The following is a 72,089-nucleotide window of genomic DNA, read 5'->3' as shown; positions in this document are numbered from 1 at the left end:
AGCATCCAGGATCTGGGGGAAAGCTGTATTCTTCATCGGTACTATATAGCACCTTGACTGACTCATCTCCTCCCCTAAACCCCTCTGTGAGGGGATCTCCAGTGGCCGACAAATGGGCTTTGGGTCTCCACTCTGCACTTCCCCCTTTATTCACTATGATATATATATATATATGGTGCCTTATACCTGGTCCCTTTGGCAACTCGTGATCGCATAGGCTGCTGTGCTTCTTCCACGTGGGCTTTGTTGCTTCTGAGCTAGATGGCCGCTTGTTCACCTTCAAGCCTTTAAGACACCAGACACGATCTCTTTTGATAGCCGGGCACCATTAGCTTTCTTCACCACATTTGCTTATGCACTTGTTTGTCTTCAGTGATGGTATCATGGAGATGTGCAGCCAATGATATGATTTTTTGTTCTTTGATACCTGATAACTGATCCCTCATAAAATTATTTTCATTGCTACTTCATGACTATCATTTTCCTACTCTTATGCATCAGGAGAAACATGTTAAAGGGGCGTTCAACCCCTAAAGGGGTTGTGACCCACAGGTTGAGAACTGCTGGTCCAGATGAAGGCAGAATAAACCCGGGGTGGATTGGGTGAAGTTGTTGTGCGAGGTGTTCTTAGGAAACACTTGGCACCTCTGGGAACGCCTTGCACACACAGACACACATGCACACAGGTGATCACATGAAAATATTAGCAAACAAGAACCTAAAATGTACGCACAGAGAATTCAAAAGCCAAGTGAAGTGAGAGACCATGTATAATATTTAACTTACAAAAAGGGCTCACCCAAAAAAACCAGAGCTTAGCATCATGATCTGCGTGTTTGTTGCATTTATAAAAAGTAATACTTGGTGACACTTTTTTCCCAGTTAATCTCATTTATCAAACGATGCTTTTTCAACAGTACATAAACTCTTGTCAAACTTCATTGTGCATTGTTCAACCATAACCACCCCTTAAATATTATAAATTCTCAAAAAATTATTATAAATTCTCTCTCTCTCTCTCTCTCTCTCTCTCTCTCTCTCTCTTTCTCCTTTCAGTGTAGACTGCTTACATTTTTTCATGTTTGTAATTTATGAATACTAAGAGGGTACTACACCTTCACCACAGGGCATAATTACCAATGAAAGCAAATTAATTATTTATAAAGATTGTTTAGCTTAATTTTGTATCCTTAATTATGTGTGTCTTATTTGGAGTTAAATAGAATGAATGGGATTAACAATGAATGGTAATTTTTTATCACCATTATTTGCAAAAATCTGCCCCGGCACACAGAGAAGACAGTAAGGCCAACATCAGCTTGAGAAATGATGTCCACTTGCTGGAGAGTACATTGTCAGAGGACCATGCTGGGGGTACATGGTGTGGAGTGAGCCTGGTCTGACCCCCACCTCCCTCCACAGTGGGGTGGACCAATAAGGGAACAGAACAGGTCAGCAATGGGAGCAAAGCCGAGCCATAAAGCCCCTGAGGAGCCACAAAAGTAGACTTCAGGCTAGGAGGGGAAGTTCCCCAAACCCCCCAGGACCGGCGGTGAGAGTCATAAAGGTCAGCGGACAGACCTGGGAATGTGTATGTTTTTAGGTTTGGGTTTTTCTTTTTTTTTGCAATTTTTTAACCCGTTTAAATTAAATCTATTCTTTTTGTTTTGTTTCGGCTTTTGTTGTTTTGCCTACCCATATAGGCAATGGTTCTGGAGGGCCTTGGGGAAAGGGGGGTGGGAAGAGGGAGTGGTTATCAAACAATTCCATAGGTAGAGGAACAATTAGGGAATTAAATCAATAATGAGGAGGACTTAGAGATTCTGGGGGTGTTGGAGCAATAGCAATTTAGGTGAGAGGCATTACTAAGAGGCAGAAAAGGCGTGAGTGTGATGGTAGGACAGTGGGAATGTAAAATGAAATAGAGAAAAGATCTAGGAAGCAAAGGTATGGATAGAGGTATAAACATAAGGGTGTACATATATAAATATATTAATTCATAAAATAGAGGTATGGACTTATGTACATATAATTGTATGGCCATACATTGAGGAAGTGGATGGACTTTGGGCTTCTGCTCCAGCCCCCCCTCAACACCAGAACACTTTGTTCTAACAACATGGCATTTTACTGTTTTGTTATTTAAGTTCAAGTTAATTGGGTACAAACATAACAATGGTTGAGAGACAACAATTAATAACACATTCTATGAATCCAGTAATCTGATACCAGTGTCAGATAATACTTCAAGAAAACTGTAGACCAATATTGATAATGGAGCTACATGAAAAAGTGTTTTTTTTTAATATTAGGAACTGAATCAGACAACATTTAATATGTTGTCTGACTCAGTTTCCAAATAACTTGAACTTAAATAACAATACAATAAAATGGTATTTATTCATAACTTCCAGAATCTGCACCTTTAAAAGTCTTACAATTAGGCTAGAAGTGTCTCATGGAATTTTATTTTTTTTTATTAAATATTTTATTGGGGACCCTTACACCTCTTATCACAATTCATATAGTCCTCCATTGTTTCATGCAGATTTGTACAGGAATTAACAAGACTAACAATAGCATTGACCACACATGCTAATGATCCGCAGAAATGAGGATGGTGACATGTTGTCTCATATACTTTGAATATGTTATCAGGAGAGATCCATCCTGGGAAAATGATATCATGCCTGGTAAAGTAAAAGGGCAATTGAAAAGAGGAAGGCCCTTGTGAGGGACTGGATTATTGGCTTCAGCAATGGGCTCAAACATAAAATCCACCCTGAGATGGAGCAGGACTTGAGAGTGTTTCATCCGATTGTACCTAGGTTCTCTGTGAGCTGGAACCTACTTGAGTGCAACCAACAACAACAACACACTATCCACTTTGTCCAAGACTCTCCTGTTTACAATCTTCCCCATCAGCTAAATCCTGTCCTTGATCTTATTTACATGACTGGTTAGCCTAGCAGGGGGTGAGTTCAGTTCTGGACATGAAAGTGACCAAAGGCCATTTCCTTGAGGGTCTCTTTTGTGAGTCTGAGTTTGTGTCCCCATTTTCTCCCACTCTTTCCAGGACTTTCTAATGGGATTCCTTTTGGAGCACTTGGTAGTGGTGACTGTGCACATCTCGTTCTGCTGATCAATCACTAATATTTGGTGGGCCAACCCAATCGGAAGTGGATTGTATAACCAAGGGAACCATTTGGAATCTAGTTGCATACTATTGTGGGTGGCTCTACAATGAATGAACAAACCCTGTTTGTGAAGAGGGTATAAGTTGGGCTGCTAACTTTAAGACTAGCAGATTGGAACCACCTATAACACCACAGGAGAACAAATGAGCGTTCTACTCCAGCAAAGATTTTCATTCTTGGAAACTCGCCAGGGTATTTCTCCCCTGTACTATAGTATCTATGTGAGTCTGCATTAACTCAATTACAATGAGGTTTTTATGGTGGAGGTTAGGGAAAGGGAAATTAATGATTTATCCACAGAAACGGGAAACCTCACCTGAAAGAAAGTGTAGTAGCTACATAGTTTCATTTCAACTTGGGAAATAAGTCTAGGGATAGATGTTAGCCTGTCAATCAGATCACAACCTGATGATGCCTCCTGGTGGGCATGATGTTCTCATGTAGATTCTGGGAATTTCTACTCTTCTTCCCTGGAGCTGGGCTACCCTCTCTTTCTGCTTCACCTTCCTGTTCTTGAGTCATTTGGAGAGCTGGTAGAGCCACACGGACACCCATGCCAACCCTAAATGCTTCTACCACCATTGGATACACAAGACTTTCCACCCACTGGCCTGTGGTCTTCCTGCATTCGTCATCATTTCATGTGCTGTGTGAGTCTGAAGAGGAAATTATGGACTACTATGAAATATATGGGCTAATATTGGACTTTTAGAGTTGATCTGGACTGGGATGAAATGTTTTCTTGTTATCTAGTAGCCATTGATGTAAATCTCTTTCTTACACATATTTGAATGACCCTGAACTTGTTTCTCTAGTCTACCCAGTATAACACAGCAAGTATTTCCAGAGAAGTCACCCTTTATTTGCAAAACCTAGGCTAAGTTTCCCCAGATCTAAGGATAAGGTGGCTGCAGCAGAACTGGGAACATAAATCAGTTTAATTCAGAAAATATTGGCTGATAAGTGACAATAGTGGATTCCTGTTAAAGTCAGGTGACAGTTTTCTGTACAATCTGGGGAACTATCTGACCATATTGGGAAATGTAACCGAGTGCTACAAATCTCCTTTCTCTATTTTCAGCCAGGAACTTTGGAATCTGACGTGAACTTTCATAAAGGAATTCCCAAGTATAACAGGCAGGAAAGAAGCACAATCTTTATGGATGCAAGTTAATGGGGCAATAGTTCACTTTGATCTTTCCCAAAAACACTTATGCTGAGAGTCTCGGCAGCAAAGAGTTACCTGCAGGAAGCAAATTTAAATTTCAGATCACTCAACTTGGAAAAGTCTTCCCACTGTCCATAAAGACCTCTTGGACCAATAGAAACTTGAGTGAGTGATACATTAATTTAGCAGAGTGCATGAATCATTATAAGTATCATAGAAGAACATAACTCTTATTTTTAACTTTCCCCAAGTTTCCCAGTGAAATCAAACAAGAAGATTGTACAAATTCCAGCTCTAAGGACAGGCAAGTTTAACAACCATTCTCCCATCCACGTTCCTCCATTCCCTTTTCACTGCTCCTGCTGAAGGTCTATTTTTAAATTTTGTTAAACTGACATATAACTTACCTAGACGTGCATGTCAGTATGTACTTCTCTTTTCCCAAAAATCAGTCATACACGACAGTGCTTTAGGTCAAAGAATGCACCATCACTGTAAAGTTTAAGCAAGGACCCTAAGTTCTTGCTTCAAACCCATTAACACCTTGGCAGGATTGGATGGTTGGGTGTTTGGAGTTAGTTAAGAGGATGCACATCCGGGGAATCTGATCACCGGCTTCCACCCCCAACGTACATTGTTCTATTTCACCCATGTCACCCATACACGCTCTCTGCTATGGGGAAAAGTACTGGAGCCTCCGCCATTGTTATCTGAGTCTCAGCAGCAGCTGTGGGTCCTTTGGCGCGGACCACCTCTCCCTGGCTCCTCCCCGAGCCCCGCACCAGGCCCACCAGGCCCCGCCCACCCTCACCAGGCACCTGTGTTGGTGCCTCAGCAGAAATGGGCGGGACAAGAGCTGCCTTGAGAGGAGCGAAGGCAGAGACCCTACTCCTCCCTGACCCCGCTAGCTCCTCCCCCTCCGGGTCACGCCCAGAAAGGGCCAGAAGTGGCAGTGTCTTAGCCAGAAATGCCATGCTCCCAGCAAAGATGCTGCTGTCCCATGCTCTGCTCGAGGTGCCAGAGAAGCGCCCACAGCCTGAGCACCCTGTTGCCAGCGCTCCCAGGTGGGAGGCTCTGGGCTCCGGGACATATGTGTGGGCGGAGGACATTTTAGTCCAGCTGACTAGGGTGCAAGCACCCTTTCTCTCCCCCAGGAACCCTGCCAGCGCTTCTCTTGGTGAGAGGTGGGCAGGTATCCCTGAGGCAGATCCTATTTCCCCGCTTTCGGATTGGTTGGGTTTCATGGTGGGAGTCCCTGTTGGAGAAAGGGGATCCTGGCTGGGGTTTGGGCCTTCCGGGTTCCCTGATTCTCTCTTTACGGGTCTCCTAACCCTTCTCCCTTGTTTCCTTCCACACAGCGGAGCCTCCTCTGGAGACTCCTTGCACCTCCTCAGCTCAAAGGTGAGTCCCGGGGTCTTGTTCTGCTGACCTCCCTCTGGACCCGACCAGAGTCTTTTCTAGGCGCAAGATCTCTTGCTGGTCCGTGACAGAAACGTGTTCCCTGGCTCTAAAAATATTGATGGTGGCCCTTTCTTCTTACTCCTTGGTTTTATTTCTGTCTATATATTACTAAGGTTTTTAAAATCATTCCAATTTCATTTCCTTTCTATTCTTTATTGTTTCTGTTGGGTTCAGTTTGTGAAGCACAGAAGGAGTGAATGCCTAGAGATGAAATAATATGCCAGGGTTTGCAGGGATGTCTGGGTGGGGTCGCGGTGGGTGGCTGGTGGAGATGGGGAGGGTGAGGGGACTTGGGGAGTAAGAATGAAGGATCGATGGGACTGTAGACTAGAACTGAAGGTGACTAACAAGTCTTTTTAAAGGCGATTTAATCATAGTGGGAAAATAGACAATGTGAAATCGATTGTGGTAATGACTGGAATGCTTAAGATGGCTGAATTATGGAATTGTGGGATTATGTGGGATATGTGGATTAAGTACCCCAAAAAGTATTAAAAAGAAAAGAAAGAGGATCTCCATCATAAAAGCAATCTAACTAAACTATGCACAGAAAAATCAAAAACCAAACTGAAACAAAGGAACCAAAAACAAGGTAGTGCTAAGGTGTTCAACCACTATTTGGGGGATGCAACTGGAAGTGACCCTGAAATGGGCCCTTGGCTTTTGAACGTTGTGAGGCTGAAGGACAATTTATTTGGGGCTGGTGTATTGGACGTTGGCCCTGGGATCCTCGGCCAAGGCGCCTCTGCCAGCTGTCCAGGGACCAGCAGGCACATGGTCGCCAGGATGTCCCAGGCTGTGATGGTGGAGCAGTTTGGAATGTGCCAATTGAGATGCCTGGTAGGCAATGTGCCCAAAGGTGTCTTTGATCAACGAGTGCACAGCACTCATGGCCCTGAACGAGATGCTGGAGTCCGAGTGGATCTAGTGGAGCACCTTGTGCACATAACACACAGTACGTCTCCTTGCCGCTGCACTGGCATTTCTTGCTGTGCTCCCTCTGAGCCTTAGCTGCAGCCTCCTTGGGGTCCCTCCCTGGAGAAGACAGGGATTTAGCAGGGTCAGGTGGGTTGTTTGACTGGGACGGTACACCTGGTAAAGGTAATGTAGGTGTCCTAAGGCGAGCTGAGGGAGGACAGAAACCTCTCCTGTAACAGAAATTGTTAACGCTCACTGGATCTTGATTTTCAGTAGGAATACAGACCATGAAAGCAGGACCTCTAGATCACTATGACCTTTTGGGTTTTCAGTAGGAAGTGTTGGAAAAGTTACCACAGGGATAACTGGCTTGTGGTGGCCAAGTGTTCATAGTGATGTCACTTTTTAATCATTCACTGTCGGGATGATTTGATCTAATCTTCCTTGTAAGATGGGGGAGGAGGGGTGAGGGGCAGGGGTAGAGGAGAGAGGAGGGAGGACAGCAGAGGAAAGAGGAGAGAGGTAGAGATTGGAGCTGCCTCCACACTCCCTGATGGCCCCTAGCCTTGAACCTCAGGCTGCCACCTGCCGGACAAGGTGGGTAGGCCAGCCACTGAGTGGGGACTTACTTATTTTTCTCAACACTACCTAGGTGGTCAACTAGGAGGTCCTATTAGGAAAACGGGTAGGAGATGCTCACATTGTGCACTTGCGTGTCAGCATGCCGGTTGGATCCCTGGCCCGCTGTCAGCGCTCGCCCACCCTGGGGTCCCCAGGCTCTCCCTCCTGTTCTCAAAAACTTGATTAGTTGAGTTGGATTCCATTTTATTTTCATAGATCTTATCATTGTTTCAAAATGTTTCACATACACAAAAATCTATTTTCAATTTCATTATTTTATTTACGTGATTTTAGTGTGTACATAAGTGCATGTGTGTGTACCATACTCACATTTTTGTAGTATCCTTTAGGATAACCAGTAAGGAGGTTGACCAGTAGTTTTGTTCAGGCAAAATGTGTGCTACCTGACAAGTGCATATATAAATCTCCTAGTACTGCTTCTTCCCATTTTAGCCCTGCTGGCAGGCTGGCCAGCTCTCTCTGCTCTCTGGAAAACAGCATCACCTCCTCCTCCTCTTGTGTTTTAGAAGGGTATAGGTGTGTTTGAAAGATGGTCAGCATCGTAATATGTGAGGGTTAATGGTTTGGGAGTTGGAGATTAGCAGTTAATCATTAGGGATTTAAGTACCAAGTATTTTTGTGTGTTGAAATGTTGCCTACAACATTTTTACATTTACTAGCTATAATATCTATGACCTATTTGGCAACTTTTTAAAAATTTAAATCTTTATATAGGGGCTCATACAACTCTTATCACAATCCATAAATACATCAGTTGAGTAAAGCACCCTTATACATTCGTTGCCTTCATCATTCTCAAAATTCTCCTTCCACTTGGGTTCCTGGAATCAGCTCATTTTCCTTTTTATCCCTCCCCTTCCCACCGCATTCTCCCCTCCCCCATGAACCCTTAATAGTTTATAAATTATTATTATTATTTTATCTTATCTTTTTTTAATTAGGGGCTCATACAACTCTTATCACAATCCATACATATACATACATCAATTGTATAAAGCACATCTTTACATTATTTGCCCTAATCATTTTCTTTTTTTTTCCTCCTCTTTTGTTTTTTTACATTTTATTAGGGGCTCATATAACTCTTATCACAATCCATACATATACATACATCAATTGTATAAAGCACATCTGCACATTCCCTGCCCCAATCATTCTCAAAGCATTTGCTCTCCACTTAAGCCCTCTGCACTTAACCCTAGGCTGTGTGCTTCTTCTCTGTGGGCTTTGTTGCTTCCGAGCTAGATGGCCGCTTGTTTGCTTTCAATTGGCAAATTTTATATGACATCTTCAATTTATGATGAATAAGGAATTTTCATTTCTTCTTTTTGGAAGCCATTTTTCTTCTTTTTGTTAATTCTTTTTTTCTGATCAATCTAGCTAGTATAATTTTTTTTGCTAGTATAATTTTTAATATGAGTGGTGAAAATGGACATATATGTTTATCCTGGTTCTGTGATGGGGTGAACTTTTTTCTCTTTCTCTTACATGTGACATTTGCAATGTTTTTTTTTAAGAATGTATATTAGCATATTGGGTTTGACCTATTTCATGTTAGATTTGTAGTTGTTTTGTTTTTAATATAAAAAGTTTTTTACTTTGTTTATTATTCATTCTGTGTCTATTTAGATAATTGACTTTTTTCCCCATCACTATGCATAGTTGAGTGTTTATTTTCTTGTGTTAAATCAATTCTGGCATGAATTAGAATTAATCTTGATACATACTTATTTTAATATATTATCTGAATCAGTTTCCTATTTTAAAAATAACATTTTCATTCAGATCCATTATCAACACTGGTCTACAGTTTTCTTAAAGTATCATCATCTGACATTGTTCTCAGGTTATTTCTTGTCTCATAGAAAGTGTTACTAAGTGCTCTCTTAAAACTATTGTTATGTTGGAACCCAGTAAGTTGAACTTAAGCAACAAAACAGTAAAAAAGTGCTTATTAATCTTATGCGAATACTCTAGCTCCAGAATTTTTAGTTTTCATCTATCTTACAGTTAGGCTGGAAGTTTCTCATGAAATTTTATTTTGATTCAATTGATTATGGACCTTCTAAGCATCCTGCAATCCAGTGAGTAATTATTGTCAGTCCCTTGCTCTGCTGGATCCTCTGAACTTCCAGCTGAACCCTCAATGTACAGGACTACATGATTTACAGTTTCCTAGAAAGACAAATAGCTGCTCACCAGTTAGTGAGTGTGCTGCCCTTAGGCTAGAGCCCATGTTCCTGAAAGTACTCTGCCATCTGGCATGCTGTGAGGCCCTTAGAGAACTGCCTTCAGCTCACCAAAACAATGGACTAATGAGGGGTAGAAATGCCTCAGTGATTTTGTTGTCACCTTGTTTGTTCCAGTTTTTTTTAACTGCAGAAGCCTCTTCCCTTTTTTAATGAGAGAAATGATATCTTTTGTAAACATAATACACTAATGTCTTTGTGTTTGTGCTGGGTGTATATTTGTGGTTTCTGAGACTGTTGTCATGTCAGCTGTCATTGAGTCAGTGCCATCTCATCGGGACCCATTGCACAACAGAACAAAACACTACACTCTCCTGTGCCATCCTCATAATTGAGGATGAACCCATGTTTTTAAAAATTAATTTATTTATTTTAACTCATATTATTAGGGGCTTGTACAGCTTGTACTATAATCCATGCATACATTCATTGTGTTAAGCACATTTGTACATATGTTGCTATCATCATTTTCAAAACATTTTCTTTCTCCTTGAGCACTGTATCAGCTCATTTTATTCTTCCCACATGAAGCCTTGATAATTTATAATTTTTTATTGCTTATTCATGTCTTATACTATCTGATGTCTCCCTTCACCCACTTTTCTGTTGTCCATCCCCCTGAGAAGGGGTTATATGTAGATCATTGTGTTCATTTTCCCCTTCACCCCTCACCTACCCCTTACTCTCTTGGTATTGCTACTCTGATTATTGGTCCTGATGGGTTTATCTGCCCTTGATTCCCTGTGTTTCTAGCTCTTTTTGGTACCCGTGTGCATTCTCTGGTCTAGCCAGTTTCATACAGTAGATTTTGGGTCATGATAGTGGGGTGGGGGGAGCACTAAAGAACTAGAGAAAAGTTGTATGTTTCATAGGTGTTATACTGAACCCTAACTGGCTCATGTCATCATTGTGACCCATCCTGATATGTTGGTTTATTGTGCTAACCTGGCCAATAGGAACATGGTATTAATGTTGCAGTTTGATTGCAGGGCAAAGAGATAAATGGCTAGGCAAACCCTGCCTCTCTCTCTTGCTCTCTTCTGATCAGATCAGGGTGCGCCTGCTTGTTCTCTGCCACAACTTGTGAGCTACACTAACTGTTGGACTGCCAACCTGTGGATCCTGCCGCTAGAGCTTGAGGTTCCTTTGAGAACTGCTTCATCATGTTGTTGGTGTATGCATCACTTGAGCTTGGGACTGTTGGATCCTATCGTCTTGCTCTTTGTTGATGATCTGCCCTTCTGTTTGCTGCCTGTGTCCAGACTGACTGCATTGCTGTACATAAAGACTCACCTGTCTGCTTCCTTGAACTTGGCCCCAGTGGCTCTCATAAATTGAAGGACTTCCAGTATATTAAATGTTTCACAGAAGTGAGTTGAACTGAGCACTCTGTACAGCTGTGTGAACAAATTAGCTGCTATATTCTTTTGTGCTTTATATGTCTATCCATTATATAAAATATATAATAATATATAATGGTTACATATAATCATTATATATTGTATATGTAATAGATGCATGTATGCAAATATCTATATATATTCACAAGTGTCCTGGTTTTGTTTCTGTATAACACACCCTTCTGTAAGGGGGTGTCCAATTGCCTACAGATGGGCTTTGGGTCTCACTCCACACTAACCCTCTTTCAAATTGATAGGATTTTTTGTTCTGTGTCTCTGATGCCAGATACCTGATCCTATTGACACCTCATGACCACATGGGTTTGTGTGCTTCTTCCATGTGTACTTTGTAGCTTCTCAGCTAGATGGCCTTTAGGACCCCAGACACTATATCTTTTGATAGCCAGGCAGCATCAACTTTCTGCACCATATTTGCTTCTGCACCATTTTTTCTTAATCGATTGTGTCAGGAAGCTGAGCATCACGGAATGCCAGGTTATTAGAACAAAGTCTTCTTTCATTGAGAGAGTACTGGAGTAGAGGTCCAATGTTTATCTGCTACTTTAATACTTAAAATTTAAATATATGTACATAGATCTATTACCCTTTCATCATATATGTGTACATATGTAAATGACTTTATTTAGAACTCTATAAATGCCCTTCGTCTCTTAGTTCTTTCCTCTATTTCCTTTTACTTTCTTCTTGTCCCACTATCATGTTTGGCCTTCATCAGTTTTCAGTAATTCCTCTCATTACATTGCCCTTGATCACGCCCTACCAGGCATCCTACACTCTCCTCAACATCGATTTTAGATCACTTGTTGTGCCCTTGACCCCAGGCTAACACCCACTTCCTTTCCCCCACTTCCCTGTTTCCTTTATCCCCCCCAGAACCATCAGCCCCATTGTTGTCCCCTCTGGTGTGTTTATCCTGCCTATCTTATCTAGATAGACATGCAGAGACAATAATAAGCACAGAAACAAGACAGAGCAAAAGAACAACAAAAAAAAGGAAACAACTACTGGAAAAAAAGAGAAAAGACTAGAAATCACTCCAGGTTTGTTAGTTAATTATTAGGAGTATTTTACTGTTGGTTGAGTCTGATGTGGTAACATGACTTGGCCACTCAGTCTATTTTTTTGTATTTCCCGGGCACTTCATTGCTTTGCTCCTCTTGCTGCTCTGTTGGATGCCCTTATAGTTTTGCCCCAGTTGGTAGAGTCAGATCGAGCACATTTCCCACAGTGTGCCACAGTGTTGTCCCTCATAGCGCTATGGGTCATTGAGGGATGCCGTGTCTTGTGGTTGGGATGGCCCTATGGTCCTCTCTGTGCATTGGCCAATTTGAGCAGGAATATCATTCTTGGGGTTTGGTGGGCCATGATGTGAGGGTGAACCATTTGTCGCAGTCACTTTGTTAATCCATTTGGTAGAGGGATTCATGTTTTTCACTGCCCTTCATCTTTACCAAACAAAATATCCTTTTCAAGGAATGATCTTTTCTGACATATGTCCAAAGTATATAATATGAACTCTCACCATCCTTACCTCTAAGTAGCACTCTGACATTACTTCTTCCAAAACAGACTTGTTTGTCCTTTGCATGTCCATGGTATGTGGGATATTCTTGTCCAGAACTACAATTCTAATACATTCTTTTTTTTCAGCCTTCCTTTGTTCATCTTTCAAATGCACATGAATCAATTGACAGTAGCATGCTTTGGTCAGGTGAAACCAGTCCTCGAGGTAATATCTTTTCCTTTCAGTACTCTAAAGAGGCATTGTTCAGCAGATTTATCTGATGCAATGATTGATCTCTTGACTGTTATACTTTCAGTATTCAGGGTTTTTGTTTATTTGGTCTTTTTTCTGTAAGCCAACCATGTTTTTTATGGAAGGCGTTAAAATTTACTCAAGTTTCAGATTAAGAATTTTGATCAAGGAGGGGCTGTCGGAGCAAGCTCAAGAGTCAAACAGTCCTGAAAGAGGGGGAATGATTATTAGGGTAAAAAGGAGAGACTAAAAGAATTGGGAGGGCAACAGTGAATACTGAAGCCTCAAGTTTATTTACATACTCCTTTTATCCATGCAGAAACAACCCAGGTTTATTATCTCATTGTTAAGCAAGCACATTTGATACACATAGCAATTCTGTCTTCTGCTAAGCCTGACATCCCTGAGAAAATTAACATATCTTCCCAGACTTTGCATACTTTCTTGTTCTTTTTTTTGTTCTTAGCAGTAAGTTAAAAACGAAAAGTCACAGAAGAAATCAGCAAACACTGACACAGGTCATGAGACTTCTCAGCCATTTCAAAGCTGAGTCTTAATGGCCTTCAACATCTCCCCCTTTTTATTTACTGAAGACGCCTTTACTCAAAACGTCAGCAGATCACTGTGTCTGTTTGAGGTTGTCAAGTCCTGAAATTGCCCTTACCTGTCATCGGTCACAGTCTGCAGGAGACTATGACCTGTCTTAGGTTGGGAGAGACTCAGACTTGATCTTACCCGTCTGACTAACCAGCCTCTGCCTTATAGTCCCATTTGGTGAGGGGGTGAAGTACGCAGGTGTACTTCATGTAACTTTGTTCCTAAGGCCAATAATTCAACCATTACCTTGTGCAGTATCATAGGGTGTATGCATAAGATAAACAATATACACAGTCCCGCTGTGACTAGAGAAAAAAGCATGTGAGGTAGGCCTCTGAGATTTCCTAATGAAGGGAAAGAATCTTGAAAATGCTGGAGCCAATCCTCAGCAACCTTGTCAACATCAAAATAAAGAGACTTAGCATATTTTATGGCTAATATTTCTTGATGGAGTTGTAATAAATCTAAAGACTCCTTAGCATTGTGCCAAGTACATTGAAGATGATTCTACACTTTAATCCAGCTGTACTGACTGTTACTATACTATTTAGGTGTAACACAGATCCATGTATGTACAGCATGGCACTGTAGAGTAGACCTGGCCTTAAGCCCCTGCACCTCGTCTCCTAAATATATGACCGTGTCATAAAGAGCATTTACTTTTTGTTCAAACTTCCTGTCTATAGCTTCTTGTGTACCCAACACAGTCACATTTTTGGATAATTCATTTCCACAGTGGGCAGTTTCTATGATTTGTGAAAGTACAATCGCAGCAGTAGTAGCAGTAGCAACTAAACTTAATATAGCTAAAATACTTGTTGTAGGCGAGCCTACAAAACACTTAAATCTGGTTAATGCTTTTTCAATCTCTTGTAATACCTGTAACCCTCTTTCTGAACACCAAGGCCCAGTAATATTCACTGGCAGCATAGCAAAAGAAGTTTAATACAAAATGGTGATGACAATACCTTCAGGGGACCAGGTAATACAATTAGACAAATTGCAGTTATTACAAGACCTGTTAAACTTAGAATCATCATGATCTATAGTAATATTCCCTGGCAAAAGTACATAAGGCGATGGTACACAGGCAGTAACATTTCCCTGTGGTCTGGAGGAAGGGCCCATAAGCTTCATGTCCCCCAAAGCAGCCCCTATTTTCCACCACTGAGTTTGTGGAAAACCTGAGTCTGACCAACAAAGTCCTGCAGACAGCCCCTTTTCCCATTTGGCAGTATTTTTTGAGTATTTTCCTGGTTGTCAGACCAATCAATGATAAATCTCTCTTTTGTGATGTTATACCGATGGGCTTGTCTGTGAGACACAATCTCCACAATACACTTTTATTATTCTTTTGAATCTCTAGTCTACATGAGGAAAAAGACTGCGGAGTGGGTGAAATAACATTTCCTTCACTTTGTACAGGGAGGGCGTGAGTCATTAACCCACATCTTGATTTCCGGACCTTCCCAGACAGCAGGATGTAAGAGTGGTGGATCAGAAACTTAAGCCTAGTACTTCTCTCTGTGCCATGCCCCTAGAAGCACTCTGAGGCAAATTACCTTCTACATGTTTTGCAAACTGCACCAACCATTCAGGCAGCCCCCATGCTCCATCAGCATCCTGGGTAAAAACCCAAACATGCCCTCCTCCCCATAATAATAGCGGGTTGGGGCCATGCCTTCAGGCAAAACAAGCCAATGATATCTCTCCATAGGCTTTTTGAAGTTGGTGGAAGGGACACTAAAGGCAAATTTTTTACAATCATTTGGATCCAAGGGCATGGTATAAAAACAATCTTTTAAATCTAAAGTGATCTTATGTGTATTGGCTGGAATAGCAGAGGGGGAAGGGAGCCCAACCTGCAGGGCTCCCATAAATTCCATAATATCATTAACCCTCCTTTACTGTTTTTTCCTTACAAAGCAGCTGCTATCGCAAGTCCCCGAGTAAAGAAAGGTCCAATGTCCAAGCATATTCTGATACAATTGGACAGGTTGCCCTTTTTTTCTAAAAGGTCTCAGCGCTCCCTGGCAGGCAGTATTTGCATTTCCAAAAGCCAATTGTTTCCATTATGCAGGGGGAAGTACCGCAATGGAAAGTGTATCTAATAAAGAATGAGTAAAAAGGGCAGGTGGACCATATTGGGCACAAGCAACCTTGAGTTCTTTTAGCTGTTTGAAAGGAATAGGAGTAAGCCCTCTCCAATAGTTTGTGTTGTTTTTCCTCAGTTAACATTATTTAGAGAACTTGAACCCCATTCTTTGGGCAAAGAACATGGAAGATAAGTCATCCCTTTCCTTGATCCATCTCATTTACCTTAAAACTTCTGCATTCACCTTGGCTCTTGGCATCACCCATGTACCTACAACTAGGCATTCTTTGAGTGTAGCATGCATTTCTTTTACAAAGGCTTTATCATTGCCATCATAAACACCAGAGCTGCAGAGAGGAGAAAATAAACATCCCTCTGGGCCTGTTTCTTAGTTAAGGATGTCTCTGCATTGACCAGTTCACCTCTAGGATTTCCTGTTCATGTCCTTCTATTTCTTATTGTCCACTTCAAAAAGAAGTTTCACTGATTAGCATACTCTGCTGTGCATATTACTATGGGCCTATAATGGATTCCCCCAAGTTTAGTAATTTCTTAACACTCAATAAATTATTTTATTCAAGGAGATGTGAGCTCATAAAGTTTGATGAAGAGCTCACATGGGTTGGAGTGAACACAGGCAAGAAGGAAACTCACATAATGACATTTGTATTTTAACAGTCATATTAACATACACATGCCTACTATGAACAAATCAGCACATATACTAGAACTAACAAATCTTCATACAGTACCCTCAGGTTAATAAATACACATGCATTTACTAAAAAAAAATAACCCAAAGAGACACTAAAATATACTAGCATTATAATAATAAAATCAATGCACAACAGACTACAAGTTCTGTCACATAGTATAACATCTTAAGGCAAAGAGTAGTTCGTGTGTACTAGCACACACAAAAACACAGACAAAGTGCATACAAGAATATACACACACTGAGCTACAAGAATGTGGAGGTGTGTGGCAGAGACATTTTCTCTGCAGGTAGAGGAAATAGGTACCTAATTTAACTAATCCTTCTTAGGCTCCTCTACATTTCTCCCCCGAGGGTCCCTGTTATCTGTGGGCTTGAGTGACCCCTGAGCCCCGCCCTATACCTGTATGGGTGTATGTGTCTGGGTTCCCATAGCCTTTCCCCCTGTGTGTGTCTGACTCAGAAATACGTGATTATAACTGCAGCAGTCACAGTGCAAATTGACAGATAATCAGTCCCTGGGCATGTCGCTAGAGAAGGATATTCTGATCACAATAATATGTGGAGGCATAGCCACCCACAGAACTTGAAGGGAACCTGTTGGTGCCCTGTACAGAATAGGACGTGCATAGCCCATGCGCAAGGGGATATAGGGCACGGAGCGAGGTGAGGTGTGTGGAGGCATGTTGAGACTAAGCATAAAATGTGTCTTGTCTCCCTTTTCCCAATCTTGTGTCAATATGCACAACTGCTAAATTCAACATCCTTTGGAGAAAAAAAACTGACTCTCAAATTAGTCTGTGGTGGACAAGGACAGACAGGAGCTGTGAATTAATAAAATGAATGAACTCAGAGAAGAAAGTCTGTGATTGGATGAATGGAGAGAGGTGACTTGATCGAGGATTGGGCTACTGGTGATAAGTTCATGTAGTATGTTGTCTGGAAATATATATATATATATATATATATATATATATATATATATATATATATATATATATATATATATACACACACACACATACACATACAAAGATAATAAAGTGAGATCCTTTGCACAGCAGGGACTGTTGTCCCGAGGAAGGAGGGAATACAGGAGGGGTATTCAAAGCACGGGATAAACTTTTTGATGAAGCCGATGATTTGAACAGAATCATTCTAGATGTAGTAATTACCAATTATATGGGAAATTTGGGGCGATTCAAGGGGAAAACGAAACAGAAGCTAAGTTCAAAACCATCCTATCATCGCAGGGAGATTGGGTGAGAGTTTTAGAAAGACGTGAGGAGATGCACCGATTCCCTGAGGGATACTGAGAAGGAGAAGAATCCCCAGACACAACAGGAAGCCAGTAGTGAAGCTTCATTTGGACCTACACCTGGGTCTGAGTCCTGTGCTCTGCAGATCCTGAGGGGTCCCTGCAGCCTAACCTCTTCCACTAGGGTACATTCTTGTCTGCGTTAACTCTGACTTACCCTCACTGTGTGTGTGTTGGCCTGGGTAGACTAGAGAAACAAATCCATAGACACATGCATATTGTGTATAAGAGATATTTTTATATAAAGGGCAATTGTGCATTAAGAAAGCATCTTACTCCAGTCAGGTCCAAGCCCATAAGTCCAGTATTAGCCCATATGTCCGATACCAATGTATAAAGTCCTCTTCAGACCCTTGTAATACATAAAATGATCCTGAATGCAAGATGATTTCAGGCCAGTGGGCAGAAAGTCTTTGGATCCTTTGACATTGTAAGCTTTTCAGCGGACACGGGTCTCTACATGGCTTCTCCAGCACCCCGGGCTGCATGGGGTAGGTCCATGTGGCTTCTAATCAGGGATGTCTCACAGGGAGTCTCCCTTGTCAGTAGGGTGTCTCCCAGGGATTAGAGAGAGTGTCTTCCACCTCCAAGATGGAATATGGGATTTCCCAGAATTCTCAGGAGAAGGCCATGCCCACACAGAGGCTTCATTGGCTATGACCCAATTGACAGACCACAACCCTTCCCTGTTTATCCTCTCAAGTCCCAAATTTACACCAGATTATGTAACTACCATACTGTGCATCTTTTTCAAAGAAATACAAAGCTGTGTCCTTGAAGTTCTGGTCGACCTTTTGAAGTTATAGGATGTCCTTACCATTGTCTTTGGAGATGGTGAATTGGCCCTTTGGAGAGTCCTACCAACACTATTAATGCATGAAACCCACTGCCGCCCCTTCTCCGTGGCTAGGCAGACCAGTGTATATTATAAAACAGGCAATGAATGCAGAGACTGCAGGACAGAGTCTCAGAGAAGCCTCAGGCTGCCTCAAGTCTCCCTCAGAAGCCGTAGCTCCACCTCACACAGGACACCTGCAAACACACAGACATCCTGATCATGAAAATCATAACAATTTACTGCCTCTCACTCATGCCCCCTCATACACAATTTCTCTCCATCAAAGCACCTTTTGAAATTCCAAAAAGGAAAATTGAGCTCAATAGAGATTCCATTGTGACTTGATTTGTTCAGTCTTGAATGGGGGTACCTTGGAATTCCAGAGGTGGAGCACCTGTCTAAGAGCTTCAGAGTTGGGACTTGGATGGTTTTCCTCAGCAGGGGAGGGGTCTATTTGTATACCTTCTGCCTACATAGTCATAAGTTATGTTGAATGACTTCTGAGAGAGTCACTCCAAGAGTAGATAAGGATGTTCTAGATATCTTGGAAAGCCCTGCGTGTGGGGTTCATTATGCAGTGTGCTGCTAAACACAAGGTCAGTCATTCTAAATCGCCAATGGCTCTGCAGGGGAAAGAATGCTCTCCACACCCATGAAGGTTTACAGACACAGAAGCCTACAAGGGCAGTCCTATTTTATACGGTTGTTATGAGAAAGGATTGACTTAATGGAAATGTCAACCTACAGTTACAGACACTGCCTTGAAATGTGCACCCCTCCAAATGTGGTGTTTATTATATACTTTTCTTGATGCAGTTAAATATTCCCCGTAGAAATATGTATTTAATCTGAAACAAGCTTCCCTTGTCTCATTCTGTTTTAGATTATCTTTTGGAAAAGAAAATTCACATGCTAAAAGGAAAACCCTCCCAAGTCCCTTCTGGACCTGCCCTTAATTGTCCCCTAGAGCTGGATATGACAGTGGCTCCTGATTCTCGCTCATTCTCTGCAGGTTTGTCCTGTCTTGAATCAAACTTGCTGTCTCCTCACAAGGCTTTTGCACACCAAGAATTTTAAGGTACTGAGTTAAACCTAGAAGTTCTGTAGACGCTGAAGGTCTCTACATCTCCCAGAGAAACCAAGGCTGTTTGTGAATTTTGATAACACATTGGGACGTTTCCAGGGCATCTTCCAAAAACTCGAGGAAGTCTCCCATGCTCAGGGAGTTGATTGTGCTCTCCAAATCTAGGTATTACGCTTTATAATACCAATGCTTTCTCTTTTATTGGGGGCTCTTATGGCTCTTATCACAATCCATGCATTCATCCATTGTCAAGTATATTTGTACATATGCTGCCATCATCATTTTCAAAGTGTTTGCTTTGTACTTGAGCTCTTGATATCAGCTCCTCATTTTCCCCTCCCTCTCCCACTCTCCCTCTTTCATGAACCTTGATAAATTATAAATGATTATTTTAATATTTTGCATTGTCCGCTGTCTCACTTCACCCACTTTCTGTTTGTCCCACTGGGAGGGAGTTATATGTCAATCCTTGTGATTGATTTCCCCTTTCTACTCCCACTTTTCCATTACCTTCTTGGTATCCCTATTCTCATTATTGGCCCTGAGGGGTCCTGGATTCCCTGTGTTGTGAGATCTTATCTGTAGCAGTGTACATGTTTTGGTCTACTCAGATTAGTATGCTAGAATGGAGGTCATGATAGTGGGGGGAGAAGCATTAAAGAACTAGAGGAAAGGTGTTTGTTTCATCGGTGCTGTAGTGCACCCTGACTGGCTCTTCTCTTTCTTTTGACCTTTCTGTAAGTGGATGTCCAATTGTCTATAGATGGGCTTTGGGTCTCCACTGCACACTCTTCTTCATTCACAAAGATATGATTTTTTTTTCTTGTTCTGGGTCTTTGATGCCTGATACATGATCACATGTACACCTCATGATCACACAGGCTGGTCTGCTTCTTCCATGTGGGCTTTTTTGCTTCTCAGCTAGATGTCTGTTTATCTTCAAGCCTTTAAGACCCCAGACAATATATCTTTTGATAGCCATGCACCATCAGCTTTCTTCACATTTGCTTCTACACCGAATTTGTCTCCCACCATCGTGTTGGGAAAGTGAGCATCACAGAATGCTGGGCTTTAGAACAAAGTATTCTTGCATTTGGGGAGTATTGAGTTGAGGCCCACTTTGCATCTTCAACCTTACTACCTAACATATAAATATAAGTGCACACATCTATTTCCCTACCATTATATAAAAATATATTTACATAGGTACATGCCTATATTTAGACCTCTATAAATACCCTTTGCCTCCTAGTTTGTTTCTCTATTTCTTTTTACTTTCCTCTTGCCCCACTACCATGTTTGGCCTTCATTTGGGTTTCAGTAATTCCTCACTCTTATTTTGCCTTTGATTAATCCCCACTAGGCATCCTATGCCTTTTCTTCATCGATTTTAGTTCATTTGTTCTTAACTTGTCCTTGGGTTGTTTGACCCCCCCCTCCCTTTTTTTCTCCCATCTCTCCTTCTCCCATGTCCCCCTCCCCACCTCAGGAACCACTGGTCCTATTTTTTCCTTCTCTTGATTGTTTATCCCGTCTTATATCTAGATGGATAAGCAGAGACATTAATAAGCACAAAAACAAGGCAAATCCAAAGAAAACAACAAAGGAAGACAAAACCAACCAAACAAACAGCAATAACAACAAAAAGTTAGCCAATGACAAAACAAGAAAAGGCTATGAATCATTCCAGGTCTATTTTTAGACTTTCAGGAATGTTTTCCAGTCGAATCTGAAGGGGTGGTATGCCACACTCTGTTCCCAAAGTCTAATTTTTGTATTCCCCAGGGTTTTTATTGCTTTGCTTCCCTTGCTGTTGCATGCCCTTATTTTTTCCCCAATGTGATGGGGTCAGATCAGACACAAGTCCCACACTGAGTCTCCAGTGTTGTCCCCATAGTGATACGGTTCAGTTAGGGACATCATGTCTTGTGTTGGGACCGGCCCTATAATCCTCTCTGTGCATTGTCTGCTGGGAGCAGCAATATTGTCCTGGGGGATTAGTAGGTCAGAATGTGTTCTTCTCACTCTCCTACCCTCTTTGTTTCTCCTGTGTGCTCTAATCAGACATGCTCCTTTCCCCAAGCTTCAGATTCAGTGCTGTCCTCTGAAGTGCCTTCTGTGGGTGGGGGTCGGGGGGAAGGGAAAGGGGAGAGTCCACATAGTTGGGATTGGGGCCAGCCCCATTATATGATTTGTAATGACTTTGAGATACTTTGATGCTTTATTAAGAATCTCAAAATGTCGGCCCCAGTCACTGAGCCGCCGCCGAGGACTCAGCAGCCTCCCCCTCGAGCCCCCTCGTTTCCCGATGCTCCATCCCCCCTGCCCGCCTTCTCCAGCCGCCGCCTTCCGCAGGCCGTTTCCACCGAGGAAAAGGAATCGTATCGTATGTCCGCTATCCAGAACCTCCACTCTTTCGACCCCTTTGCTGATGCAAGTAAGGGTGATGACCTGCTGCCTGCGGGGACAGAGTATTATATCCATATAAGAATTCAACAGCGCAACGGCAGGAAGACCCTGACCACTGTCCAAGGGATCGCTGATGACTACGACATAAAGAAGCTAGTGAAGGCCTTTAAGAAGAAATTTGCCTGCAATGGTACTGTGATTGAGCATCCAGAATATGGAGAAGTGATTCAGCTCCAGGGTGACCAGCGCAAGAACATATGCCAGTTCCTTGTAGAGATTGGACTGGCTAAGGACGACCAGCTGAAGGTTCATGGGTTTTAAGTGCTTGTGGCTCACGGAAGCTTAAGTGAGGATTTCATTGCAATGAGTAGAAAAATTCCCTCTGTCCCTTGTCACAAGTTTAAAACCTCACAGCTTGTATGATGTAACCATTTGGGGTCCACTTTTAACTTGGACTAGTGTAACTCCTTCATGCAATAAACTGAAAAGAGCCAAAAAAAAAAAAGAATCTCAAAATGTCAGTTTCTCCATGTTTCAAAAATACAACTGTCAATTATTTCAGAAATGGTAAAATCAGGTTTGGTTTGGTTTTCTCTTCACAGGAGATACTTGGGCTGGGATTCACACACATACAGTTTCAGCCTACAGTAATTTGGAAAAAAGAATTAGGATGGACAGAAACTGATTGTGTTGACTGAAGCACATCGAGGTCAGAATTTAACGACATAGTGAGACTACCGGTCCTTCTGAGATTGATTTCAACTTGTCACCGGTGTGATTTCTTTCTCCCCTGTCTTCTCAGGAAGAACATGGGCTTTTAATTTTTAGGATCTGCCCTCTAGGAAAATAAGAGGCATGCGACCTAGTTGCTGAAGTGTCCTTAAAGTGGTTCTCTACATGGGTGAATTGGGAAACTCCAAACGCAAGAGCAAACAAACACTTGGCATTCCTTGCACCTGCTCCAGTGGAAAAGACTGTCTCCCATGTACCCTGAGCTCCCTCTGCTGCCCAATTAGTGTTGTGATGCTTGAGATGTTTGACCATTAAGCCTTCATTGTGTCTCCTGGTATGTTTCCTACATTTTACATGTCAGTGTCCTCAGGTTTCATATTAAAACACATGCAGCTGGTTGAGCTATAGTGGTTGCAATGCATCAATATGTGAAAACTTAGTTGTTGCTAAGACTCATCACAAGGCTTCTGTGCCATCTAATACAGGTTGTGTTTCCCAGAGCCTTTTAGATCTAGAAACTTGATATCTTCAGACCTGGAAGCTAGACATAGCACTTTGAGACATAGCACATAGCTTTCCCAACTCATGACTGGTCTGTAGCAGGACTACCTGCACGATCACACCTAGAAATAAGGGGGAAATATAATTTAAAACCATTCTAAGATGAAAAGCACTGCTTTTGACATGAAGGTGCTTACAGGGTAGGACATTCATGTCACCAAGAAGAATCCAGAAGGGTGTCACCTCCACAGACATCTATGATTAATATGGTAAGGATGAAGGCCTAAGAAGCCTGACTTTCATGTGTGACTTGGAGCTCTGTTACCACATTTTACTGTAGGTGATTCACATGTGCTGTGCTTATGGAAGCAGAAAGAGGATGGCTCTGAGTAGGAGCAGTAATGGCCTCTAGAGGGGATTTTCCAGACCCCTGTTATGCAAGGTCAATCTCTACCCTTCATCATTTGCACTGACTGTGGACAAACAAGTCCTTCCTGAAAACCATGTGTAGATTTGTAGAAATGCAGGCAGTTGGCCTGAGGTGTGAGCCATAATGAAGGGAATTCCTGGGGATACTATTGTCCTAGGAATGTTCCACTTTCTCTCTGGGCAGCCCAGTTCTACCCTTAGGACAGAGCCCATGAGATGTGCAGGCTGTTGAGTTAAAGTGGATGGTAAAATGTTGAACATTTTTGAGTGTCCACTTTTCTTAAAAACAAAGCAAAACACTTTATTGGCACTTTTCCACTTATCATATAATTCAATACTTCAACCATATCAAGAAGAGTTGTATAATCTGTACCACAGTCAATTATAGAACAATTTCTCCCCCTCCGTAATCAGTATTCATGTAACATATTTCACATACTTGCAAAAATGTATACAACAAAACTTTCACCAGTTCAACAACTTCTACATGTGTAATTCAGTGCCATTGAGTATTCTTTTCATGTTTTACCACCATTACTATCCCCCTTCATATTGTTCTACCGTCATTAACGTTAATTCACTGCCCCCTAAGCAAAAACTCTTCCCCTTCACACATGCTAACCATAGATCAAGCTTTGCTCGCTTTCCTTCTTTTCTTTCGTTAGTAATGTTCCTGATATAACATTCATATTTCCATACTTAAAACGCTTCTAAAAAAGAATTGTAAGCCCATCATCAAAATAAGCTTAATGCTCCCTCCTGTCTCACAGATCCACTGATTGCTCCCCAATTCCCCTCCCCCTTCCTTATAAACCATTGCCTCAGTTATTGTCTCTATGGATCCACTTCTTCTTTACTTCCAAACAGGGAGACAGTAACAAAAACAATTAAAAACAAAGATAAAATGAAACATAAAGAAAAGTAATAACATAAAGATAAAAATAAGTAAGGTAGGAAACAAATAGAAAAGGTTCCTACTTCTCTTTTCCTGCCTTCCTCTTCATCTGCCTCCATGGTTGTTGTGGTAGTTGCATAATCTGTTGTCAATTTGAGAGTTAATAGTGAAGGGGTGGAGTTTAGTCTGTCAATCCGGGTGCATTTTGATGACATCATTTGAGGCGCTGAGGAGATAAATAGCTCGCCGGAGGCAGGACACAGGTTCACGCCCTGTGAGACATTCCTGAGAACAAGACACATGGAGCTACACTAGAGCCCTGGAGCTGAAAGAGCCACGTGGAGACCCCTGACAGGATTGAGATGTTTCCACCTCCACTGGATCCAAAAGACTTTCCACCCTCTGGCATGTGGTCTTCCTGCAGTTGGCATGATTGCATATGTTGCGTGAGTATGAAGAGAAATTTATAGTCTAGCATCGGATATGTGGGTTAATAACAGACTTAGGGAGTTGAACTGGACTGGGCTGGTATGCTTTCTTAATGCACAATTGCTCTTTGATATAAAGTTCTATCTTATATACATTTATGTCTATGAATTTGTTTTTCTAGTCCTCCCAGACCAATACAGTTGTAGGGTTTCACATGTTCACTTTCCAGGCACTCGGTAGAGGTACCCATGATTTATGACAAGGTGTAGCTAGATCTATCCTCTAGTTGATCATATTCTGTGTACAGGATCTTTACATGGCTCTGCTCAATACTTACCTTCATTGGAAAATCAATGAAGATAAGGGTATTACAGCAAAGTGTGGTGAAAAAAGCAGATGGTGCCAGGCTATCAATTATCTGGGGTCTTAAAGAATTGTCTTCAAACAAGCAGCCATCTAAGTGAGGTTTCAAGTAATTCCAAAATGAAGAAGCACACCAGCATGTGTGATCCAAAAATAGTGACAATTAAATTCAAATATGATGAAGGAAAAAGATTCAGAGCTCAAATTATGAACATCCAATTTGTTGAAGTGTAGGTGAACAGTGAGAACTCAAAAAAAATCTAGCTGAAGGATATCTAGGCATAGCAAACCTCTGGCAGATCCCTTTGAAAAGCTTTACTATCAGAGATGATTGTTACCTTCATCATGGTGGATTGGACCATGGCATAACGTGATAATTGGTCAGTTGACCCACCTCTTGATCCAACCAGAATTTGTCCTAAGGTAAAATATTTCTCACTTGTTCCATGACGAATTTTTTTTGCTGAACTTTAAAATATTGATGGTAGTCTTTCCTTTCTTTAAAACTCTTTATTTTAATTTTTATCTTAATATTATTATTTTCTTCTTGCTGTTTTATTTATTTATTTGTTGTTGTTTTTGGGTTTCCAAATTTGTAAAGCACAGACAGTGCAGATCCATAGAGACAATAACTGATACAATGGTCTGTTGGGCCCTTGGGGAGCAGAGGAGTAGGAAGGGTGAGGACATTTTGGGAGCAAACAATGACTGTGGGAGGGGGAGGCATTATAATAATTCATTATGATATATATGCATATATATATTTAAAAACACTTAAAATATTTAGCTATGAGAGTGTATGATATGTGAATATTATATACATCTATTTTTTAAAAAGAAAGATTAACCAGTGGTTGCCATGGGTGAAGGAGATAGGTTTGTTGATTAGGGGATGTTCATTTTATATTAGTGGTGGCGGGATAATTTTGAAAAGGATATCAATAATGGTTGTAAACATGAAGAGTATAATCAAAGACACTCAATTGTACATATATTAGTGGTTGAATTGGAGAATGTTTTGCTGTGTACATTTTGCCAAAATAAAAATGATATGAACAGCAAAGAAGAAAATTTTAATCGATATTGATAATGATTGTATGCCCCCCACTTTTTAAAAAAGAAACATCTTTATTAATACAGTATTTGATTGTCTTCTCTCTGTCAAACCATGATCCCATTTCATGTGTTACCTAGACATGTGTTACCACCCTACCAAATTGAACATCAGAGATAATGACCAAGACTTCCTGTTTTATAGCTTTGACTATATAATGAGAAATGTAAAGTATAATGAGAATTGTGTATGTGCGTGCATATATATACATATATGTTGAAAAAAATATATGAAAATCCGTGAAATCAACATTTAAATGATCCCAGACAATAAAATTTCAAAACTAGTTGATATTACACAGTAGAAAGATTGTATATATATTTGAAAGTGAGTGACTAACCTCATGAACCCGTGTGGAGTGATGGATTGCTTTTATATGGCCTTTCTGTTCACTGCTTTGTCCTTACCAATAAAAGAATGGGTAAGGCTATGCAAATAGGGTGGGGGGACACCACACACACACACACACACACACACCACACACACACACACACCCACCCCCACCCACCCCCCCACCCCTTTTTTACGGAAAGTAACACATGCTTGCATTTTGTACGGATAGGATCTAAGCATGGCGGCCTCCAGCAAAGTCTGTGAAGGGCGGGGCCGGAAGTGCGTGTATTTGGGCCTTTTGCGACCGCCGTAGTCACGCGCTGCGTTCCCGTCGCGCCGGTAGCTGTGGCGGGAGTTTGAGGAGCGTCCTGCGCACCGGCGGGGCGGTGGAGCCTTTGGGAAGTAAGTGTAAGTTGTCGGGACGACGGTGAGAGAGGAGAACAAGTGCGTTTCTGTCTCTGAAACAGGGCGAGCGACGCGCGGACGTGTGGCGTCAGGACCCGGGCTCCTGAGGGCGAGGCGGAGCAGAGAAGCTCGGTGGGCAGCAGGCGGGAGCTATGTTTTCTGGGGTCCGACGGGGAGAGCGCCCACGCACAATCGCTAGGCTGTTCTGCCCGTCAGGGCCAGAGGGCTTTGCGCCTCTCCCTGAACGACAGAATTCACTGGGTGGACAACCGTTTATAATTGTATTAGAGCTTCTTAAATTCTGAGCGCTCCAATTTGCAAAAAGTGGTGGCCTCCTTGGTTACAGATTGGGCTGCTGACTGCAAGGTCAGCAGTTCAGAAATACAAGCCACACCTGGACAGAAAAGCAGGGTTTCTACTCTTGTCTTGGGAACCCACCCGGGGCAGGTCCAACTGCTCCTAAAGGGTCGCTATAATCGGAATCCACTCGATGGCAGTCAGTGGGGTTTTAGGTTTGGGTTGCTGATGACAGTGATAACTCAGTGTCCATTTGCTGTGTTCCCACTTTGATTAAGCTGCAATTAATTTCTCTCTGATCATTAACCAAGTGTATAGATCATGTCCCCCTCCGGGGGAATGCATTAGAAAGTAGATTGCCTGCACTCCTCTGCAGCCAGCCCTCTCTGGCCTGCCTCGGTGTATGCCTGATGGAGGTCACCTTACTGAGCACAGAACAAGGGACATTGTCGAGTCTTGCCTTGACTGGCTTTGTATGAAGGTCCTGGACCAGTCTTGTAAGTTCTTCTATTGAATAAGGTATATGTCCTAGTCATGGTCCCTTTCCTGCTTCTGAAGTCCCACCTGTACCTGTGATGTATTGATCTGCCACCAGTCATGATCTGTGACATGCTTTTTGTTCTATGCCCTGTTATCCAGGGTCCAGGCTGTGAATCCTCAGGTGTTATTTTGACCTCGTGCTAGTGGTCTCCCTTATCCATCCGGTGTGTGTGTGTGTGTGTGTGTTTGTGTGTGTTTTGTTTTCTCTTACAGTTCAGTAAATCTCCTTAAATTATATTTGGCATAGGGGTAACTTTTGTACCCTAACACATAATTTGGATCCTAAATGACTCAAGATACAGTTCAATTTTGGGACAGCATCTTGACAGCCATACCTGCAGCTAAAGTGCGGCCCTGCAGCCCCTTGGCTTCTGTCCTGAATGGGCAAGTGTTACAAAGGTCTTTTAGTTCTGCAGAGAAGTGCCCACTCTGTCCCTTAGCCTCACAGACCTCTGTGTAGGTTGGCAGATCTGGTTCCCCAGATAAATACTCAGATGTATACTACTTCATGTATTAACCTCCTGCCCAGAGGCACTCAGCTCTCTTGTTCCGTGCCTTGGGAATTGCACTGCTCTGTCTCAGTCTCTTGGTTCTGCTGCCAACATGTCTGTGTTGCTGCTTCTCCCCATCACTTCCTCTTTTGTGTCACAGCTCTCTGTCTTCTACATTGAAGAGTTTCAATGCAAGAATCTGAGATCCAAAAGCCGCTACTCCTGGCTCTCTGGCTCTCTCTCATTTTTTTTTTTTTTGATGGTAGTGAGATCCCAATTTCTGTCTGAGAAATGCCTCAGTTAAACCTAACAGACGTCCAATGTGACTCATTGCCAGGTTGGGTTTTCAGGCAGTTTATTTGCATAGCCCCAAGTCTCAAGGGTAGCAATCTATTGTTTGGCAATTTTCACAATTCTCTTAAACCAAAAAAACCAAACTCATTGCCATCAAGTTAACAGTGACTCATAGCCAGCCTGTATGACAGGGTACAACTGCCCCATGTTGGTTTCCAAGACTGTCACTCTTCAGTGGACTAGAAAGCCATGTCACTCGTGAAAGAAGAAATCCCCAACTTACTTTCTAGGAGAAATTGGTGGTTTCCAACTGCTGACCTTGCTGTTAGAAGCCCAACAGTACCCACTATGCCACCAGATCTCCTTTTCCTCATTCACATTGTCAGATGACACACCCACCTAAACATTTGGAAGGAGTTAAGGGGCCATCGCAAGGAAGACGTAGAGGCAACTCATTGCATTGGGTTACTGCAAATAATGCTACAATAAAATGTTACTTGTCTTGGAGTTCAAAAGTGCACTCATTATGGGGGGACGTATACTTCTACATATATATACACATATATATGAATTTCAAAGTGTAATAGGTGATATATGTGTTTAATATGGAGCTGTGTTTTTTGACAAGTGTAAAGTGTTGGACTGCTAACCCATTAGCTGCCTGTAGTGGCTCTATAGTCTCGGAAACACTATAGAACTGTTCTTCTGTGTCCTATCGTTGCTTATATGTGTAACTCTACTTGATGGTGAGTTTTAAAGTGTTTCTAAAGTGATTGTACAATTTACAGCTCTAGAAAAACAGCTTTCAGTTTTAAATAGTTCTTTATATAGCCCATTTCAATCATCATAAAGGTTCATTGATTTGTCATTCTCCTTGAGAGTCACACAGTAAGGAATTGATATTTCATGTGCTTTGAGGTAGCGGTCCAGGTTTATTGTTTCTTATTTTTGACATGTGTATTTGATTACGCAATCTCTTTATTATAAAGTCATCTTTTATACATAGGTCTGAAAATTATGAGTTTTAGCTTTTATTGCTCATGGTATTAAGATGTTTTCTGTCACTCAATTAGGAGACCGTTAACAGTATTGGGGACTGTGTTAAGAAGACGGACAGGAACACTTACAGCATTTGGACCTAAACTACTCACATTGTATCCTCCCATCAGCCTGCAGATTTTCACCAACCAGCAGCTTAGAGGAAGAAGGAAGAAGTGCCTGGTTTGGGTATTATTATTTCTGGGATGTCCTCCTGAGAGGCTGAAATTCGTGAGCATCATTAGAGCTGATACAGAAAAGACAAACATAGAACATCCCAGTTCCTGGCAGTATTACAAGGACCAAAGAAAATGACCAAGACTCAGGTAATTCTGATGCATTTTTTCCTTTTCTGTATTACCTACTAGAAGTGTAGAAGCCTGTATAATACTGATTCAGTTCACTGGAAAGTGGAAATTTGAAGTAGTAGAAGTTAGAGATGAACTTTGACTCTGACTTCAACATTGGGATGGAGAAGATTAGGAATATGTTGATCACAGGAATAACACTAAACTACTGACATTGAACATAATACATCACTAAGGATTCTTTGGATGATATTAGCTTTCAACTGATAGTTCATTATTTTATGGCCAACCCATGAGAATCATTCAAATTTAACACTATGCTAAGTTTTTAAGGAGAAATAAGATCACTTCTTTAGGAGAGTCCATTATTCCATGGGTTTTTTTTGTCTGAGTGAGTTTCCGTAATGTTTCTTTCTGAAGGTGGTGTTGAATAATATCCCAAACTGCAGCATTCTCATTAATGCCTCTGAAATGGGCCTTGTAGGAATACTAATTTTAAAATGGTTGATGGCTTCTTACTTCCTCTAATTAGAGATGTAGGAGAGCGAACCAACCATCAGCATCAACCCTGATTCATGTGAGGCAGAACTTAAACGTAAATCTACCCTCCAATGGTTTTCCAGTTCTGACAGCAGTTATCTTTACATAGTTCTCTCCTTCGCAGATCATTATTTTTTTCAGTGGCCACATAGAAATTACATGCCAGAATCACAGGCACAAGTTTTATTAAGTAGCAAAATGTAACTTGCTAACAGAATCAATAAGATAGACATTGGGATTCATGTTAAGGAAACATGTAGGCAGATTTGCTCTTCTTCAGAGCAGGCCTGTTCTCTGTGTCCCTCTCAGACATTGTGCCTTCTGAATATAGGCTCATTTCTTGGTTCCATCTTTATCAGTTCATCTAGATCAGCTCGTTATTGAGATTGTCCTCTTGATCTTGTCGGCTTGTTCCTCGATCTTGGCTGGAAAGCTCTTTGTGGCTCTGTCACTGTGTCCCATGTGCCCTGGTCATTATCTTCATTGGTATAGATCTTGATCCATGAATATTACAGTTCATTTTGCAGGACCAGCAGTAGACCTTCCCTGTGAGGTAGAGCTTCAGGATGCTCCATGATTTGCCCTGCTGTATCTCACAAAACTAAATAGCCATCAAGTAAATAAATCCCTCTTCAAGATGTGGAAGCTGGTGAGTCCCAAATCCATAGGTCAGGTATCACTCTGGAGCAGTGGTTCTCAACCTTCCTAATGCCGCAACCTTTTAATACAGTTTCTCACATTGTGACCCCAAATCATAAAATTATTTTTGTTATTACTTCATAAGTATAATTTTGCTACAGTTATGAATCATACTGTAAGCAGGATGTGTTTTCATTGTTACAAATTGACCGTAATTAAAGCATAGTGATTAATCACAAAACAATATGTAATTATATGTTGTGAAATATTTCTTTCTAATGACAAAAAATGAAATTTTGTTTTGAAGCATGTGTAGCATGGGTAATAGTCTTCACACCCGGTACTCATATGTGGGCGTATCTGCATGTGAGTGGACTTGCCTGAATAACGATAGAGGAGTGGTATCTTGGTTCCTAAGACCATTGGAAATATGTGTGTTCCAATGGTCTTTGGCGACCCCTGTGAAAGTGTCATTCGACCCCCAAAGGGGTTAAGTGCCATAGATTGAGAACCGCTGTTCTGGAAACTTCTCATTGATGTGTTTGCGAAGGCTGATGAACCAGATCACCAGGACAACAGTACACTGCCGCACAAGGTGAAGTTGTTGAATCTGGTCCGATAATAGGTTGCAGGGGCTGAGGAACCCAAATGGGAAGGTCACACAGCAAGCTGTTGACTCATGGAGTGGAGGAAGCTCTCAAGTAAGTTCACACAGGCGGCTCGCAGTTGTCATTCAAAGAAATGGCTCATGAATTTCTGGAAGCTGCAAATCCCTAATCCATGGGTTCCTTCTGAACTGTGTGGCTGCAGGGGCAAACAAACCCAAATCAACAGCTCAGATGACAGGCTAATGCCTCACTGTCTCCTCTCAAACCCTGCCTGCAGGCAGTTCTCTCTCTCCCTCTTAATAAGATGGCTTCTTGGGCCAACCTAGCACCTTCCCTGCCTAGGCAAGATTAGGAAGGCTCCAGAGATCCACCCAACAGAACTAGGAGGGGCCCCTTGGGGAGCATGTGGTGAAAGATGGCAAGTTCAAGAGGACCTTGTAATTAAAGTTAAGGTAATTCGGTCCAAAGGTGGCTGAGGAGAATTGGTCCTAAGGTTGTCAAGAGGAGCTTGTCCTAAGGTGGCCTTTAAGAGCTTAGAAAGTTGTTCTGCACTCAGGAAGGGAGATTATGTCTATGAACATTCTGATCTTGGTTCTGAGTTATGGCTTCTTTTTCCTGATCCCGAGTTGTACCTTGTTCATTAATAGACCACTTTTATCTATTGAGTGTTGTGTGACCACAGCAACAGATTATCAAACCCGTAAGTGAGACAGAGTGGTGTGGAAGGACTGACTTTTTTTAGTGTTGACAAAAAATGTTGGAGAGGTGAGGTATGTTTGACCTCCGCCATCTGCCCTATTCCTGATACTTATTGCCACTGAAGGTACCGAGCCTCTTATAATGGTGATGCCGGTAGAAACCCTAATTCCATTTAATAACAAGCAGGTGTTTATCTACTTTGTGTGATTATAAAGCTGAACTATTGCTAGAACATTCAGATAATGTCACTGGAGCTCAAAATTCTAATTTTATGAGTGGGTGCATTATTTTCGGACACTGGGGTCCCCAACACTCCAAAAGTGATCCTCAGGAGTGACATTGCAATTGTGGGAAATATTAAAAGACAGAGAGCAGACAGCCGGACACAGGGGCTCTCTTCCCATGTCAGGCCTGAGAGAGTGAATATATTTTCCAATGGGTATATATAATGGAGCTTACAGACCTTTCCATAAGGCATTCGTGTCATGCAGTTAGCATGTACATAGTTAATGGGTCATATCTTAAGCGGGTAAGATTATAAACAAGCAAGATGCTGAGTTACCATCTTGACCTAGTGTTAGTTGACTTCAAACCGGCCCTGTGCCCTCTCCAGGGATTTCCTGCATTTATGTTGGGCTGGCTCTAGAGCCTGATTGTTCAGACCTACAGATAACTTTCAGGCATAATTAAGTAGCCAGGCACAGAAATGATTCATTTACTATGGGAGCTTCTTTAAATCTGCTCCTTAATGTACAGCTAGCTATTGTTGGGGGCACATTATTTGACCTGGAGAATGTATATTTGAAAACATTTATTTCTCAGAACACTGGAGATCTTTCTAAAAATAGGCCTAGTTTTCTGGGCCGATGGTCGTGAATGTAGAAATAAGGTAAGTATATTGTCTACCATGTCCTCAGTTAATGACACATTATGGAATGAGCTACCACAATAGTTTTTATTACTGTTTTGCTTTCTTTACTGTAAGATATATTTTTAAAATCTTCAAATGTAAAATACTCCATTAAATAAACTCCCCTTACTACAGGAACCACTGACATTCAACGATGTGGCTGTGAAGTTCACCCGGGAGGAATGGCAGCTCCTGAACCCTGCTCAGAAAACCCTATATAAGGATGTGATGTTGGAGAACTATCACAACCTGGTTTCCATTGGTGAGAAGAAGTCTCAAGTCATTGACCTCGTCACTGGCTTTTCCTGTCTTATGTGTTAAAAACTTTGCGGTGTTTGTGGTATTCTCAAAGAGGTAGATTCTCATTGCATTGTCTCATCCTAGGTTAGTGGGTTAGGTCTTCTACCCTTGAGAGAACACTATTTACTTTGTTCCTTTGAACGTTATTTTCCTAGAAATACAAAAGTGCATGCTTTGCAAACTTTACGTTAATGTTGGTGTGTAGGATTCTGTAATTTCTCATAACAGGTTATCTACTTGTCACCCCAGAAGCTTTCTCTCAATTGGAACAAGAGAACTGTGTTTGGTATTAGAAGCAAACTATAGTGGAATTTTCTCAGATGCGTTGTCAAAATACCTTAAGGGGAATTGGTGGGGTAGTTGATTGAACAGGGAGAAGGCCTCCTATCTATGATAGGGGTCCGAAAGTGCTACTTTGAATGTGAGAGTTCACTTGTCCAAGATGTTGAGAGAAGTACACCTGTAGCTCTAATGAGATTAGATTTCCATTTTCTTGTTTTATACTATTGTATGTTTGCTTCCATAATTTTCTTTAACATTCTGAAATTTTCCCTTCTTTTATGTTTCCACTTTACTATGAAAATCTTTCTTGCATACCTCTCCAAACAGAGAACTCTGAATTTGTAACTGTCCTCTGAATACAGCACATTCCTCCCATACTGAGTCAGAATGGATTGCCATTTGCAGTATGCAGCACCATCTTGAATCTTGAGCTCCCACCATAAACGGGTCTCCTTTCTGCTTCCTTAGCTTCCCCCCTTGGAGTTTCTTTAAAGGTTTTGGTGTCCATTTTCTCATTTGTTGCCCTGTTCCTTTAAACTTTTCTTCATGTAGATGATATCAGTTCTTTTTTTGTTTTCTTAGAGAGATGGTCAAATTGCCTTCTCTGCTGGAATTCTTTAACAGACATGTTTCTCCATATTTTATTCCTCTTGTTAAAACACATTTATGACTTCTGTTATTTTTAGGTATTTAAAATCGTCTTCCTAGCAAGAAAATTGTTATCAGCTTAGAACATACTTTAGCACCGTACCTTCAATATTTTTGTACCTGTAAGATTTTTATTTTAAGTTGTCTATACCTCTAGTAATTTTCTAAGTGGAAAGGGCATTTTTAACATCGTGTATTCTTGCTTTTTTCATTACGCACATGTCTGCTGTAGATCCCTTAGTATACAGTTTGCCTTCCTTAGGCCCACTACTTCTTAACAGGTCCAATACACGACAGATGACCGTTGCTGCTTGTAAAGAACATTTTTGCAAGATATTCCAATAGATTTTATTAGTTATTCAAACAATGCATAGTATATTCAATATTGCTCTCTTTTCTGTCTTTTGAGTAGCCTTTTGGTTTCCATATGGAAGTTGGCTTTCATGTCATCGCACATCCCATCTGGTTTCTGTCATTAGTCTTCAGTCAGTCTTTTATTCCCCAAGTTTATTCTTTACATAGTCTCTAAACTTTGTGCTCTAGCTACTTTGGATAGCTTCTACTTGGATTTGAGCAATTTATGATCTGTTCCATAGTTAACCCATGGGCGTGTTTTGACTAATAAAGCATCTCCACCATTTTTTTCTTTAGATGTGGTTGATTTGATTTTCATTTGTTCCATTCCGAAAGATCCATATGTGTAGTTTCCATTTCTGGTGTTTAATAAGGAATTTGCTATGAATTCATCATTAGTCTCAAAATTTTATCAGTAAACTTGCGCGTCATCTCTATTACTAAGATCACATTTTCCAACTACTGATACTTTCCCCAAATTTTACATTCATCAGTGTACATGATTGTATGGTTGATCAATGTCAGGCTGAAAAATTCATGTAAATTGTGCAGTATATTTTTAAAAATATTTTATTGGGAGCTCTTATAGATATCATAACTTCCAGTAGTTCAATTACATGGAGCAGTACTGTACAATTGCTACCACAGTACATTTTCTTCTTAAATTCCTTGATGTCAGCTCTCCTTTAACCCCTCTCCCCTCAATTTCTTTATTGTGGAAAACAGAACCTGGATGAAAGTGTGATCAGCCTTATCTCTACACTCCTGACCATAGGGCTTGGGAGACCAGTACTAGTGTTGGAAGAAAACTTCCACAAGCTCCAAAGCTTGAACTGCTAATGCACAATCTTCAGATAGAGTTTTCCCCAGAACTGTCCTCCAGTAAGATGTTAGTGTACAGCTGCTACAGGCGCCTGACTTCTTGCTACTCAGCTGAAAGATGCCTAGCTTTAAAAGCAATCAGGTTCCCTTTGTTGCTGTCACTTAAGGAATCAACTATCCCTTTGTCTCTTTAATGCCCCCTGGATTGGTCCTAAGGGACAGTTGTGTAATTGAAGGGCAGATATAAATAGGTTTTGTATTCTTTCACCAGTTTATGTAAACTCAGGGCATGCAGCTCCCATCCCCACTCACCGCCCCCCCACCCCACCCCCGCCTACACACACACAGGCAGACACCTACCTACCTAACAAGGTAGGCGGGATCTTTACCCTGGGGATCCCTGAAATAATTGGATGAGCAACTTAAGACCAGTGCTGAGGGTAGCTGGAGTAGAGTAACTGTCTCCTGAGCAGGGAGAACAATACCAACAACATGTCTGCTTTCGTAGTTAAAGCTGCTGGCAGATAGTAATTAGTCATATGCTTGTATGAAGTATCATTAAGGTAGCACTATAATGAGAGGGTATTGTGGGGATGATTTTTAATTGAGAGAATGTGACTGGGACTCTTCTCCAACTTACAAATCTGAATGCTTCTGCGTTTGCTTTAATTGGTGCACAAAACTAAATAACACTTGTACTAAATGGTCTTGCTTGCAGGCATATGAATATTAGCCTACCACTGACAAAATTATACATCAGGGAAGATATTGCGGTGTTCTTTTGGATAATGAATGTGATGCCAATCTTCTTGAATTTGTCAATCTCAGCCTTATAAACCACTTGATTATCTAGTTAAGAAGAGCTAGTACCAGTCTATTAAAGTTGAATAATACATACACTATCAATTTTTTACCATTCCGTTTTGTCTTGACAACTTGCAAATTTTTCATTATAATATTGCATGTATGCCATTTTCCAATTATTAGAGGATATTTGCAGCTATTTTTTCTCATTTTCAGTTATGCCATGTCAAGCACTGAAGGTCCCCAAAGCTCTTCCTCCATCCACATCATTACTGTTGACTGTACTTTGAGGATTCAGTATTTCCTCAGTGTTATTTCATTGCCATCAAACCTGAGGGGTCCATGTTTGATCACCAGGTCTTCCTCGCCGTCCCTATTTCTGGAGATTCCACTAAGACCTGTGCACCATGGATGGCCCTGCTTGTCTTTGAAACACTGGGTGGCAGTGCTTCTGGCATCACAGCAACCTGCACGCCACCACAGGACAGCACTGTAAGATGAGTGCTGTGAGCTAGAATACAGGCTCCATAAACATAAAGAATGTGTTTCTGTTCCATAATCCTTTTCATATATACCTGTAAAAATGGTTTTCTCCCAAGTAGAATATTCAGCATGTTTCACATTCCCAATTTTGTCTAGTACTTAATTGTTTTTCAGTTAGATTGATGCAATGAAAAATCTAACCTCTACCAACTGGAATTAGCAAGTCTTATCAGTCCTGTGGTCTATTGGTCTCATGTCTTCCTTCTGTTATGTTTGTTGTATGTATTCATGTACCTCTTTAAGCAAATATCAAATCTGTGTCCATTTATCACTTTCATATCCAACCTGATTTCTATAATAACTATTTTTATCATTTGGATTGTTTACATGTTTGTATTTCGTTCAATGGGCAATAAACATTAAGCATAGTGTTTTATTTATATTCATATAAGAGGGTTGTCACTAAAGATCTACTTTGTATCAATGCGTATTTTAAGGGCTGTATTGTAAACCAATATGTTGAAAATAGTCAATGTTCTGTTCTGTTCTTTTATAGGAATCCAGGAAGATGATGATCATTTGCTTGAGCACTTACAATGTGAAAGATGCATGGACAGAATAGAACAATGCTATAAATTTAATACCTATTCTCAGCATAAAAATAATTTTCCTCCAAAGGAAGCTTACGAGATGTTTGAATTACATGAAAAAATTGTAAAATCAGATTTAATCATTCTAGAATTAAATCAGAACAGAAGCAACAAAATACAGAAGTCAGTTGTGCTCAGTGAAGATGAGAAAACTTTTCTCCACATTGAACAAGAGCAATTTTGTACTGAAAGAAAATTCCCTGAGTGTGAACCACCCAGGCTCATGAAGTCACAATGCATTCAGCATCAGGAGTCTGATGAACTTGAGAAACCACACGCAGGCGATAAATGTGGGACAACCTCCATCGAGGACTCTGAATGCAGTCAGCGTGGGCAAAAACTCAAGAAAGTGTTCACACTCAATGAGCATTATCAAAAAAGTCACAAAGGACAAAAGCTATATAAATGTTTGCAATGTGGGAAAACTTTCCACAGTGTGTCATACCTCAAGGGACATCAGGAATCTCATGTGGCAGGCATGTCCTATGTATGCAGTGAATATGGGAAAGGCTTCACCAAGAAGAGTGATCTCACTGCTCATCAGCAAACTTATACTGGAGAGAAACCCCATGTATGTTGTGAATGTGGCAAAGGCTTTAACCAGAAGAGTTCTCTCACTTTTCATCGGCGAACTCATACTGGAGAGAAACCCCACATATGTGGTGAATGTGGAAAAGCTTTTATCAGGAAGTGTATGCTTACTGTTCATCAGCAAACTCATACTGGAGAGAAATCCTATGTATGTGGTCAATGTGGAAAAGCCTTTCTCAGGAAGGATGGTCTCACGGGTCATCAGCGAATTCATACTGGACAGAAACCCCATGTATGTGATGAATGTGGCAAAGGCTTTATCCAGAAGGCTTCTCTCACTGTTCATCAGCGAAATCATACTGGAGTGAAACCCCATGTATGTGGTGAATGTGGAAAAGCCTTTATCAGGAAGACTTTTCTCACTGTTCATCAGCGAACTCATACTGGAGAGAAACCCCATGTATGTGGTGAATGTGGAAAAGCTTTTATCAGAAAGGGTAAACTTACTGAGCATCAGCGAGCTCATACTGGAGAGAAATCCTTTGTATGTGGTCAATGTGGAAAAACCTTTCTCAGGAAGGATGGTCTCACTCTTCATCAGCGAACTCATACTGGAGAGAAACCCCATGTATGTGGTGAATGTGGAAAAGGCTTTATCCAGAAGACTTCTCTCACTGTTTATCAGAGAACTCATACTGGAGAGAAACCCCATGTATGTGGTGAATGTGGAAAAGCCTTTACCTTGAAGTGTACTCTCACTATTCATCAGCGAACTCATACTGGAGAGAAACCCCATGTATGTGGTGAATGTGGAAAAGCTTTTATCAGAAAGAGTAAACTTACTGAGCATCAGCGAGCTCATACTGGAGAGAAACCCCATGTATGTGGTGAATGTGGAAAAGGCTTTAACCGGAAGAGTTCTCTCACTTTTCATCGGCGAACTCATACTGGAGAGAAACCCCACATATGTGGTGAATGTGGAAAAGCTTTTATCAGGAAGTGTATGCTTACTGTTCATCAGCAAACTCATACTGGAGAGAAATCCCATGTATGTGGTCAATGTGGAAAAGCCTTTCTCAGGAAGGATGGTCTCACGGGTCATCAGCGAATTCATACTGGACAGAAACCCCATGTATGTGGTGAATGTGGCAAAGGCTTTATCCAGAAGGCTTCTCTCACTGTTCATCAGCGAAATCATACTGGAGTGAAACCCCATGTATGTGGTGAATGTGGAAAAGCCTTTATCAGGAAGACTTTTCTCACTGTTCATCAGCGAACTCCTACTGGAGAGAAACCCCATGTATGTGGTGAATGTGGAAAAGCTTTTATCAGAAAGGGTAAACTTACTGAGCATCAGCGAGCTCATACTGGAGAGAAATCCTTTGTATGTGGTCAATGTGGAAAAACCTTTCTCAGGAAGGATGGTCTCACTCTTCATCAGCGAACTCATACTGGAGAGAAACCCCATGTATGTGGTGAATGTGGAAAAGGCTTTATCCAGAAGACTGCTCTCACTGTTCATCAGCGAACTCATACTGGAGAGAAACCCCATGTATGTGGTGAATGTGGAAAAGCCTTTACCTTGAAGTGTACTCTCACTATTCATCAGCGAACTCATACTGGAGAGAAACCCCATGTATGTGGTGAATGTGGAAAAGCTTTTATCAGAAAGAGTAAACTTACTGAGCATCAGCGAGCTCATACTGGAGAGAAACCCCATGTATGTGGTGAATGTGGAAAAGGCTTTAACCGGAAGAGTTCTCTCACTTTTCATCGGCGAACTCATACTGGAGAGAAACCCCACATATGTGGTGAATGTGGAAAAGCTTTTATCAGGAAGTGTATGCTTACTGTTCATCAGCAAACTCATACTGGAGAGAAATCCCATGTATGTGGTCAATGTGGAAAAGCCTTTCTCAGGAAGGATGGTCTCACGGGTCATCAGCGAATTCATACTGGACAGAAACCCCATGTATGTGGTGAATGTGGCAAAGGCTTTATCCAGAAGGCTTCTCTCACTGTTCATCAGCGAAATCATACTGGAGTGAAACCCCATGTATGTGGTGAATGTGGAAAAGCCTTTATCAGGAAGACTTTTCTCACTGTTCATCAGCGAACTCCTACTGGAGAGAAACCCCATGTATGTGGTGAATGTGGAAAAGCTTTTATCAGAAAGGGTAAACTTACTGAGCATCAGCGAGCTCATACTGGAGAGAAATCCTTTGTATGTGGTCAATGTGGAAAAACCTTTCTCAGGAAGGATGGTCTCACTCTTCATCAGCGAACTCATACTGGAGAGAAACCCCATGTATGTGGTGAATGTGGAAAAGGCTTTATCCAGAAGACTGCTCTCACTGTTCATCAGCGAACTCATACTGGAGAGAAACCCCATGTATGTGGTGAATGTGGAAAAGCCTTTACCTTGAAGTGTACTCTCACTATTCATCAGCGAACTCATACTGGAGAGAAACCCCATGTATGTGGTGAATGTGGAAAAGCTTTTATCAGAAAGAGTAAACTTACTGAGCATCAGCGAGCTCATACTGGAGAGAAACCCCATGTATGTGGTGAATGTGGAAGAGGCTTTATCCAGAAGCCTTCTCTCACTGTTCATCAGCGAACTCATACTGGACAGAAACCACATAAATGTAGTGAATGTGGCAAAAGCTTCATTCGTAAAGGAAATCTCAAAACTCATCTACAAATTCACAGGAGAAAAACCCTATGTATGTGGTGAGTGTGGCAAAGGGTTTATCCAGAAGACTTCTATCACTGTTCATCGGTGAACTCATACTGGTGAGAAATCCCATGTATGTAGTCAATATGGAAAAGCCTTTCTCAGAAGAATGCACACACTGTTTATCGGCGAACTCATACTGGAGAGAAACCCCATATAAGTAGTGAATGTGGCAAAAACTTCATTCATGAAGGAAATTTGAAAACTCATCTATAAATTCACAGGAGAAAAACCCTATGTAGGTGGTGATTGTGGTAAAGCTTTCAGCCAGATGCAATGCCTTACAGCACATCAGAGATTTCACAAGGAAAGAAGCCCTTTGCTTGAATTAAATGGAACATCAAATGGAACATCTTATATGTGGACGTCAGATCTCATTAAACATGAGAAATTTTCTACAAGAAAACCTTTCATTGGTGTTACTGTAATAAAGTTTTAAAAACAAAGGAAGAGGTGCTGGAGTTTGTCCTGAGCCAAGTGTGTGAACGGACAGTTGTGGCTTACCACATGGGTACCCATGTTATGTGTTGCTGTCCCTCTACTGACATGGCCCACCATTTTGGGGGCAGATGACTTTCCAGACTTCCACAGAATGTATGCTCTTCCAGCTTTCAGTGCCTGAAAGAGAGCTGAACCTGGTGTTTTTGGATAACAGATGTACCAACCAGTAGAGTGCCCACCTAGTTGCCAGTTGTGCCTGCCGCACTTGCATGTTTTTTGTTACCTTCCCCTCCTGCCGGAGACAGCACAGAGTTACCATAAAATAAAAATAAAGAAAAGAGAGGATGTGTGGGAACAATTCATCCTGAGGATGAATGGACCACAGTGAGCTTCAACCTCCACAACCCTGAGATAAGAACTAGATGGTGCCTAGCTTCCACTGCTAATTACTCTAAAGGGATCACAAAAGAGGGTCCTGATTTGAGTGGGAGAAGAAAGTGGAACAAACCAAAATCATAAAATAGATCAGGCTTACTGATCTGATGTAGACTTGGAATCCCCAGATTATGTCCTCTGGTGACTCTTCACTCTTGGATCTGTACTCACTCCTCTGACTCAGATTTCAGCCCAACAATTTACAGGCTCAGAGGGGAAGAATTACATCTGAGAGGTATACACTCCTTAGAACAATCAACTATACTAAATCAAAAGGACAGCATTTGCTTATGGATAAGAACTTTTGAAAACAAGAAGGAATAGGAAAGAAGGATGAATAATATAAAAACACAAGGAGGGCTGAAGTGGGAAGAAGGTTGGTATGTCTCAGGAATTGCAATCAATGTATGAATGTGGCAACCACATACATGTGGTTTCTCTTCAATTTACTCTGTAAAGTTTTGAATCATAAAAAAGTTTTTTAAAAAATTGAAGAGCTCATGTCTCATCAATGCTTTCTTGTAGGGTAGTTACCAGGTAGCTGTAATGAGTGTGTAACAAACTTTTACCTGTGTTTCTAAGTTTTCTTGACGTAAATCTACAAAATGTAAAAGCCTTAAATTCAGTCGAGATGGGAAACTCTCCACTGGTAGTCATATGACATCACATACCAGTGATGTCACGCAGAAGGAAATTTCTGGCAATATACTGACTTCGCAAATACCTCCTTAGTTTCTCTCTGTCAGTAAACTACATTAGGATTTTAACCTCTAAGTCCACTGCACTTGGAAAAAGTAGCAGAAAGGGCACAAGCTCAAGGAAGTATAATCTACAGACATAGCTATTTATATAGATTTTGATATTGAGATATATACCACAGTAAAATACTGGTAAAAAAAAATCTGGCTCAAAGACAATAAAGATATTCCACAGGGTTTAGGCTGCTTTCTTTACTGAGGAAAGGGGAAGTATTTAAATCAGGCTATTCGGAAGGCTTGCTCTACCTGAACTTTGCACATACATTACGGTTACTGTAGTCAGAACAGAGTGGTACTGGCTTAATGACAGATATTCAGACCAATGTAAAAAAGCCGAAGACCAGAAATAAAAACATCAGCATACAGGCAACTTATCTTTGATAAGGGCCCCAAAAATATTAAATGGGAAGCAGATCGCATCTTCAATAAATGGTGCCAGAAAAAATGGATATCTACCTGCAGAAAAATGAAGCAAGACCCTTACCTCACTTTGTACTTTTTCTTTTGAATTCATGTTTTTTGAGAATTTGTTAATAATTATTTGTTTCCTAACACTAGTATTGGCATAGACAATATTTTTTTAGGGTGTTCTAAGAGGAAATTATCGCACAATGTGCACTAGTGAGTATTCATTAGAATGAAAAAATTCAAGATATATCTGAGGGTGTGGACAAAATTTGAGACTCAACATGATCATTTTTTTACTGCATTAAATATTTTTAACTTTGACAACAAATGGCAGTAGGTAGTATCTGGATTGTAAACTGAGGTCTGAGCAATACATAGTGCTCTGAAATCTGCCTGGTGAAAGATAGACAAAACCCATTCCAATGAAAAGAAGGCATGGTCAGATGCATGAAGATTCCCTAGACTCTATGCACAGTGGTCCCTGGAGAAGTGCTGACAAGGTAGGGAAACCACAATTTCTGATAGTAAAGCCTCACTGCCTTCATTCCCTTGTCTCTGCTGAAACCGAGTTTGTCTGTGCTCACAATGACCTCCCATCACTGTGTATCTTGCACAGTAATACATGGCTGTGCTCTCAGGATTCACAGAGCTCAGTTTTTAAATAAACATGGCTCTGGGCAGTGTCCCTGGTGATGCTGACTCAGTACTGGAGAGCTGGATTATACTTCGTGCCCCCCATTCTCCCATATTATCCCAATCCACTCCAGACCCTTTCCTGGAGTCTGGTGGACTCAGGTCACATGATAGCTGGTTAAAGAGAATCTAGAGACAGCACAAGTGAGAGACAGGGTCTGTGAGGGCATCACTAGTCCAGGGCCTGACTCTTGTAGCTGCACCTGGGCCTGTACAGCTGGGGATAGAGAGAAACACAGTGAGTCATGTGCTTGGATGCTGCACTCCCAGACTTCATGTCTGACTCCCTGAACCACTCACCTCCCTGAGTTGCCAGAAAGAGGAAAACCCACACATGCTTCTTGTTCATGTGGATAAGATCCGTGACACCCAGAAAATGCTCTCCTGGTGAGAAGGAATATGAATTTAAGTCCATGCGTGCTGTGGTTTCATTTGGGTTCTAGTCAGGCATTTGCGTGTGGGAGGTGAATGGTATGTAAAGGTAGAAAGGGCTGAATGGGGTCCCTGCCTCTGGCACTCACACTAGAAAAGCGATGCTGGTGGAGTCCTTGGGAGAACACAGCCCTCTCTGAGGTCTTCACTCTACCAGTCATGCGGACAGCTGTGCAGATTTTAAGTTGAATGTAGCTTTACATCCATTACCATCAGAAGTACACAGATGATCTGGTGAAATTAAAGACAGTCTCTATCCTTACCAAGCAATGGAATCAAGACTAAGCCTACCTGAATCTTGTCATTCCTTTGCCCATGTAGGGCAACAAGTATATGTCATCCCTAAAACTCCTTTCCCCTATAACGTTCCAGAATATTTGGGAAGGGATAAAAGACACTTTGTTATATTCTATATTTAATATTGGAATAAAAGTGTTTCCTAACAAGTTTATTTGTGGGGTTACAGGAACCCACAGAAATCAAAAGAAGGTCGTTTTTCTTCCCATGGATTAGTACCCTATGTGGGTGATGGGTATTCTGAGCCCCCTGCTGACAGCAACCCATCACATACAGGAGAGGTGTTTCCTGGGCTTACACTGTCTTCCAACTTCTGTGGGGCACACAGTAACATTTTCTCTGGTCATAAGCATTCAGACGATTGGTCAGGAGTGTTACCTGGAGTTGTCTCTGCCGATTTCCAAACACGGGGAGTGGAGCTTCCATAGTGGTCAGCACAGCAGCTTTAACTGCAGTCTCTATCCAGGCTCCTGTGGGGCCTTAGCACCCCTGCAAGTCAACTTTCTCCCTGAGGTTATTATTTTTTAAACATTTTATTAGGGGCTCATATAATTCTTATAATCCATACATATAAATACATCAATTGTATAAAGCACATCTGTACATTCTTCACCCTAATCATTTTCAAAGCATTTGCTCTCCATTTAAGCCCTTTGCATCAGGACTTTTTTTTCCCCCTCCCTCCCTGCTCCCGCCTCCCTCAGGAGCCCTTGATAATTTATGGATTATTATTTTGTGATATCTTGCCCTATCCGGCGTCTCCCTTCACCTCCTTTTCTGTTGTCCGTCCCCCAGGGAGGAGGTCACATGTAGATCCTTGTAATCGGTCCCCCCTTTCCAACCCACTCACCCTCTACACTCCCAATATCACCCCTCACACCCCTGGTCCTTAAGGTATCATCCACCCTGGATTCCCTGTGCCTCCAGCTCCTATATGCACCCGTGTACAACCTCTGCTCTATCCAGACTTGCAAGGTAGAATTGGGATCATGGTAGTTGGGGGGAGGAAGCATTTAAGAACTGGGGGAAAGATGTATTCTTCATTGGTGCTACATCGCACCCTGACTGACCCATCTCCCCTAGACCCCTCTGTGAGGGGATCACCAGTGGCCGACATAAGGGCTTTGGGTCTCCACTCTGCACTTCTCCCTTCATTCACTATGGTAAGATTTTTTCTTTTTATGATGCCTTATACCTGATCCCTTTTGCCACCTCGTGCTTGCACGGACTGGTGTGCTTCTTCCATGTGGGCTTTGTTGCTTCTGAGCTAGATGGCCGCTTGTTCACCTTCAAGCCTTTAAGACCCCAGACACTATCTCTTTTGATAGCCAGGCAACATCAGCTTCCTTAACCGTATTTACTTGTTCACACATTTTGGCTTCAGCAGTTGTGTCGGAGGGGGGAGCACCATAGAATGCCAATTTAGTAGAATAAAGTATTCATGCATTGAGGAAGTGCTTGAGTAGAGGCCCAAGGTCCTTCCGCCACCTTAATACTAAAACTATAAATATAGACACACAGATCTATTTCCCCATCCTTGAGGTTATTTTTATCTCTGATTCCTCAGTGTGAAAAGCTTTAGAGGTAGAGAGTGCTACAAGTTGCAAACACTGTGAGTTGGATACAGTGAAAGGAAGTATGATCTACAGACATAGCTATTTATGTAGATTTTGATATTGAGATATATACCACAATAAAATACTGGTAAAAAAATCTGGCTCAAAGAGATATTCTACAGGATTTAGGCTGCATTCTTTAGAGAGTAACGGGGAAGTATTTAAATCAGACTTCTATTCAAAATAATTGAAACAGGAAAATTTTAGTTAACTATTCGACGTTATGGGGAAACCTGCTAGGCAGACTATTTTGGGGGTGGTTTTCTGTTATGTTTGATAGGAAATTTTGCAGGTGTTTGTAATTGTTGAAAACAGTAATCTAATGCCACTGAACTACACCTGAGAAGAATGTTGCAAATAGTATTTTGTTGCATGTTTCATGAGAAAAATACGTTCAAATACATGACAGAAAGTTTTGCACACATAGCTGGAAACTCATGGAAATTCTTGCCAGTCCAACATTTCTAAAACTTTAAAATATTGAACAGGAAAAGGGATTATGATATAAACCAATAACTGAATTTACAAGAAAAAAATTCATAATGAAATCGTCTGTTTATTATTTTATTTTATTGTTTGTTTTTTGCCCAAAGCATTTTATTGTTAGCTGTGGTCATCATATAATTTGTCAATTTGACACGATTAAGAGTGAAGGGGTGGAGTCTAGTCAGTTAATCAGATCATAGCCAATGTGACCTCTGTGTTGGCATGGCCTTCTGAGGATTCTGGGAACTCCTGCATTCCTCCTTGGATGTCGGAGTCTCTTTCTCTGTCCCTGTTTCTCTCTGTTCTCTCCCTGGGAGACATTGCAGCTTACAAGATACATAGAAGTATGCTAATGCCCTGAGCTGGAGAAACCACGTGGACCCATGCCAGCACTTAGATGCTTGCAATGCCACCGGATCCAGAAGACTTCCCACCCACTGGCCTGTGCTTTTCCTGCATTTGGCATCATTGCATGTGTTTTGTGAGTCTGAAGAAGACTTTAAAAATAGGTATCGGACACATGGTCTAAGATTGGACTTAAGGACTGGATCTGGGCTGGGATGTTTTCTCGATATTTGATTTCTCTTGTATATAAAGCTATTTCTCAAGGAAACGAGTGTCTATGAATTTGTTTGTCTAGTCTACCCAGAGTAACACAGATGCCGTATCATTCCACAGTTCAATCACATCAAGCAGTATTTTCTGATTGCTACCACAATCAGTATGAAAACATCCTCTTCTTTCTTGAACTCTTTAATATCGGTGCCCTTTTACCCCACCCGCTACCCCACTGTACCTCCAAGAAACCCTTGTTTGTCTTGCTGCCTCTATACGTTCATTCTGGGTTCATATACTGTTAAACAGAAAAACACATAACAAAACTCAAGAGTATTACCCCCAGTTGCAAAATTCATCTAAGATGAACCCCAATAGGAATTGGAAGTTGAGGAAGAAGGCAGTCCAAGTGTAGTCTTCTGTCCTTCCCTGGAGTCCAGGACTGAGCCAGATGTGTTTAGGATCAATTATGTCAGTCTGGCTCCTGGAAGGTGGTGACCTTGCTGGATAACTGCCTTTCCAGGGCTTCAGTGTTCAAACATACTCTTTAGGTCTGGTGTCCTACAGCCTGCCCCTTGTACCTTTGACTGAACACATGCTAACATTCCCCAAACTGATTGTTAAACATATTACAAGGAATACAGACGACAACGACAAAACTAACTCCCTGCCTTCCAGTAGATTCTCCCCATAACACAGCCCTATTTTGTCATCTTTGCTGGTGAGGAGGGAACACTGTTCTTTTAGCAGCACAAATGAGGGATGCTTATAAACCACCATCCCTGCACTGGCCGCAAAATGAGACCGCTGACTGTGGGGAGTGGGACCCACTCCTGATGATGAGCCGGCTCCATCTCTTCTCTGTGTGAGCAAAGTACTGTTGCAATGTCTGTGGGTAAACTGCTTTTGCTGGTGACCACAGACAATGGTTTAACAGAATTATGCTGTTAAGTTGACCTTACACTGCAATAGAGGGGAATACTGTTGGAAGGAAGAATGAGGCTATTTTTATACATCTACCTTTCAATTGAAGCACAGCAAGTGAAAAAATGTATTTAAAAGGAAAACTAAGTATTGGATCGCCCCTGTGTACAGCTTACTGCTGTGGGATCGCCAAATTTGCGGATAGGTAGCTGGGTTGGGAGACTGGGATATAATACCGGGTGTCCTTTAAACTGGTTTACCCACAGAGCGCACAGCTGTGCTCTCAGTCATGCCGTCCCAGTTCACAGCACCTTCCTGTGCTTTGCTTCCCTTGCAGGTGCTGTGGCAATTCCCGTCCTAGCTGTTGATACTTCAGGAGCATCCCACAGAAGCCTGTAGAGGCATCTGGAGGCTTGATGCTGAACCACAAGGTCCGCAGAGGGAGGAGAGCTCCCACTGGTGATAATTCCTAGCTATGCCCAGCTCCCTCCTGCAGATGATTAGATCAGGCTACCTGGAGAGAGGCTCAGCACTGGGGAAACAGGAGTGCTTGGAATCTGCCAGGAGCTGGGCTAGGTGTCAGTGGAGGTGTTTCTATTTTGTTTTGAGAAAGGAATTACAAAGCTTCTCATCCTGCTAGTAGAAATGGGACCTGGCACCTCCAGATTTCCCAGCAGTTTTCCTGCTACAGGCCAGGTACCTTTCAGAACTGGTGCCCAGACTCTAGCATGATCCACTTCTCAATGTACACCCCTCCTTCCCGAGCCATCCACTGTACTAGAAAATTGAAACCCCAGGACCACGCATAAACAGTGGATAATTCTGAGCTGTATAGGAAATCACTGTTATAAGCAAAAATAAAAGTGTACTCTTCTAAAAATAATACAGAGAGTCCATAAGGGACTCTAGTAGACTGTTTATACTCCTTCTTTGCCCCAAACCACAATAACCTCTGGAAATGCAGACCAGTATCTGTCATGAATATAGATGCAAAAAATCCTCAACAAAGTCCTGGCCAATAGAATCCAACAGCATATGATTTTTTGTTAAGACCAATATTCTCAGGCCAATGAATCAGGATAAAACCCAGCAATAAAAACATCCACATAAAATTGATTTTTACAATGGCCCAAAAGACATTAAATGGGAAGCAGGTGCCTCCTCAACAAATGGTGCTGGAAAATCCGGATATCCACCTGCCAAAGAATGAAATGAAATATCCCATTCCATGTACCAAAACAAATTCCAGGTGGATTAAAGACCTATATGTAAAATCCAGAGCTAGCAGGATCATCAGAAGATCGGGTCATTGCTAGGAGGCCTAGTTCAGGGACTACATGGGCTGGCAGAATTAGCAAAAGAAACATACTCCATAAAAGGTAAAATAGATGAGTGGGACCTATGGAAAACAACACTTGTGTAAATCAAAAGAGTTTATTGATTAAACGAGTAAAAAGAGAACCCACAGACCGGAAGAAGGTATTTAATAATGACACATCAGATAAAAGAGTAATTACTGAGATCCACAGAATTTTACAAGCTTATAGCAAGGAAAAAACAAACTTTTGATAAGATGGGAAAAAGACCTGAACAAACAATTCACACAAGATGACACTTAAATGGCTAATAAACACATGTGGAAATGTTCCAGGTCATTAGTCATCCAGGAATTGGAAATCAACACAACAATGTGATACCAACTAAAGCCCAGTACTGTATCCCAATTTTAAAACAAAGCAAAGCAAAACAACAATAAAGGGTGGACAGGGTCTGGTGGGATAGGGACTCTTGCACACTGCTAGTAGACATGTAAATCTGTACAGCCACTATGGAAGGAGATACGGCGATACCTAAAACATGGAAATTGAACTACCATCTGACTCACCAATACCATTACTGGGCATATACCCCAAAGAAATAAGGAAGTGATGACGAACAGACATGTGTTCCCCCATGATCATTGCAGCACAGTTCACAATAGCACGAAGCTGGAAACGGCCTAAATTCCCATCAAGAGAAGAGTGGATACATTTTTTAAAAATTCTGATACACACAATTAAGTAATATGAATCCCTAAAAAGCAGCATTGAAACACCTCAACTCGTGGAGGGCTCTGGAAGAGATTAGGCTGAGTGAAGTTAGTCAAGCACAAAAGGACAAATGCTATCTAAGTCCACTGCACTTGGGAAAAGTGGCAGAAAGGGCACAAGCTCAAGTTTGCAGGCCATCTGGTCTTCTGGCAGGGAGCTAGATCGGCTGGGAAATAGCTGGACCAGGCAATGAACCACAAATCCTCTGGTCAAGGTAAGTATAGTGGAGGTCATTTGGCCAGAGGGCACTTCCTGATAGCTGGGATCCATTGGTGGGGGGAAAGAGGGCAGGGTGCTGAGTGATAGCAATATGGATCTGGGGTGAGGTCCCCTGGAGAGGGTGGTGGTCCTCTCAAAGGGGTGAGGCTTAGTGATGATAGGGAGTGGACAGCACTGAAGAGGGGAGATGGAACAGTCAATTTTGGGTGAACATAAGTGCGTGTCTGTTGGGGTGTGGGAAAGGAGAGCTGACAGCCAAGTGGGGGAAGGAGGGACTTCAGGTGCTCTTGGGATCAACAGGTAGGGAGGGTATTTCATGACTTGCACTCAGAGAGCAGAGCTGACCTAGGGCTCTGGGGTTACCTGGGAAGCCAGGCCAGATGTCACAGAACAGTGGACATCGAATCTTGACTCTCAGAGTACAAGTCATGCTGCAGAGCTGCATCTGTGAGATCCCCAAATGGGAACTCCACTGGGGGAACTGGATTCTACCCCAGACTCTCTAACCTGAGGATTTAAGCAGGAAAACACATGGTGTCTGGGGTTGAAGAAAACAGCTGTACCAAGAGCTGTGTACTATTGGTTGTCAAACAAGTCTTGGTACAGCGAGTGTGCTGTGTTAAGACGTATTATCCTGGCAACCCTGTGATGGCTGTCCTGTTGCAGTCTGCTTATACTCATCTACATTAGACTGTGTCTCAGAGGTGTGCCGCCATTGGGGCTCACCGTCTTGAAGGAGTGTAATTTGTTTTATTATTTTTCAGAAAGTGAAACCTAGGGATGTTGAGCCCACAGGGAAAGAAAGTATAACAAGGGTTTAGGGTGGGTGCTTGAAGAGTGGAGGAGACAAAAGGGAGATGATTTCCAGAAGTCTAGGAAGGAACCCTATCATTTGGAAAACATGTATGAGTATGCAAGAAATTGCACAGTTTCGATAGAATTGAAACTGTATGACCTATACAGTGGTTCCCAAGTTAAATCATTTTAATTTTATCAAATAAAAGGAAATAAAGGAATAGATCAAGGAATGGGTTTGGAGCTTGCACTAAATCCTAGCCCCAATTTAAGAACAATCAGTTCTTACTTCATGGCCCTGCTTGATCCTCAGCTTAATGAAATGATCACTTGATATAAGGGTGCTAGAGCAAAGTGTTGAAGAAACCAGATGGTCCCTGACTATCAATCAGAACAGTGTCTGAGGTCTTAAAAGCTTGCATTCAAACAAGCAGCCATCGAAGCAAGGAGTCCGCTAACTCCACACTGAGAAAGCACAGCAGCTCATGTGACCCAAAGATGGCAATTACAAACCATCAGTACAGTGAGGAGAAAAGCATGAGAGCACACATTGTGAACACCCAATTTGGGGAGGCCTTTGGGGATGGTGAGAGCCCCAAACCCATCTGCAGAGCATCTGGTCAGACGGATCCACTGGCAGATGGCTCTAGTCACAGAAAAGAGTCTCCATCAACCTTACTATCAGACAGAGACCATGGTCATCCTGATTATGCAAGGTTGAATTCAACACTCAGCTAGGGGACCGCCAAACAGATGAGACTTGACTTGGTTCTGAGCGCAAGCAATTCTTACCGGTTCAATGACAGAAACCTCTTCCCTGGCTTTTTGAATATTTTTGGTGGTCTTTTCCTTCTTACACATTTGCCTTTATACTATTATGTTTTTACCTTACCACCTTAGCGAATTTTTGTTTGTTTTTGTTCGGTCTTCCCGCAGTGATGTACAGGTAGAGCAGATGCATATTGATAATAACGTCTATAAGGGTCTATAGGAATAGGTAGGGGGAGATCGGGAGGGAAACAGGATTTGGGGAGTAACTAATGAAGATGGGAGGGGGAAGGGAGCACTAGGACAGATTGTGATTGTATAAATCTTCTTAGAGACAATTTACCTATGGCAGGGCAGGGGGGCGATGCTCTATAATTGATGTGGGGCCAATTGTAAAATTCTCTGTGACAGGATTGAGTAAATAAACTATAAAATAAACAACACAAACCATTAACATCTTAATAAAGATATTATAAATGATATCATAAGTGATGTCACAGATGAAAGGACATAATTAAAATAAGAACGCCATGAAGAAAATTCTGTGGAGACCAAGGTAATGGAAAAATAGAACAATTCCTGATAATATTAAATATGGTTAAACAAAATACAGAACACACAGAAAAGAAACTACTGGAGAAACGCAACCAAAATAAGATACAAATTGGAGACACAATTTCCATAACCCACTGGCACCAAGTGAACCCACATTCACAGTGACCCTCTAGGACTGAGGAGACTGCTCCTTAGGGTTGTTTCAACTGCCAGAGATCTTTTTCCTTCATTGAGAAATTGACACATTTTACTATGAAATATGTATTAGATAATCAATTTTAGACTCCCCTTTGAACGTGCAACTGTGTTTTATAAAAGTAATTTTTAAATATGTTCAAAATAAAAATGTTCTGAAACATTTATCAACTAAGATCCTTTAATATTGTCTTAAAAACATTTTATGATCTATTTCAGACATCATACTATTCTATAATTCAGTCCTATTAAGCAGTGTTGTACAATCACTACCACAATGCATTTCAAAACATTGTCTTCCTTCTTGAAATCCTTTATGTTAACTTCCCTTTACCTGCCACATCCCCTGCCATAGCCCTCAGAACCCTAATTCTAATTGTCTCTGTAGGTTCACCCATCCTGGGGTTTAAAAATTTTGAAAAATACCTAACCAGGATTCAAAAAGATTACCAACAATGACAAAATACAAGAGCAATAAACCTGTATCTGGAAAAATAACCCACAGAAAATATTGAAAACCAAATCAAGCACAAAGGGTATCAAAAGGGAGATCAAATGATAAGGTTTTAATCATTGAAGTCAGATTTGCCATTTTAATTTACTTAAGTCCTTTCTCCAATGCTCTCAATCTGAGCACCAGGTTATTCCCATTCCTCAATTATGGTTCGAGGGAAATTCCAGAGGCTTATAACCAGTGTAAATCCTGTGTGTTTTGAGTTTTCCCTGTAAGTGTGTTTTGAGTTTTCAGTGTCACCCACAGCTTTCTGCACACCATAATCTCACAATTTACGCCCTGATACTATCCCCCCTTTTGGATTTTAATGATACAATTTACAATTCCGGCACATCTTTTTAGATCCTTAACGCTCTCCCTTGGATTGGCTGGTGATTTTGAACTGCTGATCTTGTACTTGGCATTGCAATGTGAAATCCAATGTTGTATCAGGGAGAGTATATTTGTCTACCATGTTTATTACTTATTTATTAAACTTTATTTTTCCTGATTATGATAGCCATATAGTTAAATTTAATAAGGAATGGTATATGTATTGCATTTTAAATCACTTTCTGAATATAAAAAGCTGTAATATATTGTTATTTTAGGTAGTTACTTGGCTAACTAGAATTAATCTAAATGTTCTGTACCTCACTTCATCAGGCATGTTGTTCGGTGTTTTTGAGTCAGTTTTACTCACAATAACTGTGTACCAGAGAGCAAACACATAAAGTGCCACGTCTTGAACCATCCTCACTTGCTCCTGAGTTTGAGACCATGTTTACAGCCACTCTGTTTGTGCATCTAACTGAGCATTTTCCTCTGTTTTGCTGACACTATACTAAACAGGATGTTCTTCTCTCGGGACTGGTTCCCCAATAACATGTTCAAAATATGTGAGGTCTCACTATTCTCATTTCTAAAGAGAATTCTTAGATATTAGTCTGGAATTTCCTCCTCTTGTGACACATTTGCTATTTTTAAAATCAAAACTGTCCTTCCAAAGAATGTGGACTCTTTATGACTCCAAAGAGGAATCTCACAAAGGACGCCGCCAAGCAGATAGGCCACTCCAGTGCACCTGTTCCCGGTGTCGAGGGTCTCCATATGCTTTGTTTGTGCATCAAGGGAGACAATGGGTAGCAAGCATCCCTGAAGACATGCCACAGGTTTGGCCCCAGAAGTCACCACAATTATTTTCTCAGACCTAGAGATCTTTAGTCAATCACTACCCACAGCACACAGGGAGCAATGCAGAGAGACATCTCCAGAGACCTGACCCTTCAACAAACTGATTATGAGATAGGATGAGAATGACCATGTTAATCTGTTGACTATTTGTACTGCGAACTGAGAAGGCTAGTTCCTTCTTTCAAGCTTTCAGTGAGGAGAAAATTTAGAGAAAAGAAACACCATCCTTGGGGATGCTGAGAGCTAAGTGAGGGAACCCCGATTCCAACAGGAAATTCTCCCTGTCATCCATCTGTGCCTGTCTAGACCTGGGTGTCTGTGCTCTGTGGGTCCTTTGTGCCCCCTGCTGCCCATTGTCTTCCCTGCAGGGGATGTTTGTGTCTGGGCTCACATTGACTTCCCCTCACTGTGCTCCTTGCACAGTAATACACGACAGTGTCCTCAGCAGTCACGGAGCTCAGCTGCAGGGAGAACTGATTCTTCGGTGTGTCTCTGGTGATGGAGAGTCCGGTTTGGAAGAATGGATTATAATATGTATTACCATCATACCTTATATCTCCCATCCACTGCAGTCCCTTCCCCAAGGGCTGGCAGAACCAGCTCCAGCTCTAAACACTGGTGATGGAGACACTAGAGATAGTGCACGTGAGGGAGAGCTCCTGGGAGGGCTTCACCAATCCTGGGCCAGACTCCTGAAGCTGCACCTGGGACAGGATCCCTGCAAGCAAAAACAGTCAGTCACTTGAAGTCACAACCATCCCCATAGACTCAAGTCAGATATCTGAGACCCCCACCTTGGGGAACTGTCACCAGGCACAGGAGAACACACAGCAATAGCATCTTTAGACCACAGCTTTGCTTTCCCAAGAGACCTACAGCCCTGTCTGAAGAGGACTGATAGCCTTCCCAGCCCAATGGTAAATTTTACCTTGGTGCCTGAAGAATAATTTGCATGTGAGGGACCCCTGTCCTCATAAGCAGAAAGTGTTGGAGACCAGATTGCCCTCTTCCTTCTGAGCCCATTGTAGGATAACTGCTTGCTTTAACTCATATGCATGTTAATCTATAATGAAAGGTTTTTCTCAAGAGGTGTGTGGTAAAGGACAAAGAATGTCCAGAATGTCTGAGCCCAGTGTTCTCTCCTTCCAGCCCCTCATTGCCCCTGCCCTGCCTTGGACTTCTATAAGTTCTGTGTCCCAGAGAGTGGGCAGGACAGGGTTTGTTGAAAACATCCATTGGACACCAAGGCATCTTCAGATCACACTCTCCAAGACCCATTTTTTTCCTGTCCACCCTGACACCTCCTAATTAACATCCTCATATTCCTGAGAAGTTGTACATGTGTGAGAGTAATATCTATTAGAAATATTAACGCCAAATCAGTCCCAAGGAGTTGGGGTTGATAATGTCCCAAAGGTCCAACTCTTCTATGATGCCATTCAGTTCCAATTTCTAGGCACTCTACCCTTGAGGAGATCCCCTCATGCTTCAGGGTTCTGAGAATCACTGCAGCGTCCACCAGAAATTCATGAACGCTTGAAGGAATGAATCACATGGTGGTGGGGTCTGGTCAGTCCAAATTCTGAAGATCAGGAGAGGCTAAACCAGACACTGGGTAGAAAGATATGCCCCACTCCTAGCTTTGCATTTTATTTATGCACATCTGACCCTAAGCCTCTGACAGAATGTTTCCAGTTGGCATTGTCCTGCTACTAAGCTTATCCGCCAGGGTTTTTCCAACCTTGGGTCATAGTCATCAACAACTCCACTGCTCTTACAAGCAATAGACACACCACATCCCAGAGCCTAATGAGCGAGGTCACCCTCAGTGTAAGGAAAGGTATTCAAGTGCCAAAGAGTCTCAGGGAAGCACATGTGGCCTATAAAAGTTGGGCTTAAGACAGATAATGTTTTAACTCTGTAGCCTCTAAAAAAAAAGCAAGATACTGAATAGACACGCGCGTGCGCACACACACACACACACACACACACACACACACACACCTTTGTTTTCTGGAATACCCAAAATGATGTCAAATCAGTTGAGTCCTGGTTTCAGGTATAAAGATTCAGAAGAGCAGTAGGTGGAAAACAATCGTTTGTGAAAATAATCAGAATAAGAAGAAGAACCAAGAACAGTGTTTTAGATCTTGAACCAAAACAGTTTCTTGAGAACCAACAGGCACTCTCCATTAACTTTAGGTCCATCCATGAAGCTGATCCTCAACATTTAGAGAATGAGCACAGACACTCTTGTAAATGTCCCTTACCCAGGGGGCTCTGGTTCAATTGAAATGGGAGCATCTCCAACCAAAGATAGCCTCTCCATTTGTGCTCTGGACACAGCCCCATCACAACTACTCATGGGTCTCACCTTACATTTATTCCCTAAACTCAAGGAGAGTCTACTTTTGTAAAACTGTTCATATTATTGACTCTAGAAGCTGTGCCACTATCTCTAGCCATGCTGTTTTAAAGCGGAAACCCCTTCAAATACTTTCTTCATAATGTATCATTTCCGAATAAATGACAGTCAGTATAATGTCTTGATAATTTAGAAGAGTCTTTATTTGGTTATAACTGGATGGCTAGAATCTAAAAGTGATTTGTTGTTTGCAGTCCCAAGTCCACATTTCAGTCAATCTTTTTTCAGTCACCCTTCTAAAGGCAGAAAACTTATTTATCCTTTGTCTAAGATGTAATCAAGCATGGACAGAAGCAGAAAGAAAAACTAATGCTACTATTCTTTAGGCTTAGGGAGCATTACAGGGCACAGCAATGATTATAACATTCTGGCAACTAAAAAAACCAAGCATGCATTACCAGGTACATTCCTTATCATAAAAGAAACAATGCCAAAATTGACTATAACATCCTGGTTACCATAACCATAAGATTAACTACACCGTTCAGATTACAACATCAAAGGAAGCAATATTGAATCAGAACAAATGATATATTGAAGAATAGTCAAAACTAATTGTGTCCAGAACCTGGGAACATGGAAGTACATGCTAAAATTAATCACCAGCAGATACTTTCCCATAAGGGAAGGGAGAAAGGATAGGTCAACTAGCAGTCTACATTCTGAGATGTGACGGAGGAACTGGTAAGTCACTTAGCAGCTTACAAAACCAAGTCACTTAGCAGCTTACAAAAATGGAGTTTTTTTTTGCTAGTCTGCCTCAATAACACAGTTTAAAATATTTTCCCCAGACTAAGCTTTGACACCATTAATTTACTGAATTAAAACCTCTGTATATCTCCAAATATATATATATATATATATATATATATATATATATATATATACATACATATACATACATATACACACACACACATACATATTACATTGGGGGAATCCAAGCACAATGTTTTGGTCACCTGGACTTATTTTGGCCAGAATTTGCTGAAGGGAATAAGCAATTGCTTTGAAATGAAGACACATAGATTTCAGTACAATCCAGGGGTATAAGCACAGGACACTAGCATTTTTTGTTTGGAGATAATTGAGTCAGTTCCCTTTTCATATGCACACTTGCAGAGCATCACCTGATCCTGTTCATTTTTCCAAGCCCCCATCTCACCGTCTGCCCTTGGTGCTTGTCTGACCGATTTAAGCTTGAGACCATGATGTAGCTGCACACGAGTTCAGCTCGCCTCCATGTCTGAGTTTGACTGCAACGATCGTCTCAGATAATTTCATAGCAGTGGTTCATAGGGTTCTCCTTAAATGTCACCTTGATGACATGACCCATCTGCACATCACTTTCCTAACAGGGTTGCTACACATGTTCTCAGTGAGCTCCTGAGTGCTCCCTGTACTCTGAAACAGCAACACATCGAGCTCTAGACGCAGATGGTCTGGGTTTGCTTTGCAGTCCTCCATCTCCTGGAGTTAGGCTTAGTCGGTCACTTAATCAAGGTGCCCTGCATCTCTCTTAATTCTGAAAGGCAGAAATGATGAAAATATGGCTCCAAGGAAAATTCAATCATATTTGCTCCAGTTGTCTATAGTTGTACAAGAAATAGACAAACAACACTGCAGCCTAAAATTACAAGAATTTTTGTTGTTGTTTTATTTGTTGCTTGGTTCCCCTTTTATTCTTTTGATGCACAAATGTCTGATTTTTAGAAGGTCACTCTCATCCATATTGTTTTCTTTGTGTGTACTTCTTTTGCTATGTTTGACAGTGTATGAGTGCCCTGCAATGGGGCACTTACATGTGTCCCTGCTTCCTTATAGATGGACCCTATGGCTCTGGTATTGACATTAGGTCCTTGATCATCTTGTGTTCTTTTTTGTACATGAGCTGAGGTTTCAGGTCTCTTTCATCTTCTGAGAGTTGTGATTCAATTGTGCTGGCACCATTGTTGAAGAGAATGTTGCTGTCCCTTAAAAATTCCCCTTGGACCTTTATTGAAGATCAGTTGCCTGCTTGTGGATGGATTATTTATTTGTTTTCTATTCTGTTCCATTGGTCAGCATGCCTGTCATTGTATGAGTGCCAGACTGTTTTGATGGCTGTGGCTGTAATAATTTTAAGGTTGGTTTCTGTGAGGCCCCTACCTTGTTCTTATTCTTTGGGGTCTCTTACTTATCCTGGGACTCTCTGTATGAAGTCAGTCATAGGTTTTTGTTGTGGTTGCTGTTTTCATTTCTTTAAATGATTAAGTTGGTATTTGGATTGTAATTGTATTTAAATATCTCATTAGGTAGTATTGACATTTCCTTTATATTCAGCATCCTTATCCATGAATGTGGCATATTGAGAATGTGAACAGATTTGCATTGGGAAGCATGAACATTCCTGAATCATGTCATCTTACTGAAAAAGAGACTGAAAATAGGTAAATAAAGACACAAAGAGATTTTGAACCAGTTCTGAGTCTGGCCTGCACACTTCCTACTGAAGATGAGAGTCCTATGGGAGGCACATTCTGCTATGATGTGGTCCATTCCCTAACTAATTGCCTGCATATCTCTAACCTGGAACTCACCTCCCCCAGTTTCTGTGGAGAGTTACTCTAAGCACTATTTGTGATCACTGCAGGCTGTACTGTAGAGTGATTGTCACACTTCTTGGGTAGTGTGTTAGTCCGGGTTGACTAGAGAAACAATCCTGAAACACTCATTTGTGTGTACGAGAGAACCTGATACTAAAGAGCAATTTTACATTATGAAAACATCCTATTCCAGTCTAGATCAAGTCCATAAGTCTGGTATTACCCCACATGTCAATACTAGTGCATAAATTCTTCTTTAGACCCATGCAGCCATGCAATGATGTTGAATACAGGAAGATCACAAGCCAATGGGTGAAAAGTCTTGTGGATCCAGTCGTGGTGGAAGCCTCTCAGTGCTGGCATGGGTCTCCACGTGGCTCCTCCAGTTCCAGGTCTCTGGCTCCATCAGCCTAGCTCTATATGTCTTGTCAGTAGGAAGACAAAGCAGAGAGTATGTGTCTGGCCTCCAGTGAGATATTAATCTCAATGGGACCTCTAAATGAGGTCATCAAGCTGCAACCCGATTGACAGGTTAAACTCTACCCCTCCACCTGTAACAGTGTCAAATTGACACCAGATTTTTTGACTACCACAGATAGGTTGTACTATCTCTGTTATTGGGGAGTTAAGGCTTCTAGGGCATCCTACTAGAGCTTTCTTGACTTGTTCTGCAAGCCAAGTTATTTGTGCATGTATCAGCCTCATGCTGGTCTTGTAGACCTATATCCCTGAATCTCAGCAGCTCCACCATCCAAGCTAGCTCCTGGACTGGGAAAATTAGGTCTAGAGATTTGGGGATCTTTACACAGCCAGCGAGTCGATATCAACGTGAAGTCTATCAGCAAAGGTTACTGATCTTTTACTAAATTTGTGTTTACTTTATGCTGATAATCCTGCATTCTGGAAGTATAGGATATCCCTCTCGAAGTTATTTTCCACTGGTCTTTGTGGAGTCCCTCCCATGTGTGCTACTCAGTCACCATATTGCTCCGTCTCTGAGATATAGTATATATATATATATATATATATATATATATATATATATATATATACACAAAATATGTTTCTCTACAATTTTAAACATTTTTCTAAAGAAAAAAATTAAAATGTAAAGCTATTCTTCTAAACTTTCCCCCAAAGAATTCTATCCCCCTTGATTGACAGCACGTCAGAATGATAGTTCCACAAGCCTCAAGAAAGTTCTCTGATTTGGGGGGACACCCAGAAATATGCAGGGGAAGGTCAGCTCTTCAGTGTCCATGGTGTAAAGTTTGTCAACAAAATCCTCTATGGACAACCTTTCCAACTCTTGAAGAATGAGCTGGTGTATTGTCACGATAGATAGAAAAGATCCTTTGTGCAATATTCTAGGATGTTTTCTCACTAATGTCATGTTTCATTTTCTTTAAACTTATTCATAGTAATATTCTTAGGTTTTCTATGTCTTATGAGAATTTCACTCCAGACCTACCTGTTAGAATCCACAAAACCGCTGTCATATTCTGAATTGACCTTTATGCCTTGAATATCAACCTAGATGATTCCCTCAGAACTGTTTTCATTGTATCTTTCTCTTTGGATCATAGTGATACATCTAAGAATTATCAATAATTAAGTTTCATTACATAAAGCTGGCTTCATTAACTTCAGTTTTCTTTTAAAACAGTTGTGTAATATCAATTTTTGGAGCTCATTGATCTGTGTGAACAGCTTTCTGGCACCAATCAAGAAACCAAATTTATCACTTAAAATTTAAAATACCGAACCATGTAATTTTCCCACTTCATAAGTTACCTCCTGAATAGTAACTCGACAGTCTTCTTCCACAAGTACTTCATGTCTGCCAGTTTCATCATTTGTAGCAGTTGACTTTTCCCCTCTTTGACCCATGTGTGAAGTTTCCACTACTTTCCTTATCCATTTTTTAACTGTCTTGTGTGCAGAAGACAGAATTTCTGTCGACCTAGTTTCTTTCTTTCTTTCTTTCTTTCTTTCTTTCTGTCTGTCTGTCTGTCTTTCTTTCGTGACTTCCACACAAACATGTATTTTAAATCACCCTAATGAAACCAAGTTAAGTGTGTTACTGAGAAAATTTGGCCACAGCCATCCCCTGTTAGCAGAGGCATGTTTAAACATGTTTTACTTGGAATAAACACATGAATGCAGAACTTACTTTCCTAATTCTTACATAAACTATAGCTCTTCTTGGCTAGGCTTAAATATGTATGAATGTGTGGATAACTGCAACTTTGACTTTATTAATAACATAACCAAATATTTATAAAAGGTTAAGGGTTCTAATTTGATTTGGTGAAGATGATCATAAGCGTAATTTTCATAAACTGTCATTTACTCTGCAGATGAATATTTGTATTTACGTAGTAAGTTTTAAGGCTATATAGTACAGTTTTTCAATCTTAGCATAATTGATATTTGGGGTTATATATTTATTGTGATTTTAAAATAAGAATCCCTGGATTCTATCTACTAGTGCCAGCAGAACTTCCCTAGGTTTGGCAAATTGAGATAAACTTCAAGAATTTCAAGGTATCTCTGGGAGAATAAATTTCCTCTGCAATGTGAGATTGTTAATATCAATGTACATAACATTACCCAGGTTATTCTAAATATGATATTGCAGTAACATAGATTGATGAGTATTCATATAAATGAGAAGATTGATGATATATGTGAAAGCTGGGGAAAGATTTTGTTTTTTTATTGTTAAAAGATAATTTTATTGGGAGCTTTTACAACTCTTATTATAATCCATATATCAATTGTATCAGGCATATTTGTATATATGTTGCCATCGTTCTTTACTAGACATTTACTTTCTATAGAGCCCTTATCAGCTCCTCTTTTTTCCCTCCATTACCCCCTCACCCCAGATGTAGTTTTAACATGATCAATGTTACAACCAATTCTGCATTGTTTCTAAACTTTGCCATTAATGACGCCTTTTAGTTCCGTGCACTGCAAACCAAAGTCTCACCAAGAACTATTTCTTTAAAATAATCTCTGGGATGATCAGTGGAAGACAAACAAATCCATCCCCATGAAAAAGTATTGTTCCCTCTCAAATTTTCCCTAGAGTTACTGTGCTTGGGAGTCCCCAGGGAGGTGGTGACAAGATGTGGAAACCACAGCTTCTGAGAAGAATCCCACACCTAACTGTTTTCCATAGCATCTGCTGAGAAGACAGGGCACTAAACTGAGTGTGTACTGGGGACCCCAACACACCAGCACCCTGCTGGCTACCACAAGGAACTTTTTGTCTGAGCTCACAGTTTTCCCATCACTATGCCTGTCTCTTGCACAGTAATAGACTGCTGTGTCTTCATAATTCACAAAACTCAGCTTTAAATCATCTTGGCTCTTGGAGATATGTCTGGTGATGCTGACTCGGGACTGGAGAGTTGGAGCACCGTTTGTGCTCTCCCCACTCCATATCATACCAACCCACATCAGCCCCTTTCCTTGAGTCTGGTGGACCCAGTGCACATGATTGCTGGTTGAAGAGAATCCAGAGACCGTGCAGGTGAGGGACAGGGTCTGCGAGGGCTTCACCAGTCCCGGGCCTGGCTCCTGCAGCTGCTCCTGTGACAGAGTCCCTGGGCACAGGGAGAACCCACTGAACCATTTGTTCCGAGGTAGAATTCCGGACTTCACAGGGAACCCCTGAAGCATGCACCTCTAGGAGTTGCTGCCAGAAAAAGGAAAACCACCACATGTTTCATGTCCCTGTGTGTGAGGTCTCTGACGCCCAGGAACTGTTCTCCAGGACGAGGAGGAACCCGAGTTTAAGTTCACATGTGCAGTGTTCTCATGTGGCTGCCTAAGAGGGGTTTGCATGTAGTACATGCATTTGTATGTAGAGGTTAAATAAGGTGAAGGAAGGTCCCTGGTTTAGAGACTCACACTGCGGGGAGACTGATGCTGAGCGTACCATTGAGAGAAGACATTTCTGGCTCAGAGTTCTTCACTTCAACTAGTCCGGGGTTCTCTTTATCCACATCAAGACATATTCAGGCATCCGGATATAGTTATGGATCAAGGAAATCTCCTAGGAATAGGGTAAATGAACTTATACTCCAAGTTGTGGATAGATATTTAGATAGTGTCAAAAATAAAAGATAGATTGGTGAACACACCTGCAGATAAATAATTTATGTTAGATATGTGGAGATAATAAATAGATATAAAGAGAGATCTCTCACTGCTGTTGAGTCCAGTCAGACTCAGCACGAATCTGTAGGACAGGGTTGAACTGCCCCTATGAGTTTTGGAGACTAATTTTTTATGGGAATAGAAAGCCTGATCTTTCTCTGCACAGCAGCTGGTGGTTTTCAGCTACTGACCTTAAAGAACACAGCCTCACACGTACTCACTACACCACCATGGATCATGTTGAGTCGTGATCCATAAGGTCAACAATTCAAAATCCTCACCCATACATCAGAGTCACACTGGGCTTTCTACTCCCCTAACAAGCTCCAGTCTCGGAATCTCATGAGGGCAATTCTACCCTGCCCTATAGGGGCCCTGTGAGTCAGCATCGGCTCAATGGCAGTGATTTTTTTCATAAAGAATGACAGATAATGGTAAATGGAGAAGTAGACCAATAAACATCAAAGAGTCACCAACTCCCCAGGGTTCCCTGAATGCTCACATTTTTAATCATTACAAATGTCCATTCACACTTGTTGAAAATATTAAATATTCCAAAGTATGAATAAAGGAATTAAATGGTCCCCAAACATTGACTCATGATGAAACCGGAATCAAGGTGCTATTTGTCATGCACCTTGAAACATTCATTAACGTGGGCAAATAGTCTGCACCAAAACTATCTTTTGGAGTCAGGTGCACTTAAGAGTTATTGTGCCAGGCAATATCTCCATGTCAACATGAAGTAGATTTTGTTTTTCTCCGCCGATGTGTCTGTCTCTCTGCCCTAAGTTTACCTCTCTGCCTAGAAAATACTTCCTTTCCCCTGAAATGGAATTTCTTCAGAGTCTGTAGATCATGACTTGAAGGACAACTTTGGGAAGCAGAAACCATCAGGACCGCAAACAAAGATAATACATGGTCCTCAGTTCACAACTATGTTCCTGAATAACCAGGACTTCATACTTTGATCTCTGATTATTATCACCTGCCCTGCAGCCTGACATCCACCTGCCCCTATCATATTCAAGGTCAGTAGTTTGAACCCACCAGCCACTACATGGAAGAAAGACTGAGATTTGTGTTCCCCTAAAGAGTTATAGTCCCTGAAGCTCACAGAAGCAGATCTGCCTGTCCTGTAGGGATGCTATTAGTCAGAATTGGCTTGATGACAGTGAGGCTTTGTTTCGTGTTGTTTATCACATAAGACATCAGCCTGCCACTTAATCCAAGGATTTGGTACTTGTGAGTCCTCATTTATCATGTGAGCTATTTCTTGATATCAATCTTTGTGTGTGTGTATATATATATATATATATATTTCACCAGGTTTATTCCTCTGGGTAACTCAGATAAGTATGTGTATGGATGTGCATGTGTGTGTGTGTTATTGAGAACATTTTCAATTCAGCTAACCTAACAGTGACTTACAGAATATTTCACTGCATTGAAATATCAACAAACATAATTCATATCATTTTTTGTGTTTTGGTTTTCATTGTCTATTACTGTTGAAAATAATTTAGTGGAATGATATCCTATGTGAATATCTATATATCCCCAAAGTAATTGAAAGTGATTTAAATTAAACTAATTGTTCAACTAGAAGTAAATGCCATTATTTTGAAACCCAAATTTTAAAGAAACTCATATTTACCTCAAGCCTACTTATTTTCCAATTACATAGTACTAAGTTTAATATTATTTCAAGTGGTCTCATTGATGTGCAGTTTATGCACTTGCTTGTTGGGAAAATGTTCATATTTCTAATCCACCAGGCTATTTTTCTTAGAAAAATCTAGGATTCTGTTCCACTGAGGCAAGCTGTTGTACTCTACCAGATGGTGTTGTGATGCGTGGAATAACAACTGCAGTACACCTACCAACAAGCGTGATATCAGTGGCTTATTCATAATTATCAAAATACCAACCGATTTCTCTGCAATATTATACTTTTTGAGATTTTATGATTAAAATAATTATGAAACTTATTTCCTATTTCATAAAGTGGTAAAATAGATGTTCACAATTTTAAAAATATATATTTCTTCCACGAAACAAGAAGAACAAAAATAAGCCAGAATTGTATCCTGGACAGAATCCAGGTTACAACATTTAAGAATGTTTTGTGCTGTTGAAACTATAAATATATTAACCAAGAGCCCTACATTGCTTTAGGAGACACTCAGAGTGACAGTTCATGAAAGAGAGCTGCCCCATACGGTTTTCTAGTCTGTGATCCTGAGGGGAGCAGGCCATCAGATGTTTTTCCAACAGAGATATCAAGTGGCTTTGCCTAACTTTTGGTTAGTGTATTAGTCATGGTAGACTAGAGAAACAAATCCATGGACACTCACATGTGTATAAGAGAGAGTGTTATATCAAAGTGTAATTGTACATTAAGGAAACATCCCTGCCCAGTCTAGATCAAGTTCATAAGCCCGATATTAGCCCATATGTCCAATACCAATCTATAAAGTTCTCTTCAGACTCACGAAACACATGCTATGATGCCAAATACAGGAAGAGCACAGGCCAGTGGGTGGGAAGTCTTGTGGATCTAATGGTGTTGTAAGCATCTCAGTGCTGTCAGGGGTCTCCATGTGGCTCCTCCAGTTTCCAGGGCACGGATCTATCAGTGCATCTCTCAGGGAGTGAGCAGAGAGAGAATGCCTCCTGCCTCCAAGGAGGAAATACAGGAATTCCCAGAACCCTCAGGGGAAGGCCATGTCCACACAGAGGCTTTATTTGCTGTATCCTAATTGGCAACCTAGACTCCACCCCTAAGTTCTTAATCATCAAATTGGCACCAGATTATGCAACTAGCACAGTTAGAAGTTGGGCACTTACCTATTCTGCCCCAAGGCTTTCTGTTCCAAATTCTTCTATAAGGGAATGCAAGGTGGGCAATGTACTAAGTTCCATGGATAACTTTGAGACTGAAGAAAGGAGCTCTGTTTCTTTCAACCTTTGTCCCAGTTTTAATTCTTTAGTAGAACCCCTGCCCTCTGCCAACACTCATATAATACTAAATTAATTCATTACTTATTTACAAAATGCCTCTATATTCCCATGAGCTCTCAGTCCACAGAGTTCTTCTGAACATATATGTATTTTTCTCCAGATGTCCTAGACCCTTCACTCTGGACGCACTATATTTCTCATGCCTGAGATACAACCCATTGCCCATTATGCTGTAGAAGTTAATGATGTGCATGCCTACGTCCTTTTGATTCTAATTTCTGTCCTATCATCTCCTTAAGAAACCAAAGACAATCTGCTCTCAGCTCAACTTTTGGTAAGCACTCTTCAACGGCTAAGCATTACATATCCCAGATGATCAAGATTCACAGAAAACAACACATAAGACAGAAAGGAGAGTGGGAAGGAGGGGGGGTAGTGATCTCTGCATTAAAATGGAAATCATACATTCTTAGAGAAATATTGGCCTTTTCTTTCAACATGGTTCTAGAATTATCCTAGTGCTTACATGATCATGCGCATCCACTACTGTTTGAATGTACTCGCCATATATAGTGAGAGATACTGATCTCTCAGATTTCAGCAGAAGAAATGGGATGTGCGGTATGCAGACTGGTGATAACATGGTAGGTATGAAACATGCTGAAGCAGAAGCATGAGGAAGCACCCTATCTATGTATTTGTTCACACCTTCATTACACCCAACTATTGGTGTGTCTTTATCGTGTGGCCTGTTTTGTATTCTCCTGATGCAAATACTTGCTCACAGCTATATATTATTGAGTCCTGAGAGGTCTTGTGACAGCAGTCTTGTCCAGGCAAATAATAAATTGCTTTACTTCTCAAGCAAGTGGGTCATTTAGTGGTGTTCCCATACTCCTCCTTTTCTCCCCATCCCACAGTCATCCTCCGGGAACTCTTGCAGTGAAATCCTGTCCTGGACTGTCTAACCTCTGAATATGGAGATGCTCTAGAATCTAGAGTCTAGATTCTGTGGAGCTCTAGTACTTGACTTCAGCCCATCTATGTAAAAATATGAAAGAAAATGTTTTGAAACTGACTGTGGTAGCAATTGTACAATACTGTTTCATGTGATTGAAGGAAGGTTATGATATATGTAAGAGCTTCCAATAAAATATTTTTTAAAGAGAGAAAAAAGAGATAGGATGAGAATGACCATGTTAACCTGTTTGTCAAGAAAAAAAAGGATCGTATTGATGACAATAAAGGATCAGAGTCAGGTTTAATATTTGTACTGTCAACAGAAAATGCTAATTCCTTATTTCAAGCCTTCAGTGAGGAGAGAATTCAGAGAAAAAGAAAAACCATCCTTGGGGACGCTGAGAGCTAAGAGAGGAATTCCAACAGGAAATTCTCCCTGTCACACATCTGGGCTTGTCTAGGGCTGGGTGTCTGTGCTTTGAGGGTCCTGCGCACCCCCTGCTGCCCACTGTCTTCCCTGCAGGGGAGGTTTTTGTCTGGGCTCACACTGACTCCCCCTCACTGTACTCCCTGCACAGCAGTCATGGAGCTCAGCTGCAGGGAGAACTGATTCTTTGATGTGTCTCCGGTGATGGATAGTCAGTTTTGGAAGGACGGGTTATAATATGTATCACCATCATACCATATGTTTCCCATCCACTGCAGCCCCTTCCCCGAGGTCTGGCGGATCCAGTTCCAGCTGTAACCACTGCTTGTGATGGAGAAACCAGAAACAGTGCAGGTGAGGGACAGCTTCTGGGAGGCTTCACCAGTCCTGGACCCAACTCCTGAAGCTGCACTGGCAAACAAACACAAATGTTCCCTGTCGGTCACTTGCGGTCAAAAACATCCCCATAGACCCAGGTCAGATATCTGAATCTCCCGCCTTGGGGAACTGTCACCAGGTACTGGAGAACACACAGCAATAGCATCTTTAGACCGCAGCTGGGCTTTCCCAAGAGACCTACACCCATGTCTGAAGAGAACTGATAGCCTTCCCAGGTCAGTGGTGAATTTGACCTCAGTGCCTGAAGGATAACTTGCATGTGAGGGAGCCCTGTCCTTATAAGCAGAAAGTAATGGAGATCAGACTCCCATTTTCCTTCTGAGCCCATTGTAGGGTAACTGCTTGTTTTAACTCATGTGCAAGTTAATCTATAATGAAAGGTTTTTCTCAAGAAGTGAGTGGAAAGGTCAAAGAATGCCCAGAATTTCTGAGCCCAGTGTTCTTTCCTTCCAGCCCCTCGTTGCCCCTGCCCTGCCTTGGGTTTCTATATGATGTTTGTTGAAAGCATCTTCAGTCTTAATACTCTCTAAGACCCATTTTTTCCTGTACACCCTGACACCTCTTAATTAACCTCCTCATAGGCCTTAGTAGTTTTCCTTGTGTGAGAGTAACATCTTTTAGAAACACGAATACCAAATTTGTTCCAAGGATTGATAATGTCCCAAAGGTTCAACTCTTCAATGAAGCCATTCAGCTCCAATTCCCACCCACTCCACCCTTGAGGAGATCCCCTCAGATTTCTGGGTTCTGAGAATCACTGCAGCACCCAACAGAAATTCATGAAAGTTTGAGTGTTCTGTTCAGTCAAAATTCTGAAGTTCAGAAAAGGGTAAACCAGATGCTGTGTCTGAAGAACAGTCTCCACTCCTAGCTTTGCATTTTATTTATGCACACACGAGGTGAAGTCCCTGACAGAATGTTTCCAGTAGGCGTTGTTCTGCTACTAATCTTCTTTAGCCAGGATATTTCTGACCTTGGGCCATAGTCTTTACCAATCCCACCACTCTTATAAGCAATATCCACACTACATCCCAGAGTCTGATGAATGAGGTCAACCTCAATGTAAGGAAAGAGATTCAAGTGCCATAGGGTCTCAGGGAAGAACGTGCCAGAAGAAAAGTTGGTCTTCAGACAAGTTACTATTTTAACTCTGTAGTCTCTAAAAAAGTAAGATTCTGAACAGACACCCCCCCCACACACACACACCTTTGTTTGCTGGAATATCCAAAATGATGCACAATAAGTTGAGTCCTGATTTCAAGTATAAAGATTCAGTAGAGCAGTAGATGGAAAATAATCGTTTCTGAAAATAATCAGAGTAAGAAGAAAAGCCAAGTGCAGTGATTTAGATCTTCCACAAAAAGATATTTTCTTGAGACCCAGTAGGCACTTTCCACTAAAATTAGGTTCATCCATACAACTGATCCTCAAAATTTAGAGAATGAGCTCAGACACTCTTGTAAATGTCCCTTGCCCAGGGGGTTCTGGTTCAATCGAAGTGTGAGCATCTCCAACCAAGGACAGCCTCTCCATTTGTGCTCTGCGCACAGCCCCATCACAAATGCTCATGGATCTCACCTTACATTTATTCCCTAAACTCAAGGATTGTCTAATTTCTGAAAACTGTTCATATTTCTGACTCTTGAAGCTGTGACACTATCTCTAACCATGCAGTTTTAAAACGGAAAACCCTTCAGATTCTTTCTAGATAATATTGCAGGTTCGAATATATGACAGCCACGGTAATGTCTTCATAATTTAGAAGAGTCTTTGTTCACTTATAACTGGACTGCTAGATTATAAAAGTGAATCCTTGGTTGAAGTCCTAAGTCCACGTTTTAGTCCATCTTTTAAAGGAAAAAACTCAGTTATCATTGTCTAAGACTTAAGCTAGCATGAATAGAAGCAGAAAGCAAAATTGATGTTACTATTCTTTATGGTTAGGGAGCCTTACAGGGTACAGCATTGATTATAACATTCTGGTAACTTCAAGAAGACCAAGTATGCATTACATGATACGTTCCTAATCAGAAAGAAACAATACCAAAATTGTCTATAACATCCTGGTTACCATAACAAGATGAACTACACTGTTCAGATGATCACATCACAGGGAACAATATTGAATCAGAACAAATGATATATTGAAGAATAGTCAAAAGTAATTGTAGTGTCCAGAACCCAGGAACACATGGAAGTACATGCTAAAATTAATCACCAGCAGAGGATTTCCCATAAGGGGAAGGAGAACAAGAAGATCAATTAGCAGTCAACTTTCTGAGATGGGAGGGAGGAATGCGCAAGTTACTTAGCAGCTTACAAAAATGGAATTTCTTTTGTTATCTGCCTCAATAACAAAGTTTAAAATATTTTCCCCAGACTAAGGTTTGACACCACTCATTTACTGAATTAGAATCTCTTTATATCTCCAAATTAATATATATATTTCAATAGGGAAATCCAAGCACTCAGTATTGGTCACCTGGACTTCTTCGGGCCAGAATTTGCTGAAGGGAATAAGCAAATGCTTTGAAACGAATACACATGAATTTCACTAAAATCCAGGGGTTCAAGCACAGGACACTCTAGCATTTTTTGTTTGGAGATCATTGAGTCAGTTCCCTTTTCATATGCACACTGGCAGAGCATCACTTGATCCTGTTCATTTTACTGAACTCCCATCTCACTATCTGCTCTTGGTGGTTTCCTAACTGATTTAAGCTTGAGACCGTGATGTAGCTGCGCAAGAGTTCAAGGAGTTCAAGTAACATCCGTCTCTGAATTTGACTGCCATGATTGTCTCAAGATAATTTCATAGCAGTGGTTAGTAGGGGTCTCCTTAAGTGACAACTTTTATGACATTATCCATCTGCACATCACTTTCCTAACAGGTTTTTTACACATGTTCTCAATGAGCTCCTGAGTGCTCCCTGCACTCCAAAGAAGCAACGCATTGAGCTCTTCTAGACTCGGATTTCTGTGTTTGTTTTGCGCTCCCCCATCTCCTGGTTTAGGTTTGGTCAATCACTTAGTCAAGGTACACTGTATCTCTCAAAATTCTGAAAGGTGGAAATGATACAAAATATGTCCAAGGAAAATGCAATAATATTTTCCCTGGTTGTCTATTGTTGTACATTAAATAAATATACAACTCTGCAGCTTAAAATTACAAGAGCCTTTTGCTTTTTATTCATTGCTTGAGTTCCCTTTTTACTCTCCTGATGCACATAAATGTCTGATTTTAGAAGGTCACCCTCATCTATGCTGTCTTCTTTGTGTGTGCTTCCTTTGCTCTGCTTGACGGTGTATGAACGTCCTGCAATGGGGCCACATAAGTGTGTCCCTGCTTCCTTATAGATGGTCTCTATAGCTCTGGGATTGACATTAGGTCTTTGGTCATCTTGTGTTCGACCTATTTGTACATGAGCTGAGGTTTCAGTTGTCTTTCATGCTTCTGAGGGTGACGATCCAATTGTGCCGGTCCCATTGTTTAAGAGAATGTCACACTCTCCCTTATAAAATCCCTTTGGCCTTTGGTGAAGATCAATTGTCTATTGTGTGGATGGATTATTTGTTATTTTTCTATTCTGTTCCATTGGTCGACATACCTTTCATTGTACGAGTATCAGGCTGTTTTGACTGCTGTGGCTGTGGAATAGTTTTCAGGTTAGTCTGTGTGAGGGCCCCTACCTTGATCTCAATCTTTTGGGGTCCCTTGATTATCCTAGGATTCTCCATATAAAATGAGCAACTATTTTCCC

At 41.3% G+C, this 72,089-nt stretch overlaps 1 protein-coding gene across 1 annotated transcript; it reads left to right on the top strand.

The window, feature by feature from the left end:
- Positions 1-21,697: 21,697 nt before the first annotated feature.
- On the top strand, positions 21,698-46,090 carry LOC142443162 (uncharacterized). The gene is made up of 5 exons (XM_075544704.1): positions 21,698-21,896; positions 26,412-26,518; positions 33,569-33,695; positions 37,683-38,599; positions 46,076-46,090. The coding sequence occupies exons 1-5, from the start codon at positions 21,698-21,700 to the stop codon at positions 46,088-46,090; spliced, it is 1,365 nt and encodes a 454-aa protein (XP_075400819.1).
- Positions 46,091-72,089: the final 25,999 nt, after the last annotated feature.

The sequence above is a fragment of the Tenrec ecaudatus genome, chromosome 3, assembly GCF_050624435.1.
Source record: "Tenrec ecaudatus isolate mTenEca1 chromosome 3, mTenEca1.hap1, whole genome shotgun sequence".
Lineage (NCBI taxonomy): Eukaryota > Metazoa > Chordata > Mammalia > Afrosoricida > Tenrecidae > Tenrec > Tenrec ecaudatus.
The sequence above is the reverse complement of the archived record's forward strand: the minus strand, read 5'-3'. Positions and strand labels throughout refer to the sequence as shown.

Coding starts and splice junctions, on each gene's coding strand:
- LOC142443162 (XM_075544704.1), top strand. CDS start 21,698: ATGTCGGCCCCAGTCACTGAGCCGCCGCCGAGGACTCAGCAGCCTCCC. Junction 21,897..26,411: donor CGACCCCTTTGCTGATGCAA/GTAAGGGTGATG, acceptor TGTGTTACCTAG/ACATGTGTTACCACCCTACC. Junction 33,696..37,682: donor TCACAACCTGGTTTCCATTG/GTGAGAAGAAGT, acceptor GTTCTTTTATAG/GAATCCAGGAAGATGATGAT.